The 72089-nt window shown below is 32.7% G+C and overlaps 1 protein-coding gene across 4 annotated transcripts; it reads left to right on the plus strand.

Annotated features, from left to right (window-relative positions):
* Positions 1–485: 485 nt before the first annotated feature.
* LOC143056828 (uncharacterized) lies at positions 486–48984 on the plus strand. Of its 4 annotated transcripts, none has more exons than XM_076229993.1 (7): positions 486–565; positions 20056–20130; positions 23141–23253; positions 28337–28456; positions 30880–30909; positions 46316–46447; positions 47127–48984. In XM_076229993.1, exons 3-7 carry the CDS (start codon positions 23157–23159, stop codon positions 48083–48085), a joined length of 1338 nt encoding a protein of 445 aa, XP_076086108.1. In that variant the 5' UTR covers positions 486–565; positions 20056–20130; positions 23141–23156; the 3' UTR covers positions 48086–48984. The 4 variants fall into 4 exon arrangements, with proteins under 4 accessions (XP_076086108.1, XP_076086107.1, XP_076086109.1 ...); XM_076229992.1 differs by lacking the exon at positions 486–565 and adding an exon at positions 6922–7163; XM_076229994.1 differs by lacking the exon at positions 486–565 and adding an exon at positions 6922–7163 and having other exon boundaries at positions 28352–28456.
* Positions 48985–72089: the final 23105 nt, after the last annotated feature.

A 72089-nucleotide genomic window follows, 5' to 3' on the forward strand; every position in this document is an offset into this window, starting at 1 on the left:
TTAGTGCTAAAAAACAGATAAACAAGATTATTGTTTATATGCAGCATCTCTTTGATGATTGTTTTTTTTTTTTTTTTGCTATTCTTGTTTACTTGAATTAACATCGAGGGGCTTGTGCATCGATTGTTACCAATGGTGCACATACTTGTCAATTAAATCAATAATGACATACTGCTATTATCATGTCATATCTCGTCAGTTCTTGTAAACTGTGTCCCATTTGAAATATATAAGCATTGCACCAACGGTTTTCTATCATTAAAATATTGATTCAATACACTTTCATTCAAATGCAATCGACATTTGAACAGACTCTAAATAATTTCACAGAACTTCCGTGTTTCAGTTTCCGAAAAATCGATGTCAAAGCTACCTTTAAAAAGATGTCACCAAGGTAACAAATTACGATCATATCAAAGAAAAATCAATTTTTGGAACCAGCATCATTTCTCAATACGACTGGTTGTAAAACAGAGGATTAAATAAGGAAATTCTTATTCATGTTCCACTTTATATGCATATTTTTTCTTGGATTGCCGGAATAGGGATAATAACTTCAAAATAGGTAAGATACTGTAACGTTAGCGCGATCCCGAATGCGAAAGGCTGTAAGAAAAATTAAGACGTTCGTTGTTGGATTTTTTCATTGGATAATAAAATTTGTTGTGTGAACAAAAACAATGTTTTATGTTTTTGTTTTCGACACTACTTAAACGAATATGGCATTGCCTATCATTAAAGAACTTAAACGGATTTCCTGGCCGTTGTAACTTTTCGAAAATTATAAATGTTTTCTTTTACTTTTTAAAGTTGTGTGATATGCAACTCATGGGTTTCGAAATACACTTTTTAGCAGAGAAAAATAAACTTTAACTGTTAAAGGAGTAGGTCCGGTAAGGGCCGATTATGGCCTCAAATTTCAAGTTCATCTGACGAAAGATTTTTGAAACTTTTTGAACACTTTTAGTGTCTATTTTAGTTTATTCAATTAGTTAATGTGTAAGATTTAGTCATTAAAAACACTCCGGTTCAAGCTAGGTCATTTTTAGATATTTCTTCTTTACAAAACTTTTTTTCGAAAAACTAAGGATTTTCTCATCCCAGTAATAGATTAACTTAGCCGTATTTGGCACAACTTTTAGATATTTTGGATCCTCAATGCTCTTCAACTTCGTACTTGTTTGGCTTTATAATTATTTTGATATGAGCGTCACTGATGATTCTTATGTAGACGAAACGCGTGTCTGGTGTGCTAAATTATAATTTATAAACCTGGTACCTTTGATAACTAATTAGACATGAAAAATCTATCAAATATGCCAACAAAAATCCTTTTCAGAATGATTTTTGTCAAAAATAAAAGTGACCGCATCCTCAACATTTATATATGTTGTGTTTTATCATCAAATACTACGAGAAGGATCATTCATAATTCAGAATTCAAAACTCGCAAATCAAGAAAGATAATCCTGTTTTATTGCAGTTGAAATCCAAACACAATAAATATTATCTTAATCTGATCAACTGATCTGATAAAATATACCGTAGATTATTAATATAATAGTGCACAGGCAAACATTTCAAAGGATATGTGCCGACATTATGTCAGACAAATGAAACATTTCTTGTTATCAGTTTTACTCCGGGAGAGAGATATGTCGAGTGTCACTTCAATCCTTATTCGATTTTTTTCTTCTTCTTTCCATGACTTGAGAATCTTTCATAATATAAGAATAAAAAGATGTGGTATGATTGCCAATGAGACAACTCTCCACAAGAGACTAAAATGACTCAGAAATTAACAACTATAGGTCAACGTACGGCCTTTGTCAATGAGTAAAACCCATATCACATAGTCAGCTATAAAAGACCCCAAAATGACAAATGTAAAACAATTCAGACGAAAAAACAAATTTGATATACAGCAAAAAACGACAACCACCAAATTACAGGCTCCTGACTTGGGACAGGCACATGCAGAATGTGCACCATCCTCATTTATACAACACAAAAAATATGTCGTCCACTTTTCGGTGTAATGAATTAGAATTATTTTCAGGTGTAAAATAAGAGAATAGGCAGGCGAAGAATGGAGATCGTAGCGTTGTTGTTTTTTTATCCACACAGGGAACACATTGAGAGTTTTATGCTGTAAGAAATTAAGCATTTCGCATTGTGTCCGAAAAGACAAATTTTCCTTCATTGTAGAGGATGCTTACATAGTTTTGACATACTATATGTGAATGTAATATAAAATTTCAACTGTTTTTTTAAATGATTATTTATCTATTTATTTCTGTTATTTCTTTAACCCGAAACCGCCTTTGAAACTGGTGAAAATGTTTTGCAATGTTCCTGGATATCAATTTTACACAGGGTTTTCGGATTTTTTCATTGCTGTCGTTGGGTAATCTAGTGTCAATATATTACCTTCTAAGTAAACACTGAAAACTTGATCTTTCAATGTTGGTTCTGTTTTAGCAAAGACACTAGAAGTTAAAAATTTACAAGAAAACTTTCTGGTAGTAACAATAAAAAAAGATTTGCACTGAAAAACATCATTTCCCTCCTAAAATAGCAATTAAACGACGAGTACAACAGGCTACAGAAACTTTTTTTATAATAAAGATAAAAAGATGAAGCTTTGTGTCAAATTAGGTGAAAATACTCCTATGCGAATATATTCCTGGAGTACCAGCTTTAATTTATGTTTTTATTGGCTGTATACCTCTCTGGAACATACTAATTATCCGCATATGTATCATATGTACATTTTGGTTCAGTGGTGCTGATGGCATTTGAAGCAGTCCTCTTTTTCATATAATGACATCGGGGTTTTATATGATTTGCATATGTGGTATGAAGTTTGCTCATTGTTGAAGTGGTAAAAAGCATTGTATGTAACTTTCATAACATTTTGTTGAGGCAAATAAAGTTAGAGCGCGTAGACGACAAATTAAACATTTTTTCCACTTATAAAAAGGCTCGAACGGTGAAAGTGATGCCAACCACATTTTTACTTGATCTCAGTGTGGTGGCAATTAGCATTGTGTATAAGTTTCATAGTATTTGTTTGAGGCAAAATAAAGTTAAATTGCGGAAACTTTCAGTTTGTAAATTTGCCAATGAATACGTACGGACGTACAGACAGACAAGCGTTAAAATTAATGCCCCCTCCGCTGTAGCTGAGATTATTCCGGCGGCACGTCTGTCTGTGTATACCTTCGTAAAGAAATATGCCATTTATAAGAATGGATAAGTTTAAAAAAAATTTGTGTTGAAAAGGGGTGGAGGCAAACTTCTGAAAGTGACAAGAAAAAAAACCTATTTTCTATGTAATGTAATAATCTTAAATTTAGTGATTGTTCTCTCATTTTCATTTTTTAGTTTCAAATTTGTCTTAAAATGGGTGGGGGCATAGTTTTGTCCCCTTTTTGCCCCTGGCTCCTACACGTACAGTTATTATGACATATTTTTTGTAATAGCAATGAAACGAGTCATTTCGAATACCGGTATGAAAATGATAAAATTGAGAATGGAAATGGGGAATTTGCAAAAGAGTCAACAACCCGACCATAGAGCAGACAATAGCAGAAGGCCACCAACAGGTCTTCAATGCAAAGAGAAATTCCCGCACCCGGAGGCGTCCTTCAGCTGGCCCCTAAACAAATATATACTAGAGACTGTTCTATGACGACTTCTATTTATTGACGGCACTAATTTATAAAATACAAAATTGTTGTATTAATTGTCTCTTAGTAATGTTTAATAGCGTATTTAATAAAATTTCAAAGAATTAAATTTACTACAATACAAACAATTCTCAGCTATATTTTAGAACTTAAGTTCTAATTCGTAAACTCAAACGAATATAAAATATTTATCAAATAACCACAAACTCTCACATGGGAGACGCCACTTGCAGAGACAAGTGCACATTTATTATTCGTATATGTATAATGAAATCAATGTTTTTGTGTAAACACACCAAACATTCTCATCTGGTGCTGGTAACCGCATACTAAAGGTCAGCAAATCTGAAAATAAATAATATAACATTATTGTATTATTTATTTGGAAAAAGTGCTACTGGTCACTTTAACTGCAATGGCTCAAATGACTTTAAACTACCTTAATTCACTCGTGCATGAAACTTTAAACCCCATACAAACCGACCTTACTATAAATAACTAAACACGTGTTAACTATAAACAGCAACAACATTCTTTCATGTTCGACTTTTGTACAACTTGATAAATACATATCTATACTATTAAACGAGAAGACCTTATTTTGTGTGTCGCTTCTCTTCTTTCCACAATAAATTAATCAACACGATTAAACGAGAAGACCTCATTTTGTGTGTCGCTTCTCTTCTTTCCACAATAAATTAATCAACACGCCTCTGTGTCCTATAGGTACAGTACATAGTCGTATTTGTCATCCATTCATATGATTATTCAGATTGAGTTATTTTGGGAGAAAAACGAGAAAAAAGTCATCCGGATATTGTCCCGTCATTGGACGAAATTTTAAGTCAGATTAGACTTCCGGTTTGCGTTTTTCTGTATACTATGAACATATACTACGAATAAAGTGTATTTTAATTCTATCTGCTATCATTTTCAAGTTTACTATCCACGACGGTCACAGAGTTTATTAAATTAAGAAGGTTTGTATACTATATCAATTGACCACCATGGATCGAATAGTAAACTAAGAATTGAAAGTAAATACACTTTATTTATAAAGTAATAGATGAATGTTCATAATATACAGATAAGCGCTAAAATTATTCATGTGAACTTTTGATACCTTTTCTGAAATTCTCCAGTCGTTAAATCTTTTGCAAAATTCATTGATTACAAAAAATAGATGTGGTATAATTACCATGTTGGAGAGTCTGGATGGGGGGGGGGGGGGGGGGGGTCTGTTTTTGGGTAAACATTTAATTTTAACCCCTTTTTTTTTTCTAATCTTCAAAAAATTAACCCCTTTTTTCTTTAATCTTCATTTTTTTGCCCATTTTTCTAATCTTCATTTTTGTCGAGCCTTCGACTTTAGTCGAAAAAGCGAGACTAAGCGATCCTTCATTACGTCGTCGTCGGCGTCGTCGTCGTCGTCGTCGGCGGCGTCCACAAATATTCACTCTGTGGTTAAAGTTTTTGAAATTTTAATAACTTTCTTAAACTATACTGAATTTCTACCAAACTTGGACAGAAGCTTGTTTATGATCATAAGAAAGTATCCAGAAGTAAATTTTGTAAAAATAAAATGCCATTTTTTCCGTATTTTACTTATAAATGGACTTAGTTTTTCTGCGAGGAATCATTTTTAATGCACTTATATGTCATCACTAACTTATGATATTTTATTCTCTGTTCAACTGTCATCCAGTTTAAATGTTTGAATAAGGGTGCAGAAGGAGCGAATGGGTCTGTTTCTAGTATTAATCTAGCAGCCCTCTTTTGTAATTTTAAGGTTTATGTACCCTTCTGTAGCCATTTTTGTACGAACTTTTCAAACTTCAATTGTATCAAAACTACAGATATAATGAATAATAGAGATAGGCCATATTGTACATATTCCAAGGGGAAACTTGATGCAAAGCATTATTTTTTACAGTTCCATTGAATTTGATAGAAAAAGAGGACTTTGTGGCAAATAAATCAAGATTTTTATAGAAAATCCACAGCCTTTATCCTTGTACTCTCATATTTGGCAATTTGATGACTTATCGATATAGGATTATTGCATGCAGTGCTAGCATTGATTTCCTTAAAACAAGTTTATAAATGTAGTTATTGGTTAAGACAAGTACATTTGCATACCTCTTCAAATCCGGAATTTCGTGTAGTGCAAGTGGTTGTAAATAAACTCATCAAAGATACCAGGACTAAATTTTATATATACGCCGACGCGCGTGTCATATACAAAAGACTCATCAGTGACGCTCGAATCCCAAAAAGTTAAAAATGCCAACAGTAAGCTAGAATACTTTGTTATATAAATAAAGCTTGAAATCAAATTAAATTATCATAGCACAAACTTTAAGACTCGTTTTGTATTTGCTTCTAACTATTTTTTTTTTTTTTTAGTTTTTAATAAATTGTCTGCTTGTTTTTCTTTTTCTTTTTTTTTTTATTATTATTCTTTTTTTATTATTATTTATTTCTTTTTTTATATTTTTTGTGATTGCAAATGTTTTCAAATATATTCGGACAATTGTTTTATAAATTAGTAAGCAGATGTGTGATTCGAATAGCCAATATATTTACATATATTCACATCTAATTTTCCTCTGACTACTCCTTATTATTGTATCATATGATATTTAAAAAAAAACCTGCAATGCTTTCATCTTTTTGATACATTTATAAATTATATATTTGGTTAAATAACATGAACACCAACTAATATAGGTAATTTAGAGTTTAAGGTCATTCAATGCATGAAGTATTTTAGTTAAATATAAGATGTGGTTTTTTTTCTTGTTTTTCTTTTTCATTTATCAATTATCTATCACCATTAATTTTAACCGATTCATGTCAACGAACTAATTACAAACCAACAAGTATCTTATCCTACGCGTTGTTTACGTACTATTTAGTGCTAACAAAAAGATTATTGTTTATATGCATCATCTCTTTGATGATTGTTTTTTTTTTTTTGCTATTCTTGTTTGCTTGAATTAACATTGAGGGGCTTGTGCATCCATCGTTACCAATGGTGCACATACTTGTCAATGAAATCAATAATGGCATTCTGCTATTATCAAGTCATATCTCGTCAGTCCTTGTAAACTGTGTCCCATTTGAATTATATAAGCCTTGCACCAACGGTTTTCTATGATTAAAATATTGATTCAATACACTTTCATTCAAATGCAATCGACATTTAAACAGACTCTAAATAATTTCACAGAACTTCCGAGTTTCAATTTTCGAAAAATCGATGTCAAATAAAGCTACCTTTAAAAAGATGTCATCAAGGTAACAAATTACGATCATATCAAAGAAAAATCAATTTTTGGAACCTGCATCATTTCACAATACGACTGGTTGTAAAACAGAGGATTAAATAAGGAAATTCTTATTCATGTTCCACTTTATATGCATACTTCTTCTTGGATTGCCAGAATGGGGATAATAACTTCAAAATGGGTAAGATATTGTTAGCATGACCCCGAATGCGAAAGGCTGTAAAGAAAATTAAGACATTCTTTGTTGGTTTCTTTCATTGGATAATAAAATTTGTTGTGTAAACAAAAACAATGTTTTTGTTTTCGACACTACTTAAACGAATATGGCATTGCCTATCATTAAAGAACTTAAACGGATTTCCTGGCCGTTGTAACTTTTCGAAAATTATAAATGTTTTCTTTTACTTTTTAAAGTTGTGTGATATGCAACTCATGGGTTTCGAAAAACACTTTTTAGCAGAGATAAATAAACTTTAACTGTTAAAGGAGTAGGTCCGGTAAGGGCCGATTATGGCCTCAATCATTATTCATCTTGAAAGATGTTTCTCTATATGCGATTGAATCAAGATCAATCTCTTCTTGTATCTTGAGATTTATTTTTAATCTTGCTTTTACGATCTTTCGGACTTTTTTTCTTTTCCGTATTAATATTTCGATTTTGCTGTCCATTTTCAAACGATCGAATGTTTGACAGTGTAAGTAGATAATGTCAATTTGTACACGAAAAGAAGACAAAATAATGTTCAACTATAGTATATGCCTTCAAATGTTTAATGCAACTTAGGAAGTGACATATTTGTAGTATATGGGCATGTTTAAAAATGCTTCAATTGTTTGCACATGTCCTAAGTCAGGAGTTTGATGTATAGTAGTCGTTTGTTGATGTGGTTCATAAGTGTTTCTCGTTTCTCGATTTTTCATGGATTAGACAGTTGGTTTTCCTGTTTGAATGATTTTACATGGCTAGTATTTTGGGGACCCTTTATAGCTTGTTGTTCGGTGCGAGCCAAGGTTCCGTGTTGAAGACATTACTTTGACCTATAATAGTTTACTTTTATAAATTATGATGGATGGAGAATTGTCTCATTGGCACTCATACCACATTTTCTTATATTTATGTATTATCTCTTTATCTATATGTATAATCCTATTGGAATGACTTTTCTCACGATAATGCAATTTTGGCATATGTTGTGCATGTGTTTCAACACACAAGCGAATTGTCTGCAGTTCTAATATTGTTTCATATTTCTGTATAAGTGATAAATTGAATGGGTGTGGATTGGGGTTGCGAAGAATTTATTGAGATTATGTATGTGTTCCGGACCATATGAGTATTTGGACCATACACGTATGGTCGGGGTAATTAACACTCTGTTACAGTTTACTTTTAATACTTCTAAACTCTTCATATGGTATGACCGAATTCAGACGCTATCGTATAGGTAATTTTATTATTATATTATAATAGAAATATTAGCTGAATCAAAATTAAAAGTTTAATATAGTTAATTTTACTTACTTGTCAAAACTATAATAAACACATTTTATACCGATAGTCATTACCTATGGTCATTACCGATTTGTTATTACGAGTGAATGGCAATATGCCGACTTAAAAAAATGAATTCCAAAAAATTCTTAATGAACTGTTACACAAGAAGTCACTGGAAAGTGACAAATATAAAAAAAAAAGAAGATGTGGTATGATTGCCAATGAGACAACTGTCCACAAGAGACCAAAATGACACAGACATTAACAACTATAGGTTACCTTACGGCCTTCAACAAGGTTTATTTAACTTTTTTTAAGTTGTCTTGTGAATATGGTGAATTGCAATCATGTTACGATATTTGAGATCTAGAGCTTCTTAAAAAACATCGTAGACATATTGGAATGGCCCAAGACCTCGGTATCACGGTACATTGTCATGTAACCCTCATCGTTTTTTTTTAGATACAGTTTTTGTATTATTGAAACTTTAATAATGTAATTTTAAAAAAAATACCTATATGGTCCAAATACTCATATGGTCCGCCCTGTTAATAACCAAACGAGTAAAAAGTCATATTAAAAGTTGAAAATGTATGTTCAACAGGTATTTTTTTTTTAAAAGTCATATTAAAAGTTGAAAATGTATGTTAAACAGGTATTTTTTTTAAAAAGTCATATTTAAAGTTGAAAATGTATGTTAAATTTATTTAATGTATGTTTTCAGGGAAATAAGAATGACATCAAGAACTATACTTTTGAAATCTCTTGAAAATAAGCAAGATATCATAAAGCTGCATGCCCCAGAGTTTTATATCATAAATAAAAATTTAGATCTATATCAAAATGCTCGTGAGGCTATAATGCGTAGGTATATTTATGGAGATTTTGCTATAATAGTTGTAGAACCTGATCCATGTTTATACCTACAGCTTACACGTGATCATGCTGATGAAGATTCAAGCTCAAGTAATCATACATGGAGTCATGGAGGCACATATTCAGTAGTACAAACTGTAACATATTTGGCCTCCTCAGACTCCAAGTATGACAACTCAATGAGTTTGTTTTCAGGATCCTCTCATAAAACTGACATCACAGTTGAAGCAGTTGGTTCAGTAGATCTTTTTTCTTCCAATAGAGAAAATTCTGAACTTTCTGCTTCTCAGCAGGATTAACTTAATGAAGTTTTATCAGCAACAAATGATGTAAATAAAACTTCATCTTGTGATTCAGAGAGGATTTTAAAACAGAAAACACTGAAAAGGAAAATAAGTTGTGTCTCACCAGAAAATATAGCTGCTGAGCCAGCAACAAATTATCCTTCTGGCTTTCTATGTCATCGTTCCTCCCCATCTATGAAAACAAGTACAATTGGCATCAATAGCACAGACTCAGATTCTGATTGTAATGTTTTCAAGATGGTTAAGAAGAAACATTGAAAACAGAATTAGGGTTTTTACTGTTTTAAGTGTCTTTCTGTCCGTCCGTCCGTTCACATTTATCAAATTCTGTCTTTCTGTTCGACAGTCCATCTTACTTTTTGTTTCCACAATAGACTATCAAATAGTTTTTCAAATGATTTCAAGCACACATGTGGTTAAAATTGTTGGTCTTTCACAGTTCCAAACATTTTTTTTATGTTTTACCACCATGAAACATGCCTGGAAATTAATATCTTTTGCCAGTGGGGGTATCTGTGTTCATTTATTAGATAAAGTAACATAAGGTGTAAAACAATTCAGAAAAACCAACAAAGTGTCCTATGTAAACTTACCAAATATTGACTTTAAGGTTTCAATTTAAGGTAAATATTTTGAATCAGCTCTGTTTTATTTGATCTCCAGATTCTTTACATGTATATGTGAAGAAGAGTTCACACCCTCAATGTAATAGTTCACCTTGTTTTAATTATCCAGAAATAATTGTGTCTAAATTTAGTACATGTATATATTTAATCCTGTCTTGGGGCTTTGAACTTACTTAAGGCAATCAAAAAGTACATATATTTGTTAACAATTGATATCTGCTCAAGATCTTAACTTTATAATTACATATTTTGGCTTTTAGCTCACCTCGCCCAAAGGGCCAAGTGAGTTTTTCCCATTACTTGGCGTCTGGCGTCCGGCGTCCGTCGTCGTCGTCGTCGTCGTCGTCCTGCGTCCGTCGTCGTTAACTTTTACAAAAATCTTCTTCTCTGAAACTACCAGGCCAAATTTTACCAAACTTGGCCACAATCATCATTGGGGTATCTAGTTAAAAAAATGTGTCCGGTGACCCGGTCAACCAACCAATATGGCCGCCATGGCTAAAAATTGAACATAGGGGTAAAATGCGGTTTTTGGCTTATAACTAAAAAACCAAAGCATTTAGAGCAAATCTGACATACGTTAAATTGTTCATCAGGTTAAGATCTATCTGCCCTGAAATTTTATATGAATCGGACAACCCGTTGTTGGGTTGCTGCCCCTGAATTGGTAATTTTAAGGAAATTTTACTGTTTTTGTTTATTATCTTGAATATTATTATAGATAGAGATAAACTGTAAACAGCAATAATGTTCAGCAAAGTAAGATTTACAAATAAGTCAACATGACCAAAATGGTCAGTTGACCCCTTTAGGGGTTATTGCCCTTTATAGTCCATTTTTAACCATTTTTCGTAAATCTTAGTAATCTTTTACAAAAATCTTCTCCTCTGAAACTACTGGGTTAAATTAATCCAAACTTGGCCACAATCATCATTGGGGTATGTAGTTTCTAAAATGTGTCCGGTGACCCGGTCAACCAACCAAGATGGCCGCCATGGCTAAAAATAGAACATAGGGGTAAAATGCAGTTTTTGGCTTATAACTCAAAAACCAAAGCATTTAAAGCAAATCTAACATGGGTAAAATTGTTCATCAGGTCAACATATATTTGCCTTTAAATTTTCAGATATATCGAACAACCCGTTGTTGGGTTGCTGCCCCTGAATTGGTAATTTTATGGAAATTTTACTGTTTTGGGTTATTAACTTGAATATTATTATAGATAGAGATAAACTGTAAACAGCAATAATGTTCAGCAAAGTAAGATTTACAAATAAGTCAACATGACCGAAATGGTTAGTTGACCCCTTTAGGAGTTATTGCCCTTTATAGTCCATTTTAACCATTTTTCGTAAATCTTTGTAATCTTTTACAAAAATCTTCTCCTCTAAAACTACTGGTTTAAATTAATCCAAACTTGACCACAATCATCATTGGGGTATCTAGTTTTAAAAATGTGTCCAGTGACCCGGTCAACCAACCAAGATGGCCGCCATGGCTAAAAATAGAACATAGGGGTAAAATGTAGTTTTTGGCTTATAACTCAAAAACCAAAGCATTTAAAGCAAATCTAGCATGGGTACAATTGTTCATCAGGTCAACATATATTTGCCCTTAAATTTTCAGATATATCGAACAACCCGTTGTTGGGTTGCTGCCCCTGAATTGGTAATGTTATGGAAATTTTACTGTTTTGGGTTATTATCTTGAATATTATTATAGATAGAGATAAACTGTAAACAGCAAAAATGTTCAGCAAAGTAAGATTTACAAATAAGTCAACATGACCGAAATGGTCAGTTGACCCCTTCAGGAGTTATTGCCCTTTATAGTCAATTTTTAACCATTTTTCGTAAATGTTAGTAATCTTTTACAAAAATCTTCTCCTCTGAAACTACTGGATTAAATTAATCCAAACTTGGCCACAATCATTTTTCGGGTATTTAGTTTAAAAAATGTGTCCGGTGAACCGGCCATCCAACCAAGATAGCCGCCATGGCTAAAAATAGAACATAGGGGTAAAATGCAGTTTTCGGCTTATAACTCAAAAACCAAAGCATCTAGAGCAAATCTGACTGGGGTAAAATTGTTTATCAGGTCAAAATCTATCTGCCCTTAAATTTTCAGATGAATTGGACAACCCGTTGTTGGGTTGCTGCCCCTAAATTGGTAAGTTTAAGGAAATTTTGCTGTTTTTGGTTATTATCTTGTCAACCATTTGCCATTTGACGAACTAGCCGGCGTTTAATATGATATAATCTGACAATCAGACATTATGTAACGATACATATTTATTACAATACATCAATCCAAAATGATAAATTAGACTAACAGATTTGTCTATTTCATAAACAATATAAAAGATTCTATTCTTTGAATCTTCATCTCCGTCATTAGTGATGAATGCCACCCAGGAAAAACCATAAAAAATAACTAAATTCATGGAAACCTGTGACTCGAGGTAATGCCGACACCACTTCCAGAGAAAGCGTCAAGTCCAGCGCTTAAAAAACCAAATACAAAAATAAACAGCCACTGCTTATAAACATACTTATATATAAATATATACACTTGTAATTTGTGGTTTACTATCGAACGTCCACGGCTAGAATGAAGACCTTAACACGGACAATACATTTGGCGCCAAACCATAAAAAACCTTGACCATTGGTCATTCTGAACACGTGACTACACTTAGTCTTGATGAACCGTGCAATACATTATTTTTCTACTATACTACGAAACGCAGAAAAATATACGTATTTACTATACCAAACTAGATATACCAAACATACTCAATGTTGACTGACCAGTATACCAAATACAAATTGAACTATACTTCAAACTATATAAATCTAAATAATAACTCAACAAATATATATATATTGCATTTGCCGTACGGACGAACTATAGAAATCCACAGAGAACGGGCGCAGAATAGTTAGTACAAAACACTAGAAAAAACATTTTTTCCTAAAAAATCAAATACCTAAATGCTTGGTCACATCTAATCTATGTTCTAATGAATCAGCGACATACCCGTCTTTTGCCGAGTCGCTTTTCCAACGACCATGACGTTTCCAAAACCTGTCGCTTACATTGGAATTCGCTGCTTTTGTAGCACCACTAGCTCTCAGTGAATGCAAACCAATATTCAAATTTTTACAAACTTCTTTCAAACGATTGACAATACATTCTCTGGCCCTAGTGTAACTAAGTGGTTTGTTTTTATATATCAAACTATAATATCTGCCTGATCTAAAAATAGGTCTGAATAGGAATTCATCTGACGAACTAATCTTAGCTAAATTTAAATACTTTTTTAGTAAAATAAAAGGACATGCTGCGGATTGACCTTTGGCAATAACTATCGAGTCACCTAATCTGTATTGATCGGTTTTACTCTTTTCTATAGTAATATCGATATGTGATTCACAAAATTTAACGTCTTTGTATTTTATATTACTGATTTCACTAAATCGTAAAAACCCAGAGTAACCAAGCACTATCATAACTAAATCTCTAATTACACCTATGTCTTCATTATAAATATACTTTTCACAAAGCTTAACTATATCAGCTGAGTCAATAATATCTTTCTTAACTTTTGGACTATGCTCTTGTCTTTTTGAGGATTCTAACAAATTTTTGGCGAAATTATTATCTGTCGGATCATCGAAATTGTTTATATTATGCGCCCACTTAATAGCATAAAAAGCAGTTTGTAAAACACTGTGCGAAGAACCACTGTCTAAAAGTTTGGTTAAATACAATGACACGTGAATAGGTTCTGCTGGAATTGCCACTCCGCCTTCAGAAATGATGAATTTCTCGAATCTCCGAAAAGCACCATGATATAATTTAGTTGTATTGTCACTTCTAGAATGTAATAAAAAATGTACCATTCGATCGGCTAAAGTTGAAAAGTTATCTGACGTCACACCAGCTGCCAATATTTCGTCTTCTATTGTTTGTCCTAGTTGAATCCCTGTCAAAATAAATTAAACAATAAATATCTATTTCGTTGCATAAAATAATTGTTCCAATTCGTAACAGCTGTTATATTCTATATACATGTGTTTTTAAACGAATTAAAAACAAATTTTTAATGCCATCATGTCAAATACAGATTTGTACATACCAAAAATACCGTTTTTTCCCCTTCCTCGTAAAATATGATTTGAGGAGAAACTTTCTGACTCTACAATAAAAGTTTTCAGTTTCCCCCCCTCAGTCACCAACATTGGCCAAAAGGCTGCTGAGGTCCATTTGGGAATTACTAATGTACATGTAACGTGTTCTTGTAGTATCTTTAAAATACATTTTGCAATCAAACTAGGAGGTGGAACAATCCAATTGTTCTCTCCTGCCCATGTATAATTAAACGCATCAATACCTTCGGTACCTGTGCACCAATGTTTTGAATTAAAGCGTATGCATTTTTTATTGTAATCTGACGCGAATCTGTCTATTGAATATCTACCCCACTTTTTATCAAAATGGTTGAAAATATATTCTTTGATTTCCCAGTCATCACAATCTGACGTTTTACTGAATAAATCAGCTTTTACGTTATCAGTTCTGGGTATCCATTGTGGGCTTAACTGAATTTTTTCCCTAGTACATATGTCTGCAATATTTATTGCGATTGTTTGTAGATCTGACTTGACACTACCTTTACATAATATGTGTATAACGTTCTGATTGTCAGTTCTCCATAGAACTTTTTGACCCTTCAAATAGATCAATTTCGACATAAGCATCCTATAAACTGCCTCAAGTTCACGCCAAGTTGAACTTTTTACTTGTTCATCAGGTTTCCATGAACCTATTACTTCGCTTTCTTCATACTCTACTATATACCCACCGAAGCCTGTACCAGAGGCATCGGTGTACACCACACTGGTGCAGACTTTCTCGTCTAACAGTTCCTTTCCATTGAGGAACTCTACGTTTTCCTTCCAGAAAACGACTTCATCGAATGCCATTTCTTTAATTAAAACTGGCGAATCCTAACTAGCTTTTTGCATTATGCATTCATAAAGACTCCTAGTTCTCAATCTAACCACACTACCCATAGCTGCTTGCATAGAAATTATCTGACCTACTAATGAAGCCACTAGCCTCGCTTTAAAGAAGCAGTTTCCTGAAGAAATTTTCTCGAGAAAATGTTTTAAAAAATTTCTCAGTTTATCTAATCGTTCAGGTGACGCATAAACCTTACCAACACACATGTCCCATATTAAACCTAACCATTTAACTGTCTGAGAAGGTTGCCAATTGCATTTTTGTTCTGCTATAAGAAACCCAAACATTTGCAATTCTGTGTGTACTTGATTACTTATTTCTAATGCTTTCTCATAATTTTCCCCTCCACCTATGCCATCATCTAAATACATGATGATTTTTATACCTTTTTGTCTAAAATACTGTACTACCGGTCTAGTAACTTTAGTGAAAATGTAACCAGCTGTTGAAATACCAAATGGCAATACATTAAAAACATAATAGGAAATCTTTCCTGAAATTTCCCACGCAAATCCAAGATATGTTTTATGTTCAAAAAATATCTCAATATGATGGTATGCGGATTTTAAATCATATGAAAACAGATAATCTTGCTTGTTAAACAAATTTGCTGCATCACTTGCATCTTCATACTTAAATCTAAATTTATGCAAGTGCGGATTTACATGCCTGGCGTCTAAAACTAATCTCAACTTATCCTTATTTGTAGCTACTGTCAAAGGATTTACTACTTTTGGTATGAGATCTACTTTTGACACACAACCTAAACTAATTAATTTTTCTATCTCACTATGTACAAATTCAGGATTATCTAATGCCGATCTGTTGTTTTTTAAAAAACAAATGCTTGGTACAGTGTAAAAAGGTAGTGTGTACCCGTTCTTTATCACGTCTAATACGTGATCATTAGCACCTGATTTTGTCCAATGATTAAAAGCCTTTTTAAGCATGCCTATCGGCGATCTATTATCTACTTGTTTACTTATCGACATGTTGTTTTCGTTTAGAAAACTAGACTTGTTTAAACAATCATACTTATATTTTCAGAATCGGAAATACCGAATTCTTCGAAATCTTGACAATCTGATAAATATTCAAAGTCAAAACTTATCTTATCAAAGCTCTGCTTCATTGCAGCGTGATCTTTACGCCAATGACCTGATTTTCCACATTCGTAACATTTCCCTGGTCTGTGTACAGGTAATGATGTCTGAACAGGTATGGGTGCACTCGATCTGGTTGATGTGGGGTGCGAAATGGGGGTAAATCTACTCTTCTTAGTCTTTCTCTCTGCTTTCATTTTCTGTGCAGCTCTAACATCAGCTCTGCGTATTCTTTTCTCGTCTTCGGAATTATCTGCTAGACTGTTCGTCTGGTATTCCTCTACCGTCTTCCACCCGCTTTCTGATTGATCAGCCATCTTCACAAGTTTTTGCCTATGTGTTAGCAAATCTATACCTTCACCAATTCTTTGGGTTGCTGCATCTATCTGATCGTTTCGCATTGGACTGTCTTGAAGGTTAGATTGGGCTTCTTTCATCTTCTTGATAATTTTGGTGTTGATCTTGTGCTGTTCTTTATTACCCTTCCGTTTGAACTCGTAATTGTCTGTTGTCAATTCTTCTATCTTTGCAATTTGGCTATCGGACAGCTGCCTCTGGGATTCTTTCATGGAACTTTCAAAAGAACCTAGCTTGTTACTCATCAGATTGTCTATTCTGGAAAGCATGGAATTCTGAGAACTCTGGACAGCGTTATGCACCTCGTTTGCTATTAACTGTTTAATCGCCGGCTCGTCCATTGTGTTGTTTACTATCGAACGTCCACGGCTAGAATGAAGACCTTAACACGGACAATACATTTGGCGCCAAACCATAAAAAACCTTGACCATTGGTCATTCTGAACACGTGACTACACTTAGTCTTGATGAACCGTGCAATACATTATTTTTCTACTATACTACGAAACGCAGAAAAATATACTTACTTGGCGTCTGGCGTCCGGCGTCCGTCGTCGTCGTCGTCGTCGTCGTCCTGCGTCCGTCGTCGTTAACTTTTACAAAAATCTTCTTCTCTGAAACTACCAGGCCAAATTTTACCAAACTTGGCCACAATCATCATTGGGGTATCTAGTTAAAAAAATGTGTCCGGTGACCCGGTCAACCAACCAATATGGCCGCCATGGCTAAAAATTGAACATAGGGGTAAAATGCGGTTTTTGGCTTATAACTAAAAAACCAAAGCATTTAGAGCAAATCTGACATACGTTAAATTGTTCATCAGGTTAAGATCTATCTGCCCTGAAATTTTATATGAATCGGACAACCCGTTGTTGGGTTGCTGCCCCTGAATTGGTAATTTTAAGGAAATTTTACTGTTTTTGTTTATTATCTTGAATATTATTATAGATAGAGATAAACTGTAAACAGCAATAATGTTCAGCAAAGTAAGATTTACAAATAAGTCAACATGACCAAAATGGTCAGTTGACCCCTTTAGGGGTTATTGCCCTTTATAGTCCATTTTTAACCATTTTTCGTAAATCTTAGTAATCTTTTACAAAAATCTTCTCCTCTGAAACTACTGGGTTAAATTAATCCAAACTTGGCCACAATCATCATTGGGGTATGTAGTTTCTAAAATGTGTCCGGTGACCCGGTCAACCAACCAAGATGGCCGCCATGGCTAAAAATAGAACATAGGGGTAAAATGCAGTTTTTGGCTTATAACTCAAAAACCAAAGCATTTAAAGCAAATCTAACATGGGTAAAATTGTTCATCAGGTCAACATATATTTGCCTTTAAATTTTCAGATATATCGAACAACCCGTTGTTGGGTTGCTGCCCCTGAATTGGTAATTTTATGGAAATTTTACTGTTTTGGGTTATTAACTTGAATATTATTATAGATAGAGATAAACTGTAAACAGCAATAATGTTCAGCAAAGTAAGATTTACAAATAAGTCAACATGACCGAAATGGTTAGTTGACCCCTTTAGGAGTTATTGCCCTTTATAGTCCATTTTAACCATTTTTCGTAAATCTTTGTAATCTTTTACAAAAATCTTCTCCTCTAAAACTACTGGTTTAAATTAATCCAAACTTGACCACAATCATCATTGGGGTATCTAGTTTTAAAAATGTGTCCAGTGACCCGGTCAACCAACCAAGATGGCCGCCATGGCTAAAAATAGAACATAGGGGTAAAATGTAGTTTTTGGCTTATAACTCAAAAACCAAAGCATTTAAAGCAAATCTAACATGGGTACAATTGTTCATCAGGTCAACATATATTTGCCCTTAAATTTTCAGATATATCGAACAACCCGTTGTTGGGTTGCTGCCCCTGAATTGGTAATGTTATGGAAATTTTACTGTTTTGGGTTATTATCTTGAATATTATTATAGATAGAGATAAACTGTAAACAGCAAAAATGTTCAGCAAAGTAAGATTTACAAATAAGTCAACATGACCGAAATGGTCAGTTGACCCCTTCAGGAGTTATTGCCCTTTATAGTCAATTTTTAACCATTTTTCGTAAATGTTAGTAATCTTTTACAAAAATCTTCTCCTCTGAAACTACTGGATTAAATTAATCCAAACTTGGCCACAATCATTTTTCGGGTATTTAGTTTAAAAAATGTGTCCGGTGAACCGGCCATCCAACCAAGATAGCCGCCATGGCTAAAAATAGAACATAGGGGTAAAATGCAGTTTTCGGCTTATAACTCAAAAACCAAAGCATCTAGAGCAAATCTGACTGGGGTAAAATTGTTTATCAGGTCAAAATCTATCTGCCCTTAAATTTTCAGATGAATTGGACAACCCGTTGTTGGGTTGCTGCCCCTAAATTGGTAAGTTTAAGGAAATTTTGCTGTTTTTGGTTATTATCTTGAATACTATTATAGATAGAGATAACCTGTAAACAGCAATAATGTTCAGAAAAGTAAGATTTACAAATAAGTCAATAGATTGAAATGGTCAATTAACCCCCTAAGGAGTTATTGTCCTTTATAGTCAATGTTTAACAATTTTCATAAAATTTGTAAATGTTTACTAACATTTTCCACTGAAACTACTGGGCCAAGTTCATTATAGATTTTTGAGATAATTGTAAGCAGCAAGAATGTTCAGTAAAGTAAGATGTACAAACACATCACCATCACCAAAACACAATTTTGTCATGAATCTATCTGCTTCTTTTGTTTAATATTCACATACACCAAGGTGAGCGACACAGGCTCTTTAGAGCCTCTAGTTTTTTCAAGCAGCTATTTATAGGTGTTGAAAGACCAACCACATATGACCTTAATTAACTGTAAACAATGGGTATCATATGCATGATGGAAATTGTTTTAAAGGGAGAAAACTCCACTCTGATGTTTTGAATCAGTGTATGCTTTATAATTATAGTCTCAAGGTATTATTTAATTATTTTATAATGTTTATATGTTACCCAAAAGTTAATGGGGCATGCATACCAGAGGTTCTCAATAATGAGAGTATAAGCACTGTACTAGGTAAATAAGAGACCAGAGTTATTGTTTTGTATTTCAATTAACAACAATTAAAGTCACACAGTGAAACAAGTCTTAACTGAATTTAACACATTTTAAATGATGTAAACATGCACTATTAATTTTATATAGCATTATATGTGTTAAGTTAAGAAATGTTACACTGTCTTTCACTGTGGGGCATGCTGGTTTATTTGGTTTGCACATTCATTTTATTCTTACAGATACACATGAAAGATCCGGTTTAATTTGTTGATCAAGTCTTGAAAGATTCAGTTGTTTGTTGAAGAATTTAACTAGTAAGTTTGATATTTAAGATATCTCAAAGATACATGGGTAACATTATAAATTTTGGATTTTAATACAATTATATACAAGATTGATTTTAGTCTTAACTTGCAATTCCTGGAGTTTGTTTCTCAAAAAATATATGACGACTAAGATTTATCGAAGTATACTGAATTGTTCATGACTTACAATCAATCTTAGTCGTTTTTTGTGAAACCGACTGCTGGTCCATAAATAATAATCAATGAATTAAAGTATTTCAATCAAGTCTCTTCATATAATATATCACATACCTTAGTCTTAAACAAAATAATATTTAAAATTATTTGCTTTTGCTTTGCAGCCTACTTCATGTAGGTAATTTCTCATGAACTTTCAATAGGTTTAATCCAAGAACTTGTATAAGTAACGGCCTCATAAATGAAATTTTTGATCGCTGTAATGGAAATAGGCAACAACTACATACTACGTTATGTCACATGACGAAAATTGATAAAAACAATGTCAATTTAAGCAGCCTATATACCAGAGTCAGAACAACTGTGGCTCATTTAAAACGGTTAACAAAACATTATGGAAATGGCAATACGTTTCAAGAAGGGTTGTCCGATTCATATGAAAATTTCAGGGCAGCACAAACAATATGAAAACTTATCCAAAGTAATTAAAGATTCCAAGATGGAAATAGCGGATTTATATGATAACATTGAAAATCAATTTGATGCAAATAATAACGATAATGAATAGTTGAGACAGTTCACAAGGTCGACTATTTAATGTCATATACGACAAATTTATTATTTTATGCGAAGTCATGGGGTTGGAGTTGAACATATTGGACCAATTTTAAAGTATATTTTGAATCTGTTTAATATTGAATATAGTGAACTCCCAAGTTGTAGTTCTGCTCTACTTTTTGACAAGGAAATGAACATTTTGGCTAAAGAACAAATATCAGAAATTTTAATGAAAATGACAATTTCACTATGCACAAAGATGCCCCAACTAAAAGTGGAAGACATTTTTATGCCGTTGAACTGTCAAACGAAAATACTACATATACGCTTGGTTTACAAGAACTTGCTGATGGTCATGCTGAAACATATGCTAAAACAACAGATGGTATGATTTCTGATATAAATGATGTGTGTACTGATAATCCTAATTTAAATATAATGTCTAAAATTAAAATTTTTATGACTGATAGAAGTGCTACAGAGGAAAAAACTAACCGCATTTTGATGGAACCTTCCAATAACAATACCATCAATAGTTTTAAATGCTCTGTGCATCCTCTCATTCAGTTTTGGGATGTTTGTGATAAAAATATTAAAGAAATAGAAAAGGGGGAAAACTTTAAACTCAGAGATTGTGATAAAAACCGAAAGGACACTTATATCAATTTTATTGAATTCTGTTTCAAAACTTTTTTTTAAAGATGGGTCAGGAGACCCAACAATGTCAAATGTTTATTTAAAGAGTCAAGGTATTTCTTTTTTTCGTTTTAGTTTTTAGTGTGTTTGTTTACCATGTTTACCTAACAACAAATTATATCAAAGTCCAGAATTAACCACCAGGTGTTATCTTAGTAGTGGTTAAAACCATATATAAAAATCCTATAATTCTATTTCTATTTGAAAACTTACAAAAGAAAGTCACTTACTTTTTATCGTGCACTATTCATTTTTTAAACAATTTCTTAAAAGTGAAACTAAGACTGTTATGATTTTCTGAAAATCTGATCAAACAGTCTCGTGAAGTTTAATGTATCGATTCCTGAATAAAAGTGTAAAAGAAATGTTGTTTTTATAATTCCGACATATGAATTTAGTAAATCTTAACATTAATGCAATTATACCATAACAAGCAAAAATTTAGCCGCCATACGTCCGTTTTGTAAATATAAAACTCATCAGTGAGGCTCGAAATCAAAAAGATAAAAGGACGGATAAAGTTCGAAGTTACAGAACATTGATTGTACGATAGTGTTCTAACAAAATAAGTATTCTTAAAAGACAAAAACTGAAGTCATTAGTTAGGTTCATTGTTACGGTAAACAGGTAAATGGGTCATGTCACATTTATTTTTTGTAAAACTTTGCATATACACTGATATTCATCTATGGTTTTTTAAACATGTTAAACAAACTCTCCCGATACTGGATCATTATTGATTCGCTTTGCTTGACAGTTTATTGTGTCTAATGGTTAAATAAATCTGTGAATCATCTAAACAGTGCAAACAATACATTTCAGCAATAATGACAGTGTGTTAACATTTGTGAATTTTAAATTGAAAAAAAATAAGAAGAAATGAGAATGTATCAGTAAACACTATTTGAAGGAAATTTTTTAAACAGAAAAAAAGTGATTTTTTTTTCTTAATTGTAAGTAAAGATCGAAAAAAGTAAAATCACAAAAATACTGAACTGATGTCTCAGAGAAAAATCTTATCAGAAAGTCCGTAATCACATGGCAAAATTAAATGACAAAACACATCAAAAATGAATGGACAAGAACTGTCTTATTCCTGACTTGGTACAGGCATTTTCAAATGTAATAAATGGTGAATTAAACCGGGTTTTATAGCCCTAAAGCTCTCACTTTGTTGGTAGTCTCATCAAATTCCGTTATATTTACGAATTAATTTCTTCAGAAAAATAATGAATACTTTTTGTAATGTTAACCACAAATAAAAAACTAATCTATAGTTAATTGGCCCCTTTTTTCTTTTCATATAAGACTTTAATAACTTATAAAGGTCATTTACCAAAATGTGTTCGGCTTTTGCTCACCTCTTATTCAATTCCTATGAAACGAGTTTCTGGTTATTATAACGTTAAGGTTATTATTGAGCCAACGCATGCATATATACAAAACAGATGACCATTGAACAAGCGCAAACATACTTGAATTGATAGAGCAATGCTATTTGTTTATAGTTTTCCCATATTTAAACATATGTAAATCACATTTTCTTTCATAAAGTTGTTAAATGATTGATTAATTTTATCACTCATAGGGAAAAAGGTAATAAAATGTGGGTATGCTCAACTTGTTATAAGGAAAACAGTGTGGCGAATGGTAATTGTTCAGAATGCCATAAAGAACGACCACAGTCAAGAAACTCAAAAGGTATGATATTTAGTGATAACATACTTAGATAAAGAGAGATGTGATATAAGTGCCGATGAGACAACTTTCAATACAAGTCACAACATCAAATGACAACTACTGAACATCAGATTCTTGACTTAGGACAGATGCAAACAATTGCAGCAAGTTTAAACGTTTTAATGGTATCATAGGGAAAATTTTACAGATTAAGAATGTTTTGAATGATGGCATCAACCTACTGTCTAACAAATTCCAAGCTGCCATTCATCATGGACTAAAAGCCTTAAATTAGTACATTGGACAAGCAAGACTTAAAGAAGTTTTACAGTTCTGATAAGATTATCCTCTCCTTTTACGAGTTCTTCGACAACGGCGAGTTTCCATGAATTTCTTAAAGTTTCGTCATGTATTTGAACAACATCACCAATAGCTATCGATTGTTCGTTATTTCCTACACTTCTGTGATGTTCCCGTAATGAGGTCAAATACTCATATTTCCATCGCTGTTGAAAGTTGTTTAGAAGGTCTCTTTGTAATTGAACACGTTTGTTAAAGTTAATTGGTTCAAAATGTCCATTGTTTTCACTAACTGGATACGGAAGTCGCGTAATTTTTCGACCATACAAAAGATGTGATGGTGTCAATGGTTCTGGATCCGTAAGATCGGATGAAACATACGTTAGAGGTCTATCATTGAGAGTTGCTTCGATCTCTGTTAACACAGTTTGTAAGGTCTCTAAATCGACACAGTTACTTCCTAATACTTTCTTTAAACACATTTTCGTTAACCCAATCAACCGTTCATAGAAACCACCAAACCACGGAGCTTTCTTTGTAATAAATTTCCACTTTGTTCCTGTAGAGCTTAGACTTTCGCGCACTGAATTTGAGTTTGTAAGATGTTTGATTTCTCGACTAGCAGCTTCAAAAGTTAGTGCATTGTCAGATATTAGTAACTTCGGTAAGGATCTCCTGCTTGCGAATCTTCTGAAGGCTAACATAAATGTAGGTTCTGATAAGTTATTCACAAGTTCTAAATGAACAGCTCTCGTCGACGCACATGTAAACAAACATATACCTTTGATTTTGTATCATCTGTATTTCGCACATACATAGGACCAGCAAAGTCTACGCCTGTAACAGTAAACGGTATATCCTCGTGTAACCTCTCTTTGGGCAGTGGCGGTGGATCAGGTTGTTGGTAAGCATGCCCTGTTACTTTCCGACAGTTAACGCATTTTCTAAGAATAACTTTGACTCGTTGACGAATTCGAGGTATCCAGTATACTTGTCGCAAGTGTGTTACGGTAGAGTTGACGCCTTCATGTAAATGATTGATATGAGCATCCATAATAATGAGTGAAGTGAGTCTATGTAACGGAGGTAACAAGTATGGATGTTTAGCTGATTCCTCCAAAGGTGCATGTTGAATTCTCCCGCGGCAACGAAGTGCATTTTCTTCATCAAATTACAAGTTCAATTGTCTTACAATAGACGGCTTAACTGTCACAGATTTGTTGAAATAATTAAACACTTCATGATATTCTGATTTCTGAACCGTTTGTATCCATGTCAATGTAGCATGCTGTATTTCATTAACGGTTAATTCCGACAATGTTCTATCACTCCGTGTTAACTTACAGTTTTGTATAAATCTCATCACATAGGCTGTAACACGTATTAATGTCTTCAAACTGCTATAACGTTCGATATCCATAATCTTATGTATGCCAAATTCTTGACGTTTCTGAGATGTGAGTAAGACGTGCTGTTTTTCTGAGGTTTCATTAGTGGGAATCTCCATTATATTCTCGTTTTCAACAATTTCGTTTCCACTCCATGTTGGCCATTGTGTTTTGTCTGTTATCCACTCGGGTCCATGAAACCATAATCTGTTGTTTATGAATTTCGTTCCTGTTATGCCTCTAGTTAATAAATCTGCAGGATTTGCATCCGTCGGACAATAACGCCATTTTTGATTTTCATTTGACTCCTTAATTTCCTTGACTCTGTTTGCGACAAACTTTTTGAGTGGTTTTGTTGATTGAAGCCATTTCAAAACGATCTGACTGTCACACCAGAAGTTGATTTGTAAGTTTCCAATATGTAGATGTTGAATAAGATGTTTCGTAAGTCGAGCCCCTAAAAGGGCAGCCATCAGTTCAAGATTAGGTAGAGTGACACTTTTCAATGGGGCAACTCGATTCTTTGCCATTACTAATGCAGACTCCTTTTCTGTGACAAGATACGCACAGGTTCCATAATCTAGTTGACTTGAATCTGTGAAAATATGTAATTCTGCTGTTTCAATGTCCGTTATTCCTGAACACTCAAAATAACATCTAGGAATCTCAATGTTCATTGCAAATTGTAGATCTTTGGTTAAATCACTCCATGTTGATTCGATTTCTTTTGGTAAAGGGCAGTCCCATGCAAACTTTTCTTTCCACAACAATTGCATTAACATCTCTGTTCTGACGGTGACGGGGCTAAGCAGACCTATCGGATCATAAATGTTTGAAGATTGTTTTAAGATCTCACGTTTTGGTATTTTGTACGATACTTGAGGTTAATTGACTCACCGAGTCCTGAGGTGTACTTGATCTCAACTCCAAATCACATTCTTTGTAGCGGCGACTATTAATGTCTATATGCTGATTAAATTCGTCTGCATCCAAAATTTCCTGTTCCACACTTTCTGCATCCAAGGAATCCAATATTTCAGCGTCTAGTTTCTGCAAAAGTTCATGTTTCCGTTCAAGGTTTTCAATGGCACTATGAATGTCCTGTCGGGTGATCTCTCCTTCGTTGATTTTCTCGTCAGTTTTGTGAATCTGTCTGGTTACGGCGCTTCTGTGGCCTCCTCTCACTGCTTTCAGCTTATCCATCGGTCACGGTACCAATATGTAAGATGCAATGATGCTAGGGTTAGTACTTCGCTTTTGTAGGCAATAAAAAGACGTTGTGTTGCTTTCAATTCTATAATTCAATTCGCCCATACAAGTTTGCGTTACAATAACGTTACGTCAACAATAGTAACGTTGGGTACGTTTGAACAAGGTCGAGAATCTTTGATACATATATATCTATTTACAATGGAAGTTTTTGAAAAGTGGCCCGAACGTTGTGAGCATCGAATTTTGCAATAGAAATACTAGTCAGTACCACAAGATTTTAATAAAACAGCCAGTGCAGGACTCGCACGAACGGCAGATTAAAATAGAGGGGCGATATTCTGAAGCGGTTTTTTTAATCATTGGTCACTCAAGTTTAGAAAGAAAGGGGAAAAAATCCAAATCAATACCGACCAATCACAAACGTTGTTGCAAAATTGACCTTAAGGAGTCAAAGAATTTCCCATGATGCAATTATTGCATATAAATATAAAACTATTATACCAATTGAATAAAAAATATTGCATGCAAATGATTTTTTATACCAATTGAATAAAAAATATTGCATTTGAATGAAAATTATACCATTTGAATGAAAAATTATACCATTTGAATGGAAAATTATACCATTTGAATAAAAAATATTGCATTTAAATTTTAAAATATACCATTTAGATGAAAAATTATACCATTTAAATAAAAAATATTGCATCTAAATGAAAAAAATATACCAATCAAATGAAAAAATATTGCATTTAAATAAAGAAATATACCAATTAAATATAAAATATTGCATTTAAATGAAAAATGTCGAATTTTTGCAACCAATACCATGCCATATTCATCAAATCAAACGAATAGATCTGTAAAAATAATTTGGTTGTGGATACCATCTCCTTGGTATCATTTGTTACTTTTATTGTAAAAATTCATAGAAAAGCTTTACCAGTGTGACAAAAGAGGGACGAAAGATACCAAAAGGACAGTCAAACTCATAAATCTAAAACAAACTGACAACGCCATGGCTAAAAATGAAAAAGACAAACAAACAACAGCACACATGACACAACATAGAAAACTAAAGAATAAACAACACGAACCCCATCAAAAAACTAGGGGTGATCTCAGGTTCTCCGGAAGGGTAAGCAGATCCTGCTTCACATGTGGCACCCGTCGTGTTGCTTATGTGATAACAAATCCGGTAAATAGTCTAAGTCAGCTAGGATACTTTGTTATACAAATAAAGCTTGCAATCAAATTAAATTATTAGAGCACAAACTGAAAGACTTTTCTTTGTATTTAGTTCTGATTTTTTTTTAGATTCATACAAATTTTTGCTTCGTTTTTCATTTCTTTTTCTTTTCTTTTTATTCTTTTTATTATTATTTTTTATTTCATTTTATTGTTTTTGTGATTGCAAATGTTGTCAAATATTTTCCGACAATTGTTTTATAAGTTACTAATTAGTAAGCACATATATATGTGATTCGAAAAGCCAAGCTATTTATATTCACATGTAAATATTCTGTGACTTCTCCCGATTATTGTGTCAATTAAAGAAAAATAAAAATGAAATGCTTTCATCTTTTTGATACATTTTAACATGTTTGGTTAAATTACAAAAATTACAAATAATATAGGTAATTTAGACTTTTTTCAATTTAGAGTTTAAGGCCATATAGTGGGAGATATTAGCAGGCAAAATCGAGAGAATTGTGCAAATGGTGATACAAGCATAAAAATCACCATAAAGCATCATTATTATATACTTTTTAAGAAGCAACTGCAGGCCATTAAAAAAAAATCATTTTTTCAAGATGGCCACGGCCTTTTAATAAAATGGCTGTTTTTACAGTTTGAAAATACTAATTTTTTTCTGGAATACTTTTATTTGACCTTCTTTTAGTTAAAAACAGCTATCAAGTTTGGTAACTACCTTCCTTTCATGTGAAAAATTTACTAGAAACGAATATTTGACATATCCAGGGTTTGCGCATGCGCGAAAATGTATCAAAATTCATTAAAAAAAACATTTGAACTATTTACTATAAAATTAGTGTTTTGGGATTTTCAATGATCTTATGATTTGGTTTGATAACAATTTTCAAGGTTATGATACACATGATTTAACAATTATAGACAACTACTTGATAAAATTGTTGACTGTCTGATTATTTCTGAGACCAAATTAGACTCTTCTTTTAAAGACCTCTTATTTGAAGTCGATGGGTATAAACTACAGCGAAGAGACCGTACTGACCATGGAGGAGGTTTAGCTACTTTCATGCGAGCTGACATACCAGCCAGAAGAAGACTTGACATTGAATGTAAGACTCTTGAAAACATTGTATATGAGATTACTCTTGATAAAACTAAATGGTTAATTTATGCTATTTATCGTCCACCATCAATGGCGAATAATATTTTTTATGACTCCATAAATATACTATTAGATAAAGGTTCCAAATTTATAGAAAATTATATGGTTATTGGTGATCTTAACTATGATTTTATGGTTAAAAACAAATCACAAATACTGGAGGATATATGTGACATTTTTGATCTGTCAAATATAGTGAAAAAACCTACATGCTATATGAAAGGGTATGAACCATCACTTGTAGATGTTATTCTTACAAACAGAACAACTCTTTGTTTCAAAACACTGAATTTTAACACTGGTGTTAGTGATTGTCATCATATGATATCTACTTTTATAAAAGGTCATACACCTAATTGTGTAAACAGTAAGACACAATACAGACGTTTTAAATCTTTTAACATGTTTAATGTTGATAATTATATTAATGATCTTGATAATATAAATTTTTTACATGATTCAGATGAATGTATAGATGATATAAATTTGGTATATAATGATTTTAAAACAAAAGTCTCTAGTGTGATAAATTGTCATGCACCAATGAAATACAGATACCCTCGAAAAAACTCAGTACCATATATGAACAGAGAACTAAGAAAAGCTATTTTTCACAAACAAATGCTGAGAACAAAATTTGAAAAATACAAAACAAGCAAAACTTGGGAAGCATATAGAAGACAAAGAAATATGGTCACAAAATTAAAAAGAAAATCAGTGAACATTTATTTTCAAGAAAGATGTGCTGAAGGACAAAAATCAAAACACTTTTATAGCACAGTCAAACCATTTTTATCTAAAAAAATCTACCTGTAGCCAACAAAAAATTGTACTTGTGGATGATAATAAAATTTTAAACGACACTAAAGATGTCTGTGACAACTTTAATACTTTTTTTGTTAATGTTGCCAATGACATAGGCAAAGGTACTATTTTTGAAGAAAAAACACATTCGAGTATTTTAAAAATTAAATCTCACATACAACATGATAAACCTTTTGATTTTAAACCTATACATGTTGACACAGTAAACAAACTTGTGAAAAAGATCAATATAAAAAAAGCTACTAGCGTAGATCAAATATCATCTAAACTACTACGAGCTGGTGTACCAGTACTCAACAAACACATAACAACATTAATAAATAACACCATAGAATCCAGTGAGTTTCCCAACAGACTCAAAGAAGCTCAGGTTGTACCATTACATAAAAAGAATGATCCACTGGATAAAAAGAATTATAGACCTGTGAGCATTTTACCAACAATTTCAAAAGTCTATGAAATGGTTATGTCTGACCAGTTAACTGAATTTTTTGAGAACATATTTCATGCTTTTTTATGTGCATTCAGAAAAGGTCATGGATGTCAGACAACTTTGCTGAGACTCCTTGAGGATTGGAAAACAGCTTTGGATAATAATATGTATGTGGCAGCTATTCTTATGGATCTTTCGAAAGCTTTTGACTGTTTACCTCATGATATTCTTTTAAGTAAATTATCTGCCTACGGTCTTTCTTCTAAATCAGTGAAATTACTTCAAAATTATCTTACAGATCGTAGGCAACAAATCAAACTTCAGGGAGTACTCAGCAGTTGGGCTGACATCCAGAAAGGGGTACCCCAAGGCTCAATCCTGGGGCCCCTATTATTTAATATTTTTTATAAACGACATATTTTATTTTATTGAACATGGTACCTTGTATAATTATGCAGATGACAATACTCTGTCTTATGCTGACAATGATTTTGAAAATTTATTATGTACACTCGAAAGAGAAAGTGCTGTTTTAATTGACTGGTTCAGATTTAATTGTATGCAGGCAAATCCTGACAAATTTCAAGCCATTGCAGTTGGAAATAAAACATTTGCAAAAAAGCCTGTTTTTAATATACAGTCAGCAAAAATATCCTGTGATGAGATTGTCAAACTTTTGGGTATTGATATTGACTATCAACTTAATTTCAATCACCACATTAAAAATATTTGTCGTAAAGCATCCCAACAACTGAATGTTTTAAAGCGCATTGGCTGCTACCTTACTAAATTGAATAAACTGACAATTTTCCACACATTTATTTTATCTAATTTTAATTTTTGTCCTTTGGCATGGCATTTTTGCAACAAAAATAACACCACCAAATTGGAAAAAAATCAGGAAAGGTCTTTACGATTTATATATGAAGACTATGTTAGTTCATATGATGAACTACTTTTACGAGCAAAGGTTCCATCACTGAAAATAAGACGTATGCGTAACATGGCTATTGAGTGTTTTAAAATTTTATATAAATTGTCACCACCATGCTTACATGATTTAGTTGTTTTGAAAGACTGTAAATATAATTTTAGATATTCTAATATTGTAGATATACCTAGGGTCCGAACAACAACCTATGGTAAGAACTCTTTTAAATACACAGCTGCTGTTTTATGGAATGATCTACCTGATGATTTTAGAAAAATTGCTAATTTTAGTCAGTTCAAAAATATTTTAAAGTCATGGAATGGAAATGACTGTAAGTGCACAGTTTGTGCAGACTTTTAGTTTATATATTATGAAAATTTATTTACAATCTAGATCATATCCCATTTTTTCAATTTTTTATGCTAAGCATTTTTACCAGCTTTTATGCCTAGTTTACACTTATATGCTTTTAGCCTTAATACCTAGCTTATGCTTATATTCTGCTTTTAGTGCTTCATTTTTGTGCTGTGATATTTATTGCATGTGTACTATATTATGTATTGTATTGTTATAAATGTTGTACTGTTAAATAATGTCTCATATGTCGGTTAAAAGCTCATTAGAGCTTATGTTTGTCTATGTTTTATATACCATGCCGACTCTAAATAAAGCTTATTTATTTATTATTTAAAGATCGATTTTTATGTGCTACCAGGGCACACTGGTATAAATCGTAGTTCATTTCATTACTCTAAAAATCGAGGATCTTGTAGAGCTGTTCAAGTAAGTGTAACATCTATCATGCCACTGTTTGAAAACAAGCCCATTCAGTTGCAATAATCAGGTATTCAATGGATAAGGCGAAAATTGTGATCAATAGTAACGACAGATCAGTCACTTTATTATCGGCTATTCAATGGGAATTGCCTGATTTGTACGGAGAAGATAAGTTTATCGTCATGTGAGGTGGATTGCACATTGACTTGTTATAAAATTCTGGGTGATATATTTCGTAATTGCGGATGGACATCTCTCCTCACCAAAACCAATATTGCAACACCTAGAACGGCTGATTCTTTGTATGTATGTTCAAATGTACCTAGGACTAGACACGAGCATCAGATGACTGTATGTGATTTGCTTGAATTGTATATATCGGCATAAGAAAGCTTAACACAGAAACTATAATCATTTCATGACTTTGTGACGTTCAATGATTTGATAGACTGATGTAAGGATTCGAAATAAAGTCATCTAGACCACAGTTTAATTCCTGGCGTTCAATTATAAAATAAGAACTTCTTGTGAATTTGGTAGTATGCTCATTTCATGAGTCAGATGTTGTACAAACAGCCCATATGAAGCATGATGCCGTATTTATCTAGGTCTTGATCGTGTAAATTATTCTCGATCGTTACCGACCTTCTCCGATATATGGCTTCCCTTCTCTAACATCACCCACAGGTGGCAATTGATTTTGGAAATGATAATTTCACTGTAAGTAAGACCAGAAAATATTTTTCTTATAGCACAATTGATCAGGCAAAAAAACAGAATAATCATAGGTTTAAAAAAATCAGGTGCTGGCCATCAAAAATTTTCATTTTTTCAAGATGGCCACCGATCATTTTGCAAATGGCGTCATATCCAATTGGCTACATTTCGAAAATCCTTGAAAGCTGTGTTATAGGTATAATCCAATGTAAGTTTTGATAAAACGTAAATAACAGTTCCTGAACTACGACAAAACAACACATAAATGACAAAAAAAAAAGTGACTTCCGGTTCCAAAATGGCGGCAAAAATTTTGAAAATGTATTTTTTTTATAATTTCTATCAACTAGTAACAAGTGATATCACATTCTTTGTTAAGTTAACATGCCTAGTTTTGATAGATAGACAGGTTGGTTATCTTATAATTATCTGACAGTAGCCAATACAAAAATCCGTACAAGGAAGGACAGAACGGCAGCATTTACAGTTGTCAACACAGCTGGATTTTTTGCCTTCGCATTTCATTAGTTCCTGACAGGACAGCCGAAGACGTCCTTTTTGGTTTCCGATTGTCATCGATTTTTTTCTTTCATCCAACCCCAGTGTTCATGACTTGGTACATGTATCTGTCGAATACATAATTCAGGTTGTCCTCTTTGATATGCTTTTCTGTGAATGTGGTCCGATAAAAAACTCTTGTAGGCGGAACTGCATCAAAATGCCGCTGTTCTCTGGGTAACAATTTACATCATGCCTATTTAACAGCAAATTTTGATGTTGTTCTGTCATACATGATGCAAACAAATGCTTTTATGATGTCCATGTATGTGTCCTTATACTTCAGCGAAGAAAAAAAAGTCCCTTACATCTGGAAATACTTCTCATGTCATCCAAACTGACCTAAAAGTGCGAGGTTTGGCATGCCACAAAACCAGGTTCAACCCACCATTTTTTCCTTTAAAAATGCCCTGTACCAAGTCAGGAATATGGTCATTGTTATATTATAGTTCGTTTCTGTGTGTGTTACATTATAACGTTGTGTCGTTTGTTTTCTCTTATTTTTTAGTGTAAATTCACATTGAGATAAGACGTGTCACGGTACTTGTCTATCCCAAATTCATGTATTTGGTTTTGATGTTATATATATATGTTATATTTGTTATTCTCGTGGGATTTTGTCTATATGTGTTACATTTTAGTGTTATGTCGTTGTTCTCCTCTTATATCTAATGCGTTTCCCTCGGTTTTGGTTTGTTATCCCGATTTTGTTTTTTGTCCATGGATTTATGAGTTTTGAACAGCGGTATACTACTGTTGCCTTTATCTATTCCCTTTTACACGAAAATCCAATAAAGTATCACATCCATTCAATGCATGAACGAAGAGCAGAGTAGCTACACGGGGACCAAACGCATATTTATGTCACGTACAGGAAGCAAGCCGAACATGGACAAACATTCGTGTATCTGCTTCTCCATGATTATAATTACAAGGGGTAGCTGGAAAGTATTCTTATTTGTCTCTAAAGAAGCAATTCTGTCGGCAAAAAACTTGAAAAATTTCCTTTCATTGTCATGTTCACAGAGAAAACTACTCCAGTCCCCTGGTGTTCTACTAGAACCAACACCTTTCCGTCTAGCACAAGAACCTTGCTTTTGTCTTGTCACAAATAGCCTTTAAATTATTCATTTAGTAAGCATCAAATACAATGTCTACTCTTGAATACTTATCGATGCAAGATTTTGTGTAAGGCAGTATGACATCATTTGCAAAATCATCAATTATTGTTGCCCAACAAGGTGACCTGGAATAAACCATTGTTGCCCCACCAACGATATATGCGTCAGAATTTGGATCAGCTAATCGCAAAATGTTTCAATTATACCCATTTGCACCGATTTAATACCACTGTTTAAAGTGACATCCTGAGCCAAAACGGAGGAGCAATAAGTTATCAAAGGTACCAGGATTATAATTTTAAAAACACGAATACCAGACTAAGATTTGTACGCGAAACACGTCTTGCGTCTTCGAAACTCTCATCAGTGACGCATACAAAAAAGGTTGAAAAGCCATATAGCATATGAAGAAGAATATCATTGTCTAACCAATATTCCGACAGGTTTTGCGCTCCGATAATCTATTCATCAGGTAGAAAATCGGGATAATCTTGCCCTGACTACAGATGCATCGATGAGATTAAAAAGAACGTAAAAGCTTCAGTCGACGGTAGCTAGATCCAAAGGAGATTTCTTTTTATAAAACAGTTCTTTAGAGAATACCAAGAATATATAGGAAGTTGTGGTATGAGTGCCAATGAGACAACTCTCCATCCAAGTAACAATTTATAAAAGTAAACCATTGTAGGTCAAGGTACGGCATTCAACGCGGAGCCTTGGCTCACACCGAACAGCAAGCTATAAAGGGCCCCAAAAAATACTAGTATAAAACCATTCAAGCGGGAAAACCAACGATCTAATATAAGACCTTGATGATAAATATTCCGCATTAACTTCATTGGACTGACGTAAAACAAAATGTTTCATTTTCAGTAAAAGCCTTATTAAGAAGATTGATGTATTTGTTTCAACTCACTTATAACAGGGTGTACATGAAAACAACGGAATCATGTTGTTAACTTTGAGGTGTTTAAATAATTGAAATCACAGACACAATGAAAAATTATAGATAACATTATACTTGCCGCTTTTTGTTCATTATGTTTCATCATGCAATAGAGTGCATAACCCTTTACGTTTATTATATCTCTTTAAACCTTTCAGATATAGCATTTATGTGCATACAATAAAGTTTCATATAATTATGCAGAGCCTAGATAAATTCAAAAGAAATATCGTATTACAATGATTTTCTGAAAATCGAATTACAACTATTTTCTGAAAATCGTAGTAAGTTTTAAATATCTTGAAACAGACATTTTTAATTCATTGCTTATTTTAATATGGGTAAGCTATTGTTAGCATTAAACTTGATTGATGAATAAATGCACTTATACTGATTTGCTTATTACGTTATTACCACTATTAACGTGAGTTTGTTCTACAGAATGTATTCAATAAAGAGATTGGTACTTATTTTAATGTATAAACGATCTAGAACCATGTTATACTCCTTTCATGTTACTTGTAAATTTTGAATAAAATTAACTTATTTTTGAAAAAATATTTCTACATGATACATTGTATATAGAGAAAAGGTAACAGTGATTTATTCGAGAATCTGTTTGCTTAGACAGAATACAACACTATATATATTTGAAAGTTAAACTAGCCATACTTCATTTTGAAAAAAGTAAAAGACAATGTTTGATTCCTTATGACAAGATTGTTATTTTCTCTACGAATAAAGGTTAGCTGACTTTGGCATAAGCATCGATTTCAACAGAATAAATTGAAAAAGAATTAAGAATATGACTTTGTAAGATTAATAAACGGACTATTGAGTAGTAATTTGTTATTAGAAATTGTTTTGGTTTAATATTGTCAAATCAACCCAATAACTTCGCGGCTACATTTTTGTCATGAAAGCCACAGTATAAAACCTCTGCTTTAAGTGAAAAAAGAGTAAACTCACAATAACATTGAAAAAAAATACCAAAATTCAAAAGGGAAACCCTAATAAAATGGCAAAATCAAAAGTTCCAACACATCATATTCTTGACTTGGTACAGACATTTTCTTATGTCGAAAATGGTGGATGAAACCTGATTTTATAGCTAGCTAAACCTCTCATTTGTATGAGAGTCGCATCATATTCCATTACATTGACAACGATGCGTGAACAAAACAAATCGACATAAGTAAAAATGTCAAAAATTGGGTTACAGCATTTAACCTTTTTTTTTTGTTAATCTAAATCACAATAAAAACAACAAATATTTAACAAAGAAGCACAAAATGGCATTTATTAAATCAAATCAAATGAATAGATCTGAAAAACTTATTTGGTTGTGGATACCATCTCCACGGTATCATTTGCTATTTTTATTGTAAAAATTCATACAAAAGCTAATTATATAAACCAGTGTGGCAACAGTAAGCTAGGATACTTTGTTATACAAATAAAGCTTGAAATGAAATTAAATTATCATAGCACAAACTTTAAGACTCTATTTATATTTGCTTCTAATTATTTTTGTCTTGTTTTTTTTTTTTTTTTAGTTTCTAATAAATTGCCTGCTTGTTTTTCTCTCTTTTTTTTTTTTTTTTTAATTATTATTCCTTTTTTTTTTTTATTTTTTTTATTTTTTTTTTTTTTTGTGATTGCAAATGTTTTCAAATATATTCGGACAATTGTTTTATAAATAAGTAAGCAGATGAGTGATTCGAATAGCCAATATATTTACATATTCACATGTGAATTTTTTTCTGACTACCCCTTATTATTGTATCATATGATATTAAAAAAAAATGCAATGCTTACATCTTTTGGATACATTTTAATATATTTGGTTAAATTACATGAACACCAACTAATATAGGTAATTTAAAGTTTAATGTAATTCAATGTATAAAGTATTTTGGTTAAATATAAGATGCGTTTTTTGGGTTTTTTTTTTCATTTACCAATTATCTATCACCATTAATGTTCACTAATTCATGTCAACGAACTAATCACAAACCAACAAGTATCTTATCCTACGCGTTGTTTACGTACTAATTAGTGCTAAAAAAAAACAGATAAACAAGATTATTGTTTATATGCATCATCTCTTTGATTGTTGTTTTTTTTTTTTGCTATTCTTGTTTGCTTGAATTAACATTGAGGGGCTTGTGCATCCATTGTTACCAATGGTGCACATACTTTTCAATTAAATCAATAATGGCATTCTGCTATTATCATGTCATATCTCGTCATTCTTGTAAACTGCGTCCCATTTGAAATATATAAGCCTTGTACCAACGGTTTTCTATCATTAAAATATTGATTCAATACACTTTCATTCAAATGCAATGGACATTTGAACAGAATCTAAATAATTTCACAGAACTTCCGTGTTTCAGTTTCCGAAAAATCGATGTCAAAGCTACCTTTAAAAAGATGTCATCAAGGTAACAAATTACGATCATATCAAAGAAAAATCAATTTTTGGAACCTGCATCATTTCACAATACGACTAGTTGTAAAACAGAGGGTTAAATAAGGAAATTATTATTCATGTTCCACTTTATATGCATACTTCTTCTTGGATTGCCAGAATGGGGATAATAACTTCAAAATGGGTAAAATAGATTTCCTGGCCGTTGTAACTTTTCGAAAATTATAAATGTTTTCTTTTACTTTTTAAACTGGTGTGATATGCAACTCATGGGTTTCGAAATACACTTTTTAGCAGAGAAAAATAAAATTTAACTGACGAAAGATTTTTGACACTTTTTAAACACTATAGTGTCTATTTCAGTTGATTTATTTGTTTATGTGTAAGATTTTTACTGATTTAGTCATTAAAAACACTCCGGTTCAAGCTATGTCATTTTTTTATATTTCCTGTTTACAAAACTTTGAATTTTTCGAAAAACTAAGGATTTTCTTGTCACAGTAATAGATAAACTTAGCCGTATTTGGCACAATTTTTTGATATTTTGGATCCTCAATGCTCTTCAACTTCGTACTTGTTTGGCTTTATAAATATTTTGATATGAGCGTCACTGATGAGTCTTATGTAGACGAAACGCGTGTCTGGCGTGCTAAATTATAATCCTGGTACCTTTGATAACTAATTATATATGAAAAGTCTATCAAATATGCAAAAAAATATTCTTTTCAGATGGTTTTTGTCAAAAATGAAAGTGGCCATCTGTGGTCATCCTCAACATTTATATATGTTGTGTATTATCATCAAATACTACTTACATTTCAATATTAAAAATGAACCCAAATGCGGCCATTTTCATTGAAGACGGAAACCGTCAAAAATTTAACTAAAATGCTGAAATTGTGATTTCAGTAAAAGAGGGGCGAAAGATACCAAAGGGACAGTCAAACTCATAAATCTAAAACAAACTGACAACGCCATGGCTAAAAATGAAAAGGACAAACAAACAACAGCACACACGACACAACATGAAAAGGACAAACAAACAGTAATTTAGCATGAGTTAATGATGCTGGTACCCGATATATGTGCATTGTATTGTCAAAAACAACCCATATTTATGTAGCAGAAGCATCCTACTTTCTAATAAATAACAAACAGTTAACATTTTAACAATTTTGTAAAACTGCTATATTTTGGGGCCAAAATGGGTCTTACTGAACCTATTCCTTTGTTATAGATGTGAACTAATAAATGAATTTGAATAAAAATGAATATATAAAAAATGTGAGGTGCACGGCTATTTGATATTCTGGAAGGGGGAGAAGAAAGTTAATTTTCAATTACACATTTCTTTCCTGAATTTTGTGTTGCAGACTATTCATTTTCACCATGTCCTGCACAATAGTTATCAAAGGTACCAGGATTATAATTTAGTACGCCAGACGCACGTTTCGTCTACATAAGACTCATCAGTGACAAGTTACCAGCAGTCATTGTTATTCGTTCTATTAGTTCTTCTGCCATCCTGCCAACAAAAAATTTAAAAGGTTGCCCATAAAAAAAGCAAGTGTAGTAAATGCAATTTTTCAATTCAACAAATTCAGAAACGAGAACCTGATGTTTCAACTGCATACACATACTCTTCGATTTATTGGCATCTAGAGTATCAACTATTATTTTATAGCATCTAACAGTTCCGTTTACATCAAGAGTCACCGTCCTTGATTTTTGTTTGTATGATTTACACATCCTAGCGTATATACCGCTATGCCATAAGTCGCTTTTAGCTGAATGCGGCTATTCGATTGGTACACAATAGTATTTGGAATCACCTAAAAATGTTTCAAGAAGGGGAAAAGACTAATGCAAATAATGCTTTATAAACTTGATGTACCAAAAGCGCCTTCAAGCTGTCTAGTTTACCATCACACAGAACATAAACTAACATAAAAATATAAAAGCCCATTATGTATCGATAGCTTAATATCCAAGGATCAAAGTCATAGACTGGCATCTTAACCAAAAATAATAAGACAAAATACAAACAACACAGATGACTTATAATTTTAAAATTGATATGACGAATCCCATCAAAATCTATAATATACAAGAATGCACTGTAGGAGCGAGCAGTTGATGATGTATTAGTAGTACCTGTCATATTGCTCAACAACTATGCTGAAGGTATATGTTATGTGTACTATTATTTGTCTGTTTGTCTTTTTCTTTTTTAGTCATGGCGTTGTCAGTTTATTTTCGATTTATGAGTTTGACTGTCCCTCTGGTATATTTCGTCCCTCTTTTATCTTTAACTTACTTTTTTCAGAGTAAAAATAAATCATATTCGATTCGCAAATAATCTAATATTTTCCGACTTGTATCTAAAACTTTTCTGTCTTTGAAAAAAATTACTTTTTTCAATTATGTATTGTAATTCAAAGGAATAATGCCTAAAATTTAACAAAATGAGAAGAATGAAATCCTTCAGGTTGAAAAGGATTTGAACGATAAGTTATTCAAACTATGACCTATAATAGTTTACTTTTATAAATTGTGACTTGGATGAAGAATTGTCTCATTGGCACTCATACCACATTTTCTTATATTTATGTATTATCTCTTTATCTATGTGTATAATCCTATTGTAATGACTGTCCTCACGATAAGGCAAATTTGGCATATGTTGTGCATGTGTTTCAACACACTAGCGAATTGTCTGCAGTTCTAATTATTGTTTCATATTCCTTTATAAGTGATGAATTGAATGAGTGTGTATTAGTATTGTGAATAATGTATTGAGATTATGTGTGCATAGCATGGCGAGATTAACCTGTCAACGCATCTGAACACTTTGGATTGAGTGCAATCATTAATAGTTATCTCACAAGAACGCGGTGTGTCAGTGTAAGATCACCCCGATGGCCGGAGGCCAGAGGCTGATCTAACAGTGACACACCAAGTCCGAGTGGAATAACTATTTTACATCCAAGCTGTTTTAGATTAGACAAAAAAACATTTATAATTCATAAAATCTAGCTTAGAACGCCACACAACCATTATAATATACTTTATATATTACTATATGATGTATACCCTTTAGGCACTGGCTACGGTTACATGGAAATGTAACAATAATAAAAAATATTATTGTTACATTGAAGACTAATTGCCGGAATGCAAAGTTGGGTGAGGAAACGATTAATTACAAATGTAACAATAATTACTAAGGCTACGGTTACATTACGTTATTGTTACATGAAAAACAGCAATGTACGCTAGATTGATTAAACTTAAATCTTCTATAGTTGTATTGCTTCATTCTTTCATATGTACTGAACAATACTTGTAATTTAATACTGATAAATTATAAAATATTATTATTCAACAAATGGTGTACAGCTTGAATAGTTTTACTACGTATTAATGGTTTTTATGTTCTTAAAGATACTACTCAAGATTAGGAGTGTGACTGTCGAAGGCGAAAAATATAGTTCAATGGTTTCACTTTTTTAAAGTATTTAACTGCACACCTACACTTATTACTGTCATTATACTTTGGACCAATTTTGTTTATGGTGAAAAAAATAAAACTTGGGATGCGTTTTAAACGAAACTGAAACAATATCAAGACATACATTTCATAAAGCATAAGCATAAAGCATAAAAGATTTATTTAAAGTCGGTTATACATATAACAATACAACATAAGCGCTGTAGAGCTTTTATCCGACATACATACAGCTTTATAACTTGACGCAAATTGATAATTAAAAGCAAAGTTTGCTAACTGTAACTTAAATACTAAGAAATTCTGTATGTACACGTATCCGTGGAGGACGTAATTTCGTTCATCAAAAATGTGTCGGACTTTCAAAACAACTTACTGGATTTGTAGAAATTGTCATTGTAAATAAAAATTTACAGTAAATAAATTGTATGTTATAAATGTATGTAATAAATGTCCTCAACTTTTATTATTTAGTACATATTACTAGTCCCATCGTACATTGCTTTTTTTTCATGTAACAATAACGCAATGTAACCGTAGCCTCAATAATTATTGTCACATTCGTAATTAAACAGGTCCTTACCCAACCATGCATTCCGGCATTTATTCTCCAATGTAACAATAATATTTTTATTATTGTTACATTTCCATGTAACCGTAGCCAGTGCCTACCCTTTATGACCCCGGAACACGATCAGTAGATATCAAACAATGTCAACTCGCCCCACTTGCCAATCGGCCCACATTGTATCGCCACTTTATAAAAAAAATCGCCCAACTCTTGTTTACCGACTGGCCCCACTTTTGAAAAAGTGTAAAATCAAATTGAACAATCAGTCTGACAACTCACTTATTAACGGAAAAGGTTTAAACTCCACTGAATAAAGGTCTGCCAACTCGCCCCACTTATAAAAAGATCTTGCTTCTTTTAAGTATGTTAAATTACTGTAAGTTCGTATTCAGTCGTCCTGGTGTAGTGGTATGTGTCGTGGCTTGATATGCTAAAGGTCTTGAGTTCGAATCCCAGCATATACGCTGGATCTTTTCTATCTGAATTTTGATAGATAGTCTTTTCCGTATAATTAATTATAAGTTTTATAGTGGATTTGACATTCCCGCCAAAATGTTACAGAACAAAGGAAAGCATGCATAACAAAGAAACTGAAACTGGAGTGATCTGTTTGGGGTGATCCGGCTCAGATCACCCCTGTTAGAACAAAGGAGCTGGAATGTAATTTCGGTGGTGTTTTTTTTTTTTTGTCTTCTAAAATTTAACATTGTTAAACTACTTGTACACTATCTTTATCATTTTTTGTTCATGCTAATAAATGAGTTGAAGGTATCTTATGTTGAAAAAATTTGTATTCAAAACCGTGCATTGAGAAATGATAAACTAAACTTATGTCATGTTTAAAACCCTGACCTTTTATCGGTATTTTACATCATTGAATGTTTTGATATAAATGTTATTCACCGTATTTACCTGTTCAGAGCAGTATCTTTTTGTATTTCTTACATTTAATTATTTATTGTCGATTCGTCTTTCTTTTCTTCAAAAATGTTGAGCCGTTGGATATTTTTGCTTTATGGTTACCTACATCATTTGCATAGCTTAATTTTTTAATGCATTTTATTAATGTATGTATTTAATGGAACGTTATCCCAGTTACGAATGCACAATATAGAAAGAAAGCAAGCAAGCTAACCAAAGTCTTGCTATACATGCATTAGAAAAAAAGCTGTAATTAAGAATGTTAAACCATAATTTCACAAGAGATCCTTATAATTTAATTTTTTTTAAACTGTTCGTAGGAAGATTATAGACTTTGTTCATTAATATTCTATATCAAAAATAGCACATGCTTGTTATCAAGAATTGACTCTACGTCTACACTTTAATTTTGTTGTCTATGAAATGCAATTCTATGAGACTGCCATACACATGAGACGTTTAGCTAGCTATAAAAACATTTTTTATCTACCATGTTCTACATAAACAAATGCTTGTTCCAAGTCAGAATTTGAGTGTTGTTTTTCATTCGTTTAATGTGCTTGAGCTTTTGAATGTGTCATTTAAGAAAGCACTTTGCATTCTAACTTTTCATTTGAGCTAGGGTTTTTGGGGTGTTTTTTTTTAGTTATTTTACTTTTTATGGTTTCATGGAGTTAGAATATTCGACTGACGTAAAACAAAATATTTAATTTTAAATAAAAGCCTCCTTAAATTTGGGGGGTTAAATAGCAATTTAAATTAGATACACAATGACTACGTGTTAAAGAAATAATCACATTGTGTCCATTCTGTTGAATCAATAGAGTTCAAAACACTTTATATATTAGGCCGTGTTCACACCAAATTCCATGTACACTAAACTTGTTTACAATTAGTTTCATATACTGGACATTGGTTTCACATTAAATTAGTTCACATCTATACACCTTGTTTAATTACCTGTACATAAGATTTGTTCACACTTGTAAACTCGATGTCATTTAAATGTTCAGCAGTAAGGCAACGACCATTTGTCTTCAAATCGGGGGGGGGGGGGGGGCGGGGGGGGGGGGGTATATTCCGAACCCCAATTGGATAAAAAAAAATCTGATTCTACAGATGTTAAAAAAAATCTGAATCAAGAGTTTCCCCATACATTATAGTGTTAAAATAATTACCAGCATCGAAAAAAAAAAAACGGAAAAAACATTTGCGCGGAAAAACTTCTGACTCAGATAAATAAACAGCCCCACCCCCACTTTTGAAGTTAAGTGGTTGCTTCTTAATGAAAGCCAATTTGATGATTTGCAGTAGTTTAAAGATACTAAAGATATCTCGATTAAACGTAGGCTGCAACAGCGTGCTTACAGACGAAGAAGAAGGATATATTAGGGATCACTATATTTCTATCTTTTCTGTTTGTTCAAATGGTATTTCTTCTCCAAGGAGTATTTGACAAAGGGAGGGGGTAATGTTTTTTTAAATTTATTTTTAAGTCTAATTTAATGGATCCGAAATACTAGACAAAAAATACATTTACCTCACACTTTTTGAGTAATGCATTTGTGAGTGAATCGTTGTTTGAGTAAAGACCAGTGGCAAATATTTCTGTGTAAGTCAAGTCGATTCGGAAAGACCTTAATTTTCAAAAGAGTTATGTGTTCGGCAATGATGCTGCTTTGAGTCTGGATAAGGGCTACGTTAAGTTTTTCTAAACAAACAAATAAATTAAAGAACTTTATTAATAATTGTTATAAATATCAATTTTATTCAAACACTGTTTCTTCCTTAAATATACACGGTGAAACTAATGTTTTAAATGCCTAGTGTTGTGTACACTTAATCTACACAAGGCCTACATCGAGTATCAACTGCATGTAGACAAAACATGATTTACACTACATGTTAACATTGAGTTTTATCAATTGGGACGTAATTTAGTTTAGTTTACGTGTAAGTTACACTTACACAACACCGAGTTTAGGTCAATGTGAACACGGCCTTAGTCTATCCCTTTAAACATATTTATGCAGAGCAATGATTAAAAGAAGTATCGTATTACATTTATTTTCTGAAAATCGTTTCCGAAAATAAAGATTTTCAGAAAATTGATGTGATACGATACTTTTTTTAATCCTTGTTGTTAGGTTTACATACTTTGAAATGGACGTTCTTAATTCATTGCTGTTATTAGACTCGCTTCAATATGGGTAAGATACAGAGGCGGATTTAGGCCCCCCCCCCTTTTGGGAAAACATTTGGTTGCTTATATAGAAAATCATTGAAGTGTGACTGGAGCGGGCCCCCTCTTAGGTCAGTCAGTGGGACCCCACTTATGAAAATTTCTGGATCCGCCACTGAGATACTGTAGACATAAAACTGAATCGAATAATATATGCACTTAAAGAGGCTAAGCTATGAAACCAGGTTTTATCCCCCAATTTTCTACATAAGACAATGCCTGTACCAAGATAGGAATATGACAGTTGTTATCCATTCCTTTGGTGTGTTTGAGGTTTTGATTTTGCAATTTGATTACGGACTTTCCGTTTTGGATTTTCCTCGGAGTTCGGTATTTTTGTTATTTTCCTTTAAACCGATCTGTCTATTAGCCTCCACTATTACCAGACTCTATACAATAAACAGATTGTTATTTTTTTAATGTTTAAACGATCAAGAATCATTTCCTACTCCTTTTTATGTGATTTGTAAATCCTGTTATCTATGATGAATTAGTTTTTGACAAAATATTTCCATATTGAATATAGAAAAAAGGAATAGTGCGGCATTAAAACATCTGTTTGTTCAGACAAGTTATAGTAATATGTATTTGAAATACCTCCAACTAGCCATCTTCAAAAACATAAGACAATGCATAATTATTTATGAAAAGTTGGATGTTTTTATGTCCCACCTACGATAGTAGAGGGGCATTATGTTTTCTGGTCTGTGCCTCCTTTCGTCCGTCCTTGCGTCCGTTCGCTTCAGGTTAAAGGTTTTGGTCAAGGTAGTTTTTGATGAAGTTGAAGTCCAATCAACTTAAAACCTAGTAAACATGTTATTATCTTTCTTATTTTAATGCCAAATTAAGGTTTTGACCCTAATTTCACGGTCCACTGAACATAAAAAATGATAGTGCGAGTGGGGCATCCGTGTACTATGGACACATTCTTGTTCTTTATTGTTATTAGATAATATCTAACAGTGGCATAAACTTCGGCTTCAACAGCAATAATTTAATTTTGGATGTAACGCGTCTTCTGATTGGCTGACGTTATTTTGTTATGAGCCCATAGACATAATTTAGGCTATGCGCGTTATTCAGTGTGCACCAAATTTTTTATGTTATTTCTTCATAGACAGAAAAAATATGACAGTCATTCCTTAAATAATTAATTGTAGATAAATAAGTTAAAAATGAAGTAGAGTATTTGTTTGTTTTACGAAAACAGACTTTTTTCCATTTCCATTCTCAATTTTATTTTGAATAATAATTCGTCATTGGTAATTGTTTTTGTTCAATATAATCAAAATAGCCACAAAAAAACTTGGCTGATAATTGTTTTTCAATCAAAAACACACATTTTGGTACAGAAGCATGCAACCTATAACATGTATAATGGGACCTCTTTTGGGATGATAACACATGTGCTCGAAATATTCAAATATCTGAAATAGTGTATCTGCTGATATTCATATTAATATGAAGATCACATGGCCGACGGCAGTCTTCGGATGTCATGGGACTAGTTGAAAAGATGGTTTTGAGTAAAAAAATATGTTGATTTTTCACAGTTGTATGCATTGCTTGTGTTTCTAATAAAAACATTAAAATTCTTACATGCGTGTTTCTATGTTTCAAGTCGAATTTGAGAGTTTTAATCTTTGCAGTAGATATGATACTTGCAGCTAGCTTATGCTTAAGATCAGTTAGTATAATGAAGTCAACGAATTTGAATTAATGTGTATCATACATACACGTATATTATTACTCGTGTTATATATAATTTATACCACAAAAAATAACTGCTGTTTCATATTGTCTCTCTTTTCAATTTTTTCAGGTTCAGGTAGTTCTAAAACAAAACCCAGGGGGGAATTAGGTGACAACATGGTACCTGAACAATCGACGACAGATCATAATAATCATACCGTAAAACTATCTACTCCAATTACTGCTACTGCTCAGACGACAAGTAAGCTTTCCATAGTAATGGATCGATTATCTTCTTTGTGTTTTGATTCAATCAGATGCACGTGTATATCAGGACGTTTTAACTTTAGTCTATTCAAAGGTTGAATATATGATTTGTCTCACAATTTCGCGTCAGTTGGTCGTAAATCATTGTTATTTTTCTCTTCTCTGATTTTTTGTGATCACATGCATTACATATATTTTGTTACACATATCTATTGTATATATTTCAAAAATATCACAGCCTTAAAATATTTAGTTTTGTTGTATTTCTGTTCATTCTGTAATTGAGTGAGCGCAAAACCCATGCTGCGGCTTCTACTTATTGCAAATTAAACAGAGGTTGAGATTATACACCTAATTGCTATTTTGTTCACCATTACTTTAAATTATAAATGTTCCAGTAAATATTATGAAATTAAATGTCCTCTCCGTTTACTCCACGGTAAAAGTTGTTGTATAAAGGTAGGATATCCAAACAAACATTTCTTTGATAACAGTAAAACAAAATCATAAACGCTTCGAATGTTCAAATTCTTTAATTTATGACCAGTAACTCGTAAGACAGATATTGCATGCATTATTATTTTAATTTCTATTCAAATATGCTACTGTCATAATTTAAAAAAAATCATAGTTATAAATCAATGTAGAGTGTATGTTTTGCTTTTTACTTGCAGCAATTCAAACTGCAGTTGACGGGGGGGAAAGCAAACATACAAAACCACGTAGAAAAAATGTGTTGGACACCATAGCAAGAAAGCCAAGTGGATCTGATACCTACAACATCGAAGGTGTCAGTGCAAACGACATTTTGAAATTTGTTATCACAACCTTTGAAAATGGCTGCACATTTGAAGATTTCTCATTACAATGTGATCTTTTCCCTTCTTCTGTAGATATTCCACGGTGGTTTGAAAGTCATGCAATGCAATTTCATATTTTCAAAAACAACGAAAAGATAGAATACATCTTACCATATGTTAAAACCGCTGGCATTTGTACTCAATATAACAATCCACATGTTCCTGGTAAATGTAATCGTGACAACTGTCGCTTCTTACACGTTTGTCGTCGGTTCGTAAGACACATATACTGCAATTTCAAAGGTTGCAGGCTCGTTCACGATTTTACAAATCCGGACAGTAGCCGACTCATAGCACAATTTGGATTAGATAATTTTAGCGAAAACCAAATTAAAAGAATCCTTAATAATCAATTCCCATCCATCTGTTGGGACTATAATTTTAACGAAAAATGCAAAGTTGGTACGAAGAAATGTGTCAATTTGCATTTATGTGGTTCATATAAATTCGGAAAATGTGAAGAGCCATGCAAATTCAAACGAACTCACAAACTCAATAAAGATCATAACAAACGGATTCTCAGAGCATTTGAGATGATGAACTGGCCAGCAGAAAAAGTCTTGAAAAACATCTACGTTCCACCGAAAAGAGTTCCCAGTTGTCCGAGTAATGCTAAAGGTGACTCGGATCATAACAAAAACATTGACGACGATGATGACGATTTATATAAAGGAAGCGATTTTATTGACATGGATGAGAGTTTGGTTCCACCGAAGGCTGATAGTAGTGATGACAACTCAGATGAAGACGAATCGGATGAACTTTCTATTTGATGATTATTTTATGAATTTATTGATGTTATTTCTTCATAAACAGAAAAAATATAAGTCATTCCTTATAATTTAATTCTAACTTCTATTTTGAGCTGGAGTAACTCATGTCAAAAAACAATAGATGGTCACATCAGAAAATCATGTATATGAGCTGATAGACAAAACAGTGTCAGCCAATCATAATACACGTTACATTCAAAATTTAATTATTATGAAGTGTGCTTTGTATTTTTTGCTGTCATAGTATACAAATCCTTGCTGCCATCGAACACCATTTTGTTTTGTTATTCATTTTAGCTTATTATATTTTGTTCTCCCGAATAATTATTTTGTTTCCGTTTCCCTCATGTAGCTCGTTTGCTGTTGCAGTGCTTATGTATCATTGTCTTTTAAATATTCTGAGTTGAGCGTTCCTTGGTATGATGTTAAATCCAGAAAGTGCTTTGTACTCCCAATGATTTGTATAATCTAACTATACAAATCCTTGATACTCCTGAAATTGATAAAGTGTTGTTTTATTAATTGTTTTTCTATGTGTTGTATCGTGATGTTTTATCGTTTATCACAAATGTAATTTCTTGTGTCCCTATATGTTTATCTCTTTGAATCTTGTACTTTTTAATTTTTATATTTATTTTCTTAGTTTCCTAACATTATGCTTTTATCACATGACGTTTACTCTCAATAATTTAACATGATTAAGTGGTCAATACATACTTGTTTGCAATAGGTTTTTCATGTAATGTTAATATAGACAGTTTTATAAAAAAAAAATGAGTAAAGTGTCGTGTAATTATTTAGTTGCCTTATTAGTTAATGGTGTAATGTGAATATTGAATAATACATGTTGATTTTTCACTTTATAATATGTTGCACAATAAACAAGATGTACTTACAAATCGTCTTAGTCGTTTAGAAAGATACAAGTTCTCATTAGATAAATTTATACAAAATATCTAACGATAAGTGAACAGTTATGGATACCTTAACTGGTAGTTGCATTTTTACTCAAAATAAATTAAAAATAACGGTTAAATTCACTGCGGATCAATTTGCCTTCGATGTATAAACAAGTTAAATGTTTCATTTTTGCATGTATTTTTTTTTCTCTATTTTCTATTGGTCTTCAAATATAATCAAGAGGCAAATAGAGTTCAACTAACAGTCTTCACAGTTTTCTCTGTGCATCAAGCAGGTGTATGAAGAATTGCGCTGATGAAAATGCGCAAACTCTTCTGAATCAGTTTAATTATTTTTCATTATGATTAACTGATGAGTCTCTTGTATTCTGGCGAACACAATTACAAGCCTGGTATCTTTGATGAAGTTTTTTTCTCTAACCAGTTATTTACTGAATAGACCTGTATACATCTTCTATCAATTTGTATTTTGTTTTTCTTAAAGATCCTAAATAATTTCTACAAGTGTGACATTAGAAAGCTTTGATACGTATTATGTACAAGAGTTCAGGCTGAAATGTATCGCCTGATTTACTGATCATTGATCCTATGTTGAAATACTTAAAGATGGAGGTTTTTTTTCTACAAGTAGCACATACACTTATCATATTTTAAAGATCTATGATTATGAAGTCAAGGTCAGATAAATCATGTTAGACAGACATGTACACGTAACAATTATTCCATAATCCAAATTTAGTTTACCTTTTGCTTATGGTTGTTGCAAAAACGTACCAAAACACAAAATATCGTAAGAGTTCCGCGGAACCCAGTGTCTCGCCTACTTTATGTATCTAAACTGCTAACTGCAGACTGTATGTTATGTTAACTGGAAGAAAAATTGCAGACAGCATGTAATGTTAGCTGGAAGAAAAACTAAGTCCATATATGAGTAACAAACGAAAAAACTGGAAATAATTTTTTTCCAAAATTGCCATCTAGATACTTGCTTTTAATCATAAACAAGGTTCTGTCCAAGTTTGGTAGACATCCAGGATAGATCAGGATAGTTTAATACGGTTATTAATTTTTTTTTAACTTAACCACAGAGTAAATGTAAGGTTAACTGGCAGAAAAACTAACTAAGTCCATTTATATGAAAAAAGAAAATAAAAAATTAGCTGGATACTATCTCACGATCCTAAACAAGATTCGGTCCAAATTTGGTAGAAATACAGGATAGTTTAAGAAAATTGTTAAAATTCTAAAAATGTAGCTATAGACTGAATGTAATGTTAACTGGCAGGCATACTAAGTCCATTCATTATTAAAATACGAATAAACAGGATTTTTATTCTTATAATTTATTGATGGATACTATCTTATGATCATAAACAAACTTCTGCAAATGTTCGGTAGAAATCAAGGATAGTTTAAGAAAATTGTTAAAATTTTAAAAATGTAGCTACATACTAAATGTAATGTTAACTGGCAGAAAAACTAAGTCCATTTATATGTAAAATGAAAATAAAAAATTACCTGGATACTATCTCATGATCCTAAGCACGATTCTGTCCAAGTTTGGTAGAAATACAGGATAGTTTAAGAAATTTTTAAAATTCTAAAAATGTAACTATAGACTAAACGTAATGTTAACTGGCAGGAAAACTAAGTCCATTCATGAGTAAAATACGAATAAACAGGATTTAATTTTTTTAAATTTATTTTTAGATTCTGTTATGATTATAAACAAGCTTCTGTTCAATTTTGGTAGAAATCCCGGATAGTTCAAGAAAGTTAATAAAATTTCAAAAACTTTAACGAGAGTGAATATTTGTGGAGGCCGGCGCCGACGATGACAACGGAATGTGGGATCGACAAAAACTTACCATTGAATTATAAACCATGAACAGTGGGTCAAAGTCATATTATACCTACCAGACAAACTTATTCACCTTACAATTAAATCAACCAAAACACCAAATACAATCACCAATGAACATTGACAATGACGTCAAGGTCATATAACATCTGCAAGATAGACAATTATACGTCATCATCTTTCCATACACTAAATAATGTTCTTATTGATATATATAGACCAAACCACACAAACTTATAATTGACCAAGTAACCATGAAACAAAGGCCAAGGTCAGATCAAACACGCCAGCCAGACGTACAACTAACGATAATTCTATATATACCAAACATAGTTGACTTACTGCTTATAGTATCCGAGTTAAAGCCCGGACCACTAGCCATTAATCTTGATCACTGCTTCATGATATGAGGTTGAGGTAATGTGAAACCAAAACTAAGTACTTCTGAAGATGACCTTTCAAAAGTAGTGTTAAGATACCAGAGTCATTTAAACTCAGAAGTTGAAAATAAACTGACAACGCCATGGCTAAATAAATGGAGAATGTTAGCTCTTTTTCAAAATATGACACAACTTCGGATGTCCATTTAGATGTCAGATCTTTGGAAAGCTCTAAGAATTCATTCTCAGAGTCACATTGAAGCATCTGTTTTAACTGATGATGATATAGCCTGATATTATCAGGAGAAACTTTTTTTTGATTCAACCAGTACTTTAAATCGTTTCGTAAATGATTCCAGCATGTAAGTATAGGACAATCAGGCAAAATATTTTTAATAGCTTTTCGTATACCAGCTTCTCTGTCCACTACAACGGGAATTCTTTTTTTGGAAATTTTCGGAACAGCAAATTTCAAAAAGTTAAATAAAGTCTCGTGAACACTTCCAAATTTTCTATCATAAATAACAAAAGCCAAAGGAATAAGAGGTGTCTCTTTGAAAAGAATATGTTTAAATACTATGGCCGAAACGTAACAATCACCTAGGTTGAATGTGGTGTCATAAGATAAATAAAGCTGTTCATCAGATTTAACATCTAAGAGTTGGTTAAATTGAGTGATGATTTCTGGTAAGCTTACAACAGCCACTAAATCTGGGTAAAGTGTTAACTGTTTCACGAACCCATCTAAATGGGAAGATAGCTGAAAAAAATTATATAAATCATCTCTACTCAATAACTGATCACCTCGCCGCTTCTGAAGTGCATTCTTTACCTGTTTGCTATTCCTAGGATTAGCTACACCTTGCATGTTACCCTCGACTTGTTCAGAACATTCCATAGTCCTATATAATTTTTTGGCACCCTCACTACCTACATGGTCCTTTACCTTATCAATTACTGATGGCATTGTTCTTTTGAACTCACCATCATGTTTGCTATTACCATGTGCCATAGGTGTATATATCGTCTCATCGCCAATGTAATGAACCAAAACCAATGTAGGTCTATTTCTCAACCAATAGCCGACCTTTTTGAATTTTAATGAAAACCTCGGTCTTACACGCCCAGATTTTATCTCAGTACCTGGAATCCTTACTTTGTAAAAAACTTTACCTATTTCAACACCCTTGATCTTAATTGTTCTACCTCCATCACGTATCCACAAGTACTGATCACACTTCCAGTCCTCCGTGTTAATAGACTCAATGACAAATATATCACCTGCTTTAGGTTTTATTGGTGGCAATGAAGTGACCTTACTCATGTCAGGGTCTGACAGAATACTAACGATTGTCTCCTTGCTCAGTTCTTCAATGCAAGTGAGGTACGGAACTATTGGCCCACCACCGACCAAAATACTAGACTGAGATGTATCTGATGTGACATGTGAACTAGACTGAGATGTATCGGATGTGTCATGTGAACTAGACTGAGATGTATCTGATGTGACATGTGAACTAGACTGAGATGTAGCTGATGTGACATGTGAACTAGACTGAGATGTATCTGATGTGACATGTGAACAAGACTGAGATGTAGCTGATGTGACATGTGAACAAGACTGAGATGTATCGGATGTGACGGCATGTGAACTAGACTGAGATGTAGCTGATGTGACATGTGAACTAGACTGAGATGTAGCTGATGTGACATGTGAACTAGACTGAGATGTAGCTGATGTGACATGTGAACTAGACTGAGATGTAGCTGATGTGACATGTGAACTAGACTGAGATGTAGCTGATGTGACATGTGAACTAGACTGAGATGTATCTGTAGCTGACTGAGATACGACACGAGCACGAGATGGAGATACGACAAGAGCACGAGATGGAGATACGACACGAGCACGAGATGGAGATACGACACGAGCACGAACTGTAGATACGACACGAGCACGAGATGGAGATAAGACACGAGCACGAGATGGAGATACGACAAGAGCACGAGATGGAGATACGACACGAGCACGAGATGGAGATACGACACGAGCACGAACTGTAGATACGACACGAGCACGAGATGGAGATAAGACACGAGCACGAGATGGAGATACGACACGAGCACGAACTGAAGATACGACATGAGCACGAGATGGAGATACGACACGAGCACGAGATGGAGATACGACACAAGCACGAGATGGAGATACGACACGAGCACGAGATGGAGATACGACACGAGCATGAACTGTAGATACGACACGAGCACGAGATGGAGATAAGACACGAGCACGAGATGGAGATATGACACGAGCACGAACTGAAGATACGACATGAGCACGAGATGGAGATACGACACGAGCACGAGATGGAGATACGACACGAGCACGAGATGGAGATACGACACGAGCACGAGATGGAGATACGACACGAGCACGAACTGTAGATACGACACGAGCACGAGATGGAGATAAGACACGAGCACGAGATGGAGATACCAACGGATCCCATATACTTACTTCAAGAGATGGTAGAGAAGGAAAATCTACAATGTTGTCTAATGCCAGTGGTTTGGTGTGAGTAGGTGATTGTGAGTACTGAGTAGGTGTCTTCAGTGCATCACTGTGGCGTTGGTGGTTGGTCTTGTAGTTTTATAGTTGCCTGTTGAGTGTAGTTCAATGAGTATGGTAGTATGGCTGGTAGTCTCATGAAATGTACTGGAATACAGGGTCGAAGTTGCCGACGGATCTCAGCCTCTAGATCCCTGACCACTGTGGTAGCACCATCCCTGGTAAGATGAAGTCCATCTTTGCTCAACAGGAGACGATGAAGCTTACCATCAACAACAAATGAGTGATGTCCAACATAGGTAAGCCTGGGAATAGACTTAGATATATTGTGCAACTTGTTATTAAGGTAAAACGCCTTCCTGTTGACCAAAGAGAGAAAGCTCTCGGACTTTAGCTTACCAGGGAACATGTCCTGCCCACGAGGTAGTAATCCAGAAAGCAAGATCTGGCAAGAAGGATTGACTTGTCGTATGCTATCAACCAGACTCTGGTAATGAGTCAGAACATCAGCTGGGGTGTCATTCCACAGATTGTTGGCTCCGATATGAAGAACAACAATCTTGTAGTCGGGCACCCTGCGCCCTATGACACCCCACATCTGTTCAATACGATACCCTGAAAAAGAAACAACATCTACATTAGACAATTTTAAATACTGATCAAAATATTTAACCTGGAAACAACATCTACATTAGACAATTTTAAATACTGATCAAAATATTTAACCTGGGAATGACCTGCAATTAAAACACGGTTAGCCATGACAATAATAAATGTTTAGCACTATGAAACAGGGATAATCGAGCAATATTACAAAAAAAAGAAAAAACAATTTAAAAAAAAAGAGCACTAATCAAATACGAATATTTCACGAAAAGAGCACTATGAAAATATATACAGATGTTCTATACAAAAAGCATAAAAATATGGTTTTATAATTGAGTATGAAATGTATCAAAAGGTTAGAATATAGCACTAGTCTTATAACTTTTAATAATGAATGGCCGGAGAAAAATTGCATCTATATACCCAGAGTGACACGTGCTCACAGTGATCACCGGATTAATTAAGTTAATTATCACACGCTTAAAGCGTAATATACATTCTATAATTTAATTGCTCTTTGATGCTTGCGGTGAAATTGAGATCTAATCAAATTTTACTTTACAATCTACAATTAGTAAGTGTTTCGATGTGTATTGTTTTCAATTGTAATTTTGATAAATAAGTAGAACCAAACAAACTTACTTCTCAAAGGTATTTATCACCACACGCTCACTTTATTGTTGACTGACTACAGAATACACAGATTAAATTTTGGCACGTGCCATTATTAATTTAAAGGACGGCTGATAAGCAGAAAATCTATTAATTTCTTTATTTTTATATTATAGTTGGGTCTGTTACTTTAATTTAGTATCAAAATTATATGTCAGACAATCGCAATAAATAAACTATTGCATTTACAGTTCAATAGCGTTGTGAAAGTATACAGAAATTAAATGGAGTAGGCTACTGTCCTGGCAGATTATTTTTGTGACAATGAAATAAAAGTCCATATTTTTTTACAAAAATAATATGCCAGACAGTTGATTTGGAGAATTTATTTCAATTATAAGTAAAAAATTCTCGGCAATTTCAGCCGTTTTTAGCTTAAAATTTAATGGAGTAGGCTACTGTCCTGGCAGATTTTTTTTACGTTAATGACATAAAAATTCATATAATTTTATATTATCATAAAGCGTATATTCTAAACTCTCCAATGAACTAACATTTGTTTACCAGACATTTATTTTGAAGAAGATATTCAACTTTATATTTTGATTCTGAACTAATTTCAACAAACTTTCTAATGTAAAAGGCTACTGTCCTGGCAGATTTTTTTACCTGTAAGAGATGGAAAAAAAATAAAATTATAGATTTTTATAATTGATATTCCATAAACTTTACAATCGTACCAAAATATTATGCCAGACAGTTGTTTTGGTGAAAATATTCCAATTATAAGTAAACTTTTCACGGCAATTTCAGCCATTTTTTTCTTAAAATATAACTGTCCTGGCAGATTTTTTCTTACTTTTTAATTTTTTTTATATGTTTTTTTTAATAATAATGTTGGTAAATACTTTCTTCTTTATTATACAATTAAAATTTTAACCATATGTTGAGTAAAACAAAAGTTACAGATAAAAACGTATCGAAAAAAAGTGTCCTGGTTTTATCTGTCCTGTTAATAGACCTTCCCATGAACATCATGTATATTAATTTTTTTTTACTTTTAAAAAAAAATTAATTAAAGTCTGTTGTCTTTCAAATGCTAGTCAATAACTTTATCTTTGACATTTTTGTCTTTTTGTTTCTCAAGATTCTTACTAAGAAGACATTAAAAGAATAAGAAACAAAATCATACAAAAATGAATAAAAACAAATAAAAAAAGTAATTTGAATAAATTCAAAAGACAGAAAAATCAAAAATAATATTTAATTAACAAAGACTAAAACAATGTCTTATTCTACATTTTCCAAAAAAGGTGAAATGTCAATTTTGAAAGAAACCTAAGTTACCTGTACAGGTAAATTTTAAAGAAACATACAAGTTGAAAACTTCAACCCTGATTGATTACAACAGGTAACATTATTAGATAAAACATCAACCTATGTTTTATGACCCCAATAGATGGCCAACATCTCAAGATTGAATACCCCAATAAATGGCCACCATTCGATGTTGACCATGCAAGAGGGTGGACATAATTAAGAGAATGTCACAGGCTGTACTGTATTTAGTGCTAAGCTAATTTCAGATAAACAAGATTATCGCTATTTTGTGCATTTTTCCTTTGATTTTTTTTGGTGATTATTTTTCATATCATGCAACTCGCTTGAGATTGAAAATTATCGCAAGAAACTAAGCAGGCACGTGGCTTTGCTGACGAAATTGACATGAAATTGACAACGTCGTCATCATGGTCATAGGTAAAATAGCGATAAACAGATTATCATTGGTCATCTCAACTTGATTACCTATCTCGTTGAGATGATCAACTATAATCTTTAATTATTGTGTATATGCATCATCTCTTTCAGATCTATTGCTTTTTCGTAATTCTTGTTTGTTAGAACTAACTTTGAGGGGCTTTTGCATCCATTGTTACCAATGGTGCACATACTTGTCAATTAAATCAATTATGATATTCTACTATTATCATGTCAGATCTCGTCAGTCCTACTAAACTGTGATCCATTTCCTAATTTACTATATTTGAATTATTTTTGCCTTGCATCAACGGCTTTCTGTGATTAAAATATTGATTCAATACACTTTTATTCAAATACTATCAATATTTGAACAGAGTTTTTATGATTTCACAGAAATTCCGCGTTTCAATTTCCTAAATATCAATCTCAAATAAAACTACCTTTAAATAGATGTCATTATGTCATTAAGGTAAAATAATACGGTCATATCCAAGGATAATATATTTCATTATGCGACTTTTTGTATAACCATGGGTTAAACAAGGAAATTCTTATTCATTTTCCACTTAATATATGCATATTTTTTCTTGGATTGCCGGAATAAGGATTACAACTTCAAAATGGGTAAGATATTGATATTGTTATTGTTACCCTGAATGCGAAAGGCTGCAAATAATAATTAAGACATTCTTTGTTGGGTTTTTTTTTCATTGAATAACAAAATCTGTTTTGTGAAAAAATAAATATTTTTTGGTTTTCAACACTACATCAAGGAATATGGCATTACCTGTCATTACAGAACTTAGACAGCCTTCCTGATATTTGAACTTCAAATTCTTGATTTTGTTTTACTCTAAGGCTGGTGTGATATGCATCTCGTTCGAAATACAATTGAAATCCTTTCAGAAAAGAAAAGAACTCTTAGAGTGAGCTTTAAAGCAACGCCTTAAAAATTAATGTGCTTGAAAAAACATAACAAATAAAATGTTACAAACACGAAATTTTGATACTCTAAAAGGGGGCAGGAATTTAACATATATATATATATATATATATATATATCCATGAGTTGCAACACATGCTTAATTTTGGGCCGAAAAAGATCATTTTTATTTGTGAAAACCATATGTTTCCTGCATTTTGTGTCGCAGACTATTCATTTGCACAAAAATTACTTATATATCTTATCAGTCATTGCAATTCATTTTCCAAGTCCTCCTGTCATACTTCCAGCAACAGATAAAATGGTTGTCCATTGAAAAGTAAGTGTCGTTTATTCAACTTTTTAATAACAAAAGTCGAAAACGAGAAACTGCATACACCGAGTTTATCATCTATTTTGTTATATATAAATTATAAATTATTATTTCATAACATCTGAAAATTCTGTTTTCAGATTTTTACCAAAGTAATAGTCCTTGAAATTCCTTGTATTTTTTTGTCTATTCATATGATTTAGATATAGGAAGATGTGATGTAAGTGCCAATGAGACAACTCTCCATCCAAATAACAATTTGCTCACACCGAACAACAAGCTATAAAGGGCCCAAAATTACTATATACCTATATTCATTGCTCAATGACTTTGATAATTCTTTACTGTGGATTCAATACCAATTTTCCTGAATTGATGAAAACTATTATTTTCGTGCATATTTGATTTCGTTGTTTTTACAAAGTCTGCATCAAATTCTTCAGAAAACTTGTAATTCATTGAACATTTAAATTCGTGGTTCTCTTGTACCCACAAAATGAACGAAAATTGGTGTCCGTGAATAATCATGAATAAATAGATCTTAAAGATACCATGTCTTCTGACTCATGATATTATTTTTGTATCTGATTACACATCCTAGCAAATGTACCGCTATTACGTATGTCGCTTTTAACTGAATACGGATATTCGAATAGTACATGGATATACAAATGCTATTTAAGGTTTGCAGCATACATTTTCTCGAATCTTCCAGTGTTAATACATCTAAAGAACAATCTGTCAAAATACTTCTCAATATAAAAAATGTATTTGGATGCAAGCAAACTTAGTTTCTTGTGTATAATTCGGAGTTTAGTATGACGTCCATTTTTTGTAATTTCCCGTGTCCCGCTAGCCCTTGATTCCCGTTTTCACGGCACAATAATTTGACTTTCCCGTATCACGCTTACAAAAATCGGCAATCCCGCGTCACGCTTAGACCCCAATGAGACCCACAATATTGGATTGCGTGCTGTTCTTTCTTCTTTTTTGTTATCTTGATTTGTCGACTTAAATTAAACAATGGTAAACTACTTGTGAGCTATTTTTATACCTATATATTTCGTTAATGATAATAAATGAGTTGAAGGTATGTCATGTTGAAAAAATTATCTTTACAAAATGTCCATTATTTCACATCAATGATATTCTAAATGTGTATACATTACAAACCGAGCAATGAGTGATTATAAAATTAGGTCATGTTTGAAGTTATAATTTAAATCACAGACACAATGAAGAAATTATAGATAAAATTATACTTGCCGCTTTGTGTTCATTGTGTATCATAATGCAATAGAGTGCATAACCATTTACGTTAGTTATATCCCTTTAAACCTTTCAGATATATAGCATTTATGTCAATGCTATGAAGTTTTATTAATTTATGCAAAGCCTAGATGAATTCAAAAGTATCGTATTACAACGATTTTCGGAAAATTTGAAAATCGTTGTTAGTTTTATATCTCTTGAAACCGACATTCTTAATTCATTGCTGTTATAGGATTCAATCTAATATGGGTAAGGTATTGTAAGCATTAAACTTGGTTGATTAATAAATGCACTTATAATATAATGATTTGCTCACTATATAATTACCACTATTAACGAGCGTTTATTCTGCAGACTGTATTTAATTAACAGATTGATACTTATCTTAATGAATAATAACAATAACCAATTTTTCTGCACTAGATGCGCATTTCGACAATACATGTCTCTTCAGTGATGCTCCGGAACCATGTTATACTCCTTTTTAGGTTACTTGTAAATTCTGGTGTATATGATCAATTTATTTTTGACAAAATAGTTGCACATGGTACATATAGAGAAAAGGGTAAAAATAAGTTATTCGAGAACCTGTTTGCTTAGACAGAATACAATAATACATATTTGAAAGTTAAACTACCCATACTTCATTCTGAAAAAAATTATCAGACAATGTTGGATTCCTGATGACAAGATTGTTATTTTCTCTACTATTAAAGGTTGGATAAAAGTAGCAGAAACTGCTTCGATTTCAACAGATAAAATTGTACAAAAATTAAGTAAATGACTTTGCAAGATTAAAAAAAACGGACTATTTAGTACTAATTTGTTATTGGAAAATGCTTTGGTTCAATATTGTCAAAACAACCAAATAATATTTGTCATAAAAGACACAGTATTGACCCAGGTGTATGCGACCTATAATGTAACCTCATTTTTGGAAGATAGCGCATGTGCTTTTCAAATTCAGTAATTGGAAAAAATATCTGCTGAAAATGAAGGAATAAACATAAATCAAATTCGCTGACTAGTTCAAATCCCTTTGAAATATATAAAAAAAAAAGATGTGGTATGATTGCCAATGAGACAACTCTTCACAAGAGACGAAAATGTCACAGGAATTAACAACTATAGGTCACCGTACGGTCTTCAACAATGAGCAAAGTCCATACCGCATATTCAGCTATAGATCCCAACCCTCCCGCTAACCTGGGACAGTGGTATAACAGTACAACATAAGAACGAACTATAAAAAAAGTCGAAACAGGTTTAACTCATCAGATGGACAAAGTGCAAGTGGACTTGTACATCCCAACAACAAAACGACACTGGGTACAGATCTGAGAGTATTCACAGTTAACTGACAGCTAGTTCAAAGCCACTAACAACTAGATAATCACTCATCTAAGACTAAAGTATCAATCCATACGCATCAAACATCCAATGGATTGAGTGTAAAGACGTCATAAACAGTCAGAAAAAAATATGACCTGGTGCAATGCCAAGATAGGTATCGACAAATTGTAGATCCATTAATGTTTATATGAATATAAAATACTAGTAATATTTAGTTTGCTTGTAATTTACTGATAACGAAATCAATGTTTATACCAATAAAAACAATATTAAATGATCGTAATACAGTGTTGAATTTGTAACATTTTGGAACGAATAGGGAACGAAAATTCGTCCTATTTGTCGTACATTTTAGTGTTGAGTTTCCCGTTTAAATGCGAAATATCTAAATGTAGGAAAGGACAGCTATTACCGTTTAAATTTGATTTATTTAAAGTAAGTTCCTCGGGTTAGATTTCAGCAGTACATTGAGACAATTCTTGATTATTTAACGGAGAATATCATCACGGTTGTTGAATTTATCAATTCAATTTCGACGGGTCTGTACTAAGTTTAGTCATAAACTGTGATTCATTACAGTACAAAAACTAGTCTGATATTAAAGGGGCGCAATTAGTGCCCATAGGGATACCTACAACCCGTCGATAAATTTTTTGCCGAAACAAACATAAATATTATCAAACAACAAATTTAGCTATGTTTACATTTATACATAGTTGATGTTTCCGATTAAAACAATAAAATTATGATATGAATTTTGATATGTTTCCAATCGAATAAGAGATTTTTGATAATTATGGTAGATATGATACTAGTATATAAGCCTCTGTACAATCAATTTTGATAATGATGCATGCAAACATGAGTTAGTGTGTAGTTAACATACATTGTACATTGTATCACGTATTTCGTATAATGCATACCACAAAAAAACTGCATGCAAAATTTCAAATTATTACTCTTGTTATTTTTTTCAGGTACAGGTACTTCTAAGATAAGACACAAGGATAAATTGTTTGTCAACGAAGGAAGAAATCACGACGATATTGTAACAAAAAAAATCATGAAAGATCGTGATAATTACTCCGGGGAACTATCTTCACCTATTAATAAGACGACAGGTAAGATTGTCATCAATGGATCGGTTGTCTACTGTCTTTCGTGCTTTCCGCTTTACTCAGACGAAGGTGTATATTAATAATATCAATTTAACTTAAAGGTCAAATATATGTTGGTGGTTTTTTATTGTTGCTTATTTATGTAAATTTTGCTTCAGTTTGTCATTGGTTGTTGTTTTCCTTTGCTTTTTTTAAATTTTTCTTCTGTATCACATGGCGAATGGAATTCAGTAACACATATCCTATTATATATACTTTATAAAAGTTATACAAAATCAGTTCGATATACAGTAATCATGGTAAACTCATTACGTTCACTAATTAATGTAATGAGTTGGGTTTTTTTTTAAATCAGCACTCGACTAGTTGTTTTCCAGTCCTTTTAAAAACTTTGTTTTGCTTCGTCCAAGAGGGTGTCACTAGCTAGTTGGTTATTTTTCTTCCTTTATTTAAAAAAAAGAATAAGCTTGGCAATTTGTTTAAAGATTTTTTTTCGGTCAATGGTAAAGACTGGGTGTTCCGCAACTAGGTTCCATTATACATACAGATTATGTTGTCCATATACGTTTTTTGTTGAAGACTTTCCTTTTTGCACTTTCCTAGGAGCTCAGTAGTTTTGTGATTTTACTTTTTACATTTATGTATTTTTTGAATGCTATTGTAATGTAATGTTATTAACAATTAAAAATAATTTAGATAAATAAACATACGCTAAAATTGGTCATACACTTCAATCACTGCCATGAAATATTCTAATGTCATATTGCTTTAATCATTTTATACATTGAATCAACACAAAAACATACTACTTGTTACACTTGGGTTGAGCTTATACGCCATTTTTCAGTCATTACATCTCAATACAGCTTAATATATGGATACATCTGTTGTAGAGTTTTCACTGGTTCAGACGTACTTATAAATATAATTATTTCTTATTTCTGTGACTGTATCTTACATTAATTTGTAGGATCCTTTACTATATATAATTTAGCTGATCCTTAAAATTGACATCTTCATGCTTTATAAATCATGTACTGTAGTACGACGATAGATTAAAACTGAAGTTGAAAAGTTACACCCGTCTACCGAAAGCTTCATTTTTATAAAGCCTTGGTCATTTCTTATATATTTATATAATAATATTTTATATTGGACAATCCCGTTATCAAAGTAACAGATAACCATGCAGAAATATTATATTAATTATAAACATACTTGTATCTAAACTTACATTGAATTTCTATATGTTTGTAACTGACTATATGTAACTGTCTGTTTGTGACATCAGGTACTGTCTGGTGAATGTTTCATTGTACATATTTAAATAAAATTTTATCAAGAGAAAAAAAAAGCGCCGGTTACAGTGCAGGCGATTGGTGTCACGATATTTCATGATCAGTAGCATGGGTTCGAATCCCGGCGAGGGAAGAACAAACACTTTGCGAAAGCAAATTTACAGATCCTGCCATTTAAGAGGGCCCTCATGGGGTTTTTGATTATGTGATTACTTGGCCGTTTTTTTAATGATTATTTGATTATTAAGCCAAATATTTCATGATTATTTGATTACCTAGGACTGTATTTTTAGTTTATGATTATTTGATTACTAAAGATAAGCAAATATTTAATGATTATGTGATTATATTGGCAAAAAAATGGTGATTATGTGATTACTAGGACCCCCCCCCATGAGGGGCCTCATTTAAACATTTAATTGTTTAAAAGTGAACAATTTAACGTGGCTTGTCTGGTTTATCTTTTATATTATATAGCTTTACAGCTACACATAATTTGTAGTTGCAATTAAAAAAATATCTTAATTGGTCTCCTATCTATCCATTCTAAAAGCAATATATTAACAACTGATTATATTTTAAGGATTAAAAAAAGTATAACTTAAATAGAAAAGTCAAATATACATCTCTTAATTGTGAATACATGTCCAATAAAATTGAGAATGGAAATGAGGAATGTGTCAAGGAGACAACAACCCGAACTAAGAGTAGAAAACAGCCGTAGGCCACATATGAGTCTTCAATACAGCATGAAAATCCGTAACCCTAAGCGCACGCTGAGGCAAGCTCTAAATAAACATGGGTACTAGTTCAGTGGCAATTGGTATCATACTAAACTCCAAAATATACATAAATGAACTTGAATTAAAATTCATACAATGCCTATACATCTAGTCAATGTAGAAAACAGACACACATCAATACGCATAGTAAAACTCAGTTTGAAAGAAGTTCGAGCCCGATGTCAGAATAGGATACAAAAGAAACAAAATGTGAAATTAACAAAGGATTACTAGCAGTCACAGCTCCAGACCTCAATTAAACTGATTGAGTATATCTTTATCATATGAATATCAAGTAAAATCAAGTAAAATCCCTCCAGTTAGCAATGTTAGTGATTGAGTATCATACTATCATAAAATAGTTGTATCATATGACCCATATCATACCAACAACTGGTTTATTTTAGAATAAATGTGTTTATTTCCGATGCAGATACCCTATAAGACAATATTTTTTTACTTTGGCCAATGATGACTTTCAATACTGAATCATTTAAATTATTTCTAAGTAAATGAATCAATTAACATACTTAATATAAACAAAACTATTCAACCAGTTAACCATTTTTGTTTTCAAATGTATATAAACAAAAAAGGCATGACATATTGATAATGAACACAATTTCAGATTTTTGTAATCGTAATAAGAATGTAATATAAAAGAAATCAGGATAACAATGTATTTTAAAAGTAATTGATTAAACTAATTTGCATGTCATCAGATTGATTGTAGATTAAGGATTACAATGATTACTTGAAAAATGCAACCATCTACAGCTGATTAATGATTACAATTATAATTACCACAACCTCTTCTACATGTTCTAGGAATACATTTAAATCGGAATTAACATCCGAAAATACATTCCAAGTAACTGTCGGTCCGCGTCACACCAAGAGAAATGTTGTGAACAACTAGATATTAAACAAATTGAATTTTTCCAGATTTATAGCACTAACCAGAATTAAACACACTCTGAATACGAATTGTTCCATAGAAATTGTCATGCTGCTTAGTTTCTTTTGTTACCTATTCTACATCGGACTCCGACTTCTTTTAAAATGAGTTTTACTATGTGTTTCATTATTTTACATTGGCTAGAAGTTAAAGGGGAATTGAGATCTCACAAAACATATGTAACTCCTCCTCATTTGCACCTATCCCCAATCAGGGGCCTATGGTTTTTTTTTTATTTGAGTTCATTTATAATTTGGAGTTTAGTATGACGTCCATTTTCACTGAACTAGTACACAATTTTATTTAGAGGCCAGTTGATGTCCACCTCCAGGTACCAATTGAATAAAAAATATTACATTTGAATGAAAATTATACCATTTGAATGAAAAATTATACCATTTGAATGGAAAATTATACCATTTGAATAAAAAATATTGCATTTAAATTTAAAAATATACCATTTAAATGAAAAATTTTACCATTTAAATAAAAAATATTGCATCTAAATGAAAAAATATACCAATCAAATGACAAAATATACCAATCAAATGAAAAAATATTGCATTTAAAAAAAGAAATGTACAAATTAAACATAAAATATTGCATTTAAATGAAAAATGTCGAATTTTTGCAACCAATACCATGCCATATTCATCAAATCAAACGAATAGATCTGTAAAAATAATTTGGTTGTGGATACCATCTCCTTGGTATCATTTGTTACTTTTATTGTAAAAATTCATAGAAAAGCTTTACCAGTGTGACAAAAGAGGGACGAAATATACCAAAAGGACAGTCAAACTCATAAATCTAAAACAAACTGACAACACCATGGCTAAAAATGAAAAAGACAAACAAACAACAGCACACATGACACAACATAGAAAAATAAAGAATAAACAACACGAACCCTATCAAAAAACTAGGGGTGATCTTAGGTTCTCCGGAAGGATAAGCAGATCCTGCTTCACATGTGGCACCTGTCGTGTTGCTTATGTGATAAAAAATCCGGTAAACATTCTAATTCAGTAGGTCACATTCATGAAAGGAAAGCGGATTATAGTTATGACGTAAGGAACATATCCGATATCATTTGTGAAACGGATATTTCATAACGGTCAACCAACTCGTGATGGCGTCCGTAAAATTTACGAAGGGATGATTTCAACTTCACCATTTGGAACTCTTGGTTTAATAGCTTCCTTTTGAGCAGCAACCCTCTATCAAGAAAATCATGACAGAAAATGCAAGCACGGGAATATCGTATTAATTGGGAGATATATACCTCTCCCTATGCAGGTGCTGTTGGAATGTTGCTACTTAGAAATAAAAAGTTCACAATTGGAAAGCTGAAATCATCTCTTTGTCGTAAAGTTTTGTTTTCAACCGACCCTCATTGTCAATTTCTAGATGTAAGTCAAGATATGAGACTGACTTAACTGTATCTGCAGTATCCTTTATCTCTAGCTCGATGGGATAGATGCGTTCCACACAGTCACTAAATTTTGAAATATTTAGTGAAAGAACATCATCTATATAGCGGAAAGTAGAGTTAAAGGATTTTGCTAACTTCTTATCTTTCTTTCTAAGAAGTTCCTGCATGATTTAGCCTCATATTAATAAAGTAACAAGTCGGCAAGAAGAGGGGCACATGTACAGTTTGTTCCCATTGGAATGCCGACAGTCTGTTGAAAAACACGTCCTCCGAACGTAACAAATATGTTGTCAATCAAGAAATCAAGCATCTTGATAATATCAGTTTCAGAGAATTTTTTGTTTGAATCAGGGTGGTCCTTTACAAAGTAGGATTTATCCCTCCCTAAGACAAGATACTTGTATCTGCGTTGGCCATTCTTTTTTATGAAGCAAAGCAATACTAACTCTTTCAATTTGTCTTTTAGTTTGGAATGTGGAATAGTTGTGTAAAGAGTAGAAAAGTCAAATGACTTAATACTGCTACAAGATGAAAGAGAGTTAAATCATATGAACTCTTTGTAGATCTTTCGAATTTTTAAGTATCCACATCTGATTCACCCCCCCCCCCCCTCTAGAATAGGCAGTTTCACAATTACTTTGAAGCCCGTCTTTGGTTGCTGATAAAATAGATGTTAATAATTTAGAAAGAGGTTTTGTGGAGCACTTGGAAGACCCTGCAATATACCGTTGTTTGTAAGGACACTTATGTAGTTTAGGTTTCCAATACAGTGCTGGAAGATCCAGTTCTTCATCTTTGGTTGAAATTCCAAAGGAAAACAGAACAGACCTATGATTATCCAGGATTTCCTCTTTGGTAAGTGTCTTGAGGATATATCTTGAGTTTCCAAGTGAATTATCAATACCTAATTCGTTTATCAAGCAGTTAATGTAATGAGTTTTACACACAAAAACGATGTTGTTTTGGGGCTTTATCTGCGGGGACAACAACATATTTTTCATGGAGGTAGGATAGGTGTTTTGCAACATTTGGGTCTTTAAAGATTGACGTAGCATGGGCATTGATAGACCCATTCAGTTTCTTAATTCTGATTTGTATCAACGACCTCACTACCTTAATCCATTCGGAAAGAGTGTCTACGTCTTCCTTCTCGCGCTTAGCCTATTGCCTAGCATAATCCTCAACTGAATCCATCAAAATTTTAAAGTTGTATTTCCAATTGATGGATTTAGGCTCACGATATTTCGGACCTTTCGATAACACATTTCGTAGAGAAGTGTTATTAACAATGTTGAGGTCACCGGTAATAACGTGGCCAGCAGGATTATATGTGAATTGGGAACTAGCACAAGTTCAATCAGGAGGTTTAGACTTGAAGTCGTCAATATATGTATCGAAATCCTCCAAAACGTGTTTGTAATTGAAAATTTTAGTTGCAATAGGTTTTGTATAGGTATAAGAAATGATAGGTACAGACTGGTCTTTGAAATAAGGAGGTATTTTCGATTGAACTAATTTATGATGAAGGATATTGACTAAGTTGACGCCATGATACCTTTGTTGGCAAAGGAAAGATTAAGGATAGGTCTTTTCTCTTTTTCATCTTTGCCACTGCGAACTGGCTTGAAAAGTCTGTGACTTGCAATATCCGAAATTATAGCTGTAATCTTGTATTGGTTTGAATGAGGGTGGACAGTGGATTCCAAACATAAATTGAACAGAGAATGAAGTTTTGAAAGGGGTAATGAATAAAGTTTCGTGCGAATGTGATGAATACCTAATTTAATATTTGTATTAATGGCAGCAAGTCATTAATAGATACATCATGCAGCGAAGGTGATGTATAATGACAATGACCATGACTGCGTCTACGTCGAGGAGTCGAGTTAAAAATATTCATCACATTCAACGAGTAACACGAAGGACTAGATAGAATACCTATACCATCGATTTTGTCATTGCAACCATAAGGTGTCGCAGTTTCCAATTGTCTTATCCGGTAGTTCTCTTTTTGTCTACGGAGAGTTGTTGAAAGATTAGGATTGTTAGAGCTATGGTATATCTTTTCGATAACAATGGATAATGTGAACTGTCATAGAAACGATGAACGATGGAATGATCGGGCTGATTGAAATGCTGGTATAGAATGTCGTTAGCATTGAGGTTAATGTCTGATCTATGACCGCAAATACGTCTGTTTAGCCTTCCTTTCGTTTCATCGACGTAAACCAATCCGCAAAGGTTGCACTCTAATCTGTAGACGACATTTATCGATTTACAATTCAGATCATCGTAACTTCTGGTAAAATATGACTTCTTGGTCAAATTGCTAGTGAATTCAGCATCTGTAATTAAAATTGCACAAGTTTTGCAGCTTTTGGTCTCACATTTCGAAATGCGACAGTGTTGTACTGTGTCATCAAAAACCAAAATGTCTTTAATGAGAACTGAACATGGCTTTATATGTGTAATATTGATGAAGTCACTAGGACGATGATCTGAATGAGTCATGTTTGCGATATTTGTCATGGCTGGTGATGAGGGGACACCTGCCGTATCAGACGACACCGTGTCCATTGGGCGACGTCAGAGCCAGTTTCCTGTTTGATCGTCGTAAATTCATGCAATTGCAGTTTTGCTACTGGGCGGATGATGTCCTCGGGGACAAAATGTCTACCAGCAGAGACATCGACCCAGTGGTTATAAAAGAGGGACAAAAGATACCAAAGGGGCAGTCAAACTCATAAATCTAAAACAAACTGACAACGTAATGGCTAAAAATGAAAAAGACAAACAAACAACACCACACATGACACAACATAGAAAACTAAAGAATAAACAACACGAACCCCACCAAAAAACTAGGGGTGATCTCAGGTTCTCCGGAAGGGTAAGCAGATCCTGCTCCACATGTGGCACCCGTCGTGTTGCTTATGTGATAACAAATCCGGTAAATAGTCTAAGTCAGCTAGGATACTTTGTTATACAAATAAAGCTTGAAATCAAATTAAATTATCAGAGCACAAACTGAAAGTATTTTGTTCTGATTTCTTTTTAGATTTATACAAATTTTTGCTTCGTTTTTCATTTCTTTTTCTTTAATTTTTATTCTTTTTATTATTATTTTTTATTTTATTTATTTTTTTGTGATTGCAAATGTTGTCAAATATTTTAGGACAATTGTTTTATAAGTTACCAATTAGTAGGCACATATGTGATTATAAAAGCCAAGCTATCTATATTCACATGTAAATATTCTATGACTTCTCCCGATTATTGTGTCAATTAAAAAAAAATGAAATGGTTTCATCTTTTTGATACATTTTAACCTGTTTGGTTAAATTACAAAAATGGCAAATAATCTAGATAATTTAGACTCTTTTTTTTCAATTTAGAGTTTAAGGCCATACAATGTATGAAGAATTTTGATTAAATATAAGATGGTTTTTTTTTTCATTTAACAATTTTAAACTATCACCATTAATTTTCACCAATTCATGTCTACGAAATAATCACCAGCCAACAAGTACATTATCCTAAAAGTTGTTAACGTACTATTTAGTGCTAAACAAATTTCAGATAAACAAGATTATTGTTCATATGCATCATCTCTTCGAGGATTGCTGTTTTGCAAATATTTTTTGCTAGAATTAACTTTGCGTGGCTTGTGTATCCATTGTTATCAATGGTGCATATACTTGTCAATTAAATCAATTATGGAATTCTGCTATTATCATATCAGATCTCCTCAGTCCTAGTAAACTGTGACCCATTTCTCAATTTACTATATTTGAATCATTTTTGCCTTGCACCAACGGTTTTCTATGATTGACATATTGATTCAATACACTTTTATTCAAATACGATCGATATTTGAACAGAGTCTGAATTTTATCAGAAATTCCGCGTTTCAATTTTCGAAAAATCGATCTCAAATAAAGCTACCTTTAAATAGCTGTCATTAAGGTAAAAACTTACGATCATATCCAGGGAAAACATATTTATGTAACCTGCATCATTGCACAGTACGACTAGTTGTATAACCAAGGGTTAAATAAGGAAATTCTTATTCATGTTCCACTTTATATGCATATTTTTTCTTGCATTGCCGGAATAAGGATTACAACTTCAAAATGGGTAAGATACTGTTAACATTACCCCACATGCGAAAGGCTGTAAATAATGATTAAGACATTCTTTGTTGGTTTTTTTTTCATTGAAAAACAAAATCTGTTTTGTGAAAAAATAAATATTTTTTGGTTTTCAACACTACATCAAGGAATATGGCATTACCTGTCATTACAGAACTTAAACAGCCTTCCTGATATTTTAACTTCAAATTCTTGATTTTTGTTTTACTCTACGGCTGGTGTGATATGCATCTCATGCGTTCGAAATACAATTGAAATCCAGGAAAGAAAAATCAACGTTCATCGTTTATTCTTGGAGTGAGCTTTAATGCAACGCCTTAAAAATTAACATGCTTGAAAAACATGATAAATTGAATGTGAAGAACACGAAAATTTTATACTCTAAAAGGGGGCCGGAAAATTTTTCTTGATTTAACAATTATATATCCATGAGTTGCAACACATGCTTAAATTTTGGCCCGAAAAAGATCATTTTCATTTGTGAAAACACTTGTTTCCTGCATTTTGTGTCGCAGACTATTCATGTTCACACAAGCTACTTATATACCTTACCAGTTATTGCAATTCTTTTTCTAAGTCCTGCTGTCATACTTCCAGCAACAGATAAAATGGTTGTCCATTGTAAAGTAAGTGTCGTTTATGCAGCGTTTTAATAAAAAAAAAATCGAAAACGAGAAACTGCATACACTGAGTTTTTCATCTATTTTTTTATATATAAATTATAAATTATTAATTCATAACATCTGAAAGTTCCGTTTTCAGAATTTTATCAAAGTCATCGTCTTTGAAATTCTTTGTATTTTTTGTCTATTCATATGATTAAGCTATATTCATTGCTCAATGACTTTGATAATTCTTTACCGTGGATTCATTTATTTTCGTGGGTACCAATTTTCCTGAATTGATGAAAACTATTATTTTCGTGGATATTTAATTTCGTTGTTTTTACAAAGTCTGCATAGAATTCTTCAGATAACGTGTACTTCATTGAACATTTAAATTCGTGGTTCTCTTGTACCCACAAAATCAACGAAAATTGGTTTCCGTGGAATAATCATGAATAATATAGATCTTAAAGATACCATATCTTCTGACTCATGATATTATTTTTGTATTCGATTACACATCCTAGCGAATGTACCACTATTACGTATGTCGCTTTTAACTGACTACGGATATTCGAATAGTACATGTATATAACAATACTATTTAAGGTTTGCAGCATACATTTTCTCGAATCTTACAGTGTTTATACGTCTAAAGAACAATCTGTCAAAATACTTCTCAATATAAAAAATGTATTTGGATGCAATCAACTTTAGTTTCTTGTGTATAATTCGGAGTTTAGTCTGACGTCCATTATCACTGTACTAGTATACATATTTTTAAGGGGCCAACTGAAGGACGCCTACGAGTGTGGGAGTTTCTTGCTACATTGAAGACCCATAAGTGGACTTCGGCTGTTGTCTGCTCTATGGTAGGGTTGTTGTCACTTTGAAACATTCCCCATTTCCTTTCTCAATTTTAATTTAAAGATTAGTTTTATTGTGCGTTATACTGTGTGTTTCTGTATTATACAATGGCTAGAGGTAAAGCGGGAGGGTTGAAATCTCACAAAACATGTTTAAACCCGCCGCATGTTTGTGCCTGTCCCAAGTCAGGAGCATCT

This window comes from Mytilus galloprovincialis, chromosome 13 (genome assembly GCF_965363235.1).
Source record: "Mytilus galloprovincialis chromosome 13, xbMytGall1.hap1.1, whole genome shotgun sequence".
NCBI classification, from domain to species: Eukaryota; Metazoa; Mollusca; class Bivalvia; order Mytilida; family Mytilidae; genus Mytilus; species Mytilus galloprovincialis.

Bases quoted from the DNA above. Each gene is read 5' to 3' on its own strand.
- LOC143056828 (XM_076229993.1), top strand. From the start codon at position 23,157: ATGTGGGTATGCTCAACTTGTTATAAGGAAAACAGTGTGGCGAATGGT. The intron at 30,910-46,315 runs GTAAGAACTCTT...CAATTTTTTCAG, and splicing joins GGTCCGAACAACAACCTATG to GTTCAGGTAGTTCTAAAACA. The intron at 46,448-47,126 runs GTAAGCTTTCCA...TTTTACTTGCAG, and splicing joins TGCTACTGCTCAGACGACAA to CAATTCAAACTGCAGTTGAC.